Source organism: Phaenicophaeus curvirostris, unplaced genomic scaffold, assembly GCF_032191515.1.
Source record: "Phaenicophaeus curvirostris isolate KB17595 unplaced genomic scaffold, BPBGC_Pcur_1.0 scaffold_75, whole genome shotgun sequence".
NCBI classification, from domain to species: domain Eukaryota; kingdom Metazoa; phylum Chordata; class Aves; order Cuculiformes; family Cuculidae; genus Phaenicophaeus; species Phaenicophaeus curvirostris.
The window spans coordinates 392,382-453,329 of NW_027206697.1; the positions used below are offsets into that span (position 1 = coordinate 392,382).

Here is a 60,948-nt window from a genome sequence, read left to right on the forward strand (position 1 = left end):
CATCCACCCGTCCTTTAAACACCTGCAGGGAAGGTGACTCAACCCCCGCCCTGGGCAGCCTCTGCCAGGGACCAATGACCCTTTCCGTGTAATATTTTATCCTGATGTTCAGCCTGAACTTCCCCTGGTGGAGCTTGAGGCCATTCCCTCTCATCCTGTCCCCTGTCACCTGGGAGAAGAGCCCAGCTCCCTCCTCTCCACAATCTCCCTTCAGGTAGTTGTAGAGAGCAATAAGGTCTCCCCTCAGCCTCCTCTTCTCCAGGCTAAACAACCTCAGCTTAGTGTCATCCACAAACTTGCTAAGGGTGCACTCAACCCCTTCATCCAGGTCATTGATAAAGACATGGAACAGGGCTGGACCCAGCACTGAGCCCTGGGGAACCCCACTTGTCTCTGGCCTCCAGCTGGAGTTAACTCCATTTCCCACCACTCTCTGGGCCTGGCCATCCAACCAGTTTTCCACCCAGGAGAGTGTGTGCCTGTCTGGGCCAGAGGTGACAGTTTCTCAAGCAGAATTCTGTGAGAAAGTGTGTCGAAGGCTTTACTGAAGTCCAGGAAGACCACATCCACAGCCTTTCCCTCATCCAGCAGCCGAGTCACTTTGTCATAGAAGGCGATCAGGTTAGTTTGGCAAGACCTGCCTTTCATGAACCCGTGTTGACTGGGCCTGATCACCCAGTTTTCTTGCATGTGCTTCATGATAGCACTCAAGATCACCTGTTCCGTGACTTTTCCCAGCACTGAGGTCAGACTGACAAGGCCAGGAGTTCCCTGGATCCTCCCTGCGACCCTTCCTGTAGATGGGCACAACATCAGCCTCCAGTCCAGTGGAACTGCCCCAGTCAGCCAGGACTGTTGGAAGATGATGGAAAGGGGTTTGGCCAGCACATCCACGGCTCCTTTAATACTCTTGGGTGGATCCCATCCAGCCCCATAGACCTGTGGTGTCTAGCTGGGCAAGCAAGGCTCTGACCACCTCCTCTTGGATCATGGGAGCCTCATTCTGCTCCTTTAATTCCTGGGTTTGTACACAGAGGGAACAACCTTCCTTACTATTAAAGACTGAGGCAAAGAAGGCACTAAGTACCTCAGCCTTGCCCTCGTCCCCTGTCACTGTTGTCCCTTCTGCACCCAATAGGAACTGAACACTCTCCCTAGTCCTCCTTTTATTGTTAATGTATTTATAGAAAGATTTTCTGTTATCTTTCACAGACTTAGCCAATTTGATTTCTAGTTGGGCCTAAGCCCCCCTCATTTTCCCTCTGCATGATCTCACTTCCTCCCTGTAGTCCACCCAAGATGCCTGTCCTTTTCTTTGATGTCTCTCAAGTCTCCCTATCAACTATCTCCCTAGTCAACCAAGCTGGTTTTCTCCCCTGCCGGCTCCTTTTCGGGAGCATGGCGATGGCTTGCTGCTAAGCTGCTAGGATTTCCTTTTTGAAGAGCTCCCAGCCCCCTGAAGAGTCGAAAGTCTGCCCTCTGGAAGTTTAATGTGACTGTTGTGCTAATCTCCCTCTTCACCTCACCTAGAACTGAAAACCCCATCATCTCGTGATCGCTTTGTCCCAGGCGTCCTCCTACCACATCCCCCACAGGCCTTCTCTGTTCATGAACAGCGGGTCCACGAGGGCACCTTCCCCTGTCAGTTCACTCACCAGCCGTGTGAGGAAGTTGTCTCCCACGCACTCCAGGAACCTCCTAGGCTGCTTCCTCTCCCTGTATTGTACTTCCAGCAGATATCTGGAAGGTTGAAGTCTCCCACGAGGACCAGAGGGAGCAATCTTGAGACTATCCCCAGTTGTTTATAGAAGAGCTCATCAGCTGCTTCTTCTCGGCTGGCTGGTCTGCAACAGACTCCATCACAATATCAGCCTTCTTGTGGGCTCCCCTGATTTCAACCCACGGGCACTCAGTCCCCTCCTCCCCATAATCCAGTATCGAAGCAAAAGGAACGAGCTGTTAGGGCAAAAGACTCCAAGTAACCGTGCATGAAATGACCCCCCCTGCCCCTGCAGCTCTCGCCACCGCGCACGACACCCCAAAAAAGCGACACCCCCCCCCCGCTCTCTCTAGACCGACAACACAAAAGCGCTTTGCAAACCTCCCTTGCCGCTCCTTCCCCTCCTCCCCTCCTCCCCACCTCCTTCTTTCCCCACTTCTCCTCCCATTGTGCCCCATCCTCCCCCCCTGCTTTCCCCCTCTCTCCCCTCCTTCCCTTCCCCCACTCCCTCCTCCCCCTCCCGAGCGGGGATCTCCCCCGCGGGGCCGCACGCCGAGCGCAGACGCAGCCCCGAAGGCCCCGACCGCCCCTGAGCCCGAGCCGGCCCCGGGAGGGCCGCGGCTCACGGACAGCGAGCCCGGAGCGGCGCCGCCGGCCACAGAGCGCTCCCCCGCGCCTCTCCGGGCGCCTCTGACTCACCCGACCCGGCCCCGTTCGAGCCGCTCCCGACCTGGGGGGGACACGGGGGCCCTGGGGGCGCTGTCCATCTCCCAGCCCCAGCCCGCACCCCGTTGGCCGCAGCCGGCGGCGGGCGGGAGGGCAGCGAAGAGCAGAGCCGAGCCGTCCCGAACGGCGCCGCAGTGCTGCAAGCCGCTCTTCGCCTCTCTCCCCGCCCCGCGCCGCCCGGCTCGCCCGCCCCTGTGGGCCGTCCCGTTCCCCCGCCCCGGGCTGTAGTACCGCTCCGCGGCCACGGAGCGGCAGCACTGAGTCCCCGCCCCATTCATCCCGAGCGCAGGGATTCCGGCCAATGGGAGCGCTCGCTGCAGGGCCCGCCCTACAGCCGCTCTACGGGCGTTGATTGGCTGGCGGTGTCTGAGCGGAGGATCCACTGCGCATGCGTGCCATACGATGTGGTGGTGCCTATAATGTAGCCACTGCGCATGCGTGCCGTACGATGTGGTGGTGCCTATAATGTAGCCACTACGCATGCGTGCCGTACAACATGGCGACACCTACAATGTAGCCAATGCGCATGCGTGCGTACAACATGGCGGCGCCTATCTGCAGTCACTGCGCATGCGTGTCATGCAACATGGCGGCGTCCATTTGCACTTACTGCGCATGTGTGCAATGTAACATGGCGGCGCCCATAAGCAATCACTGCGCATGCGTGCCGTACAACATGGTGGCGCCCATAAGCAGTCACTGCGCATGCGGGCTGTACAACATGGCGGCGCCCATTTGCAGTCAATGCGCATGCGTGAAGTCCAACATGGCGGCGCCCATAAGCAGTCACTGCACATGCGTGTCATGCAACATGGCGACGTCCCTTTGGACTCACTGCGCATGCGTGCCGTACAACATGGCGGCGCACCTCATGGAGCCACTGCGTTCCGTTTAGCATGGCGCCCGCTGTCCCCGCGGGGCCCGTTTCAACCGCAGGCTGCCGGCACCGAGCGGAACCCAACGCAGCCTGAGCGAGCCGCGCGGGGCCGAGCCGAGGGGACTCGTGCACCGCGGACAGGGGCAGGGAGCTTCAAAGAGGGACACGGGACGTTGTCCCTCTCCGTTCTGCACCGCTCCCCTCCTCGCGCCCCGCCCTGCGCTCCGCCCCGCCCCTGTGGGTCGTCCCTCCCCCTCAGCCCTGGGCTGCAGTACCGCTCCGCGGCCACGGCGCGGCAGCACTTGGCACCCCCCATTCATTGCCTTGGGCATCGCAGGGCTGTGCGTTCCGCGCTCTGATTGATCCCTTCTTGATCCCACCTTGACAGCGGTGCCTTCTGATTGGCTGGGCCTCTGCGCTCTGATTGGTCGATTCTCAATCCCACTTTGCCAGCTCTGTGTTCCGATTGGCTGTGTCTCTGCACTCTGATTGGTCACCTCTGGATCCCGCTTTGCCCGTGCCGTGTCCTGTGCCCGTTTGACGGACGATTTGCCCTCTTATTGTTAATTTGGCCAGTTTGCACTTATGTGCTCAATTTGCCCTTATATGGTAATTTGACCTTTTATGGCAATTGGCCCAGTTTTCCCTTACATGGTCAATTTTTTCTCTTATGGCAATTTGCCCCTATATGGTCAATTTGCTCTTTTATGGCAGTTGGCCAAGTTCGCCCTCATATACTCAATTTGCCCCTTTATGGCAATTTTCGTTTTTATGGCACTTGGCCCTGTTTGCCCTTATATGGTCAATGATCGGGCCCCTGTGCGCCCCCCCCCGCCCGGGGCTGCAGTACCGTCCGCGGCCACGGCACGGCAGCACTGAGTCGCCACACGTCCCCGGGCTGCAGTACCGACCCGCGGCCACGACGCGGCAGCACCGAGCCGGCCGAAGCTCTTTTTGCCGTCGTTCCCGTTTTCACCGTTTTCTCCCGTCGCGGGTTCGATCCCGACGGGCGCCGAACCGCCCGGAGCAGCAGCTCCCGCGGCGCTGCCCGCACACCCTCCCCCGCTGCCGGGCTCCACAGCAGCGCAGACCGCGCCTGCCTTCCCCCGGGCTGCCCCTTCGCTCCGGTCCCGCGGCGAGCAGGGCTGCGCTCACGGGCACCGCGGCGGCCGCGGGCTCCGCTCTCCCCGCCGAGGGGCCGCTCTCCGAGCCCTCTGCGGCCGGGAAACCTCCGAGCGGCGGCTGAAAGGGAGAGGTGGCACCTCCAGGGGAAAGGCCGCGGCTTTCCCCGCTCCCGCACGCCGTCTCCGGACGACGGACGCCGTTCCGACGGGAGGCCCTGCGGCTGTGCCATACGGGCAGGCTGGAAAGGAACAACTGACCCGCTGCAGGAAAGGACACGGAATTCCAGTCCGACACGAGGGGACTTTGGAAGCGGCAGACGCATCGACAGCGAGAACACTTCCCTGCCGAACATCCGCACGCCATCGCAATCCAGCACGTGCCCCCGGCCGCCAGCGAGCCCGTCCGAGCCCATCGGCCGCCCGTACAGCGTGCAGCCGGCTGCCAACTCGGAGCCTGCGCAGCACAGCGCTCCCCATGCCGGACTGTGGCTCGCGGCGCCATCGCCACGTGCCCCGAACGGCCTCCACCACCTTCTTTCTTCATTTCCAACACTGAAAAAGCAAAACGCGTACGGCAGTCAGCGACCGATCAAAAGCTTTAATGTGGACAACACTGGTTTACACGGGGTTCCTCTGGCTTCCCCACACCTGGGCAGAAGAGGCCAAAGGATCCTTGGAGACAGACACGCTCTTCCCAGTCACGCAGCAAAGGTGGCGGCAGCGCGACCTGGACAGAGGGTCTGGACGAGGCCGCGTCTTCCAGCTGGGCGTGGGCAGGAGGAGAGGAATCCACTTCCTACGCCGCACAGAGGAGAGAGACCTGCGGGAGGGAACGCACAGAAAGGATCGTTAGCAGGGCAATGAGACAAGGCGGCCCTTGGCCCCAGGACAAAAACGCTTTCCTCCTTCACCCACGTTTCCTTCTCTGACCTTCCAACTCCCGCAGCCCCTGCTCTACAGCCCACCCAAAGCAAGCCGAGAAGAGAATCTCCTTCAAAAGAACAGCCAAGGGTTTCACTCATTCCCCCCGAAAGGAAACCGCAAGGAACGGGAGGACTCGCCAGACAGAAAGCAGTGTCACTGGACCAAGTTTCAGAGAAGTCCATAGAGAACGTGATTCGTTTTAACAGTTATTCTGTTAGATGAACTTGGTCAAAAAGAGAAACAAAACCAAACCGAGCCTTACCCCATGTAAACTCGTTACGCTAAGATGTTCTAAATCACACCCACGTGACAGCCCAGCGTAGAAAAGCAGCCCGGGCACCCTGCTATTTATCCTCCTCCTGAGGCACAGAAGGCTCCCCCCGGCACGTCTCTTCTCTTGCCAGGGTCAGACCCGCAACGCGCCGGCTGGCAGGAACCACGTCACTGCACGCAACTCGAGCTTGGCCCAGACTACAGGCCTGAGAAACACGCGCGTGGAGGCGAGAGGTGCGACGGCGAGGCAGCTCTTCCAGACACACGCGTCGGCGCCCGTTCAGCAAGCGCCTGTCACCAAAGCCTCTGCAGGAAAGGGACTCAGCCCGGCAGAGAGGGGCAGCGATCGGCTGAGGCATTTTGGTTTAGTTCAGGCACGCGGTATTGGCAGGAAGGAACAAAGCCTGGTTTGGCCTCGAAAGAACAAGATGCCTGGACACGAAATGAGGCCACGGAGACCACACGACACTGCCCGTGTGCCGTGCCTCAGACGGAGCTCACCCCCACCCGCACATCAAGCATAACAAGAACGGAACCGAGTGTAGGTTTGAGGCTGAGCAGCCGCACAAAAGCAACCGCTCCCACTCCTCTCCGCCTGTCAAGAGAGCGGAGAGCAATGAGACCTCCCTCCTATGATCACATGCAAGCCCATCCACGCCAGCAACCACCTGAGACGTCGGGAGACTTCGGCACGGTCAGTGGCCGGTCGCCGGCTTCACTCCTACGCTGCGGTATTTATTCGCGCACCGGGTTTGCCTCGTGAACCTGTGAAAACAGCAATCAAAGCCAAAAGGAAGCAAACGCTTGCAGTTTTGATGAGGGTGAAACTGGCAGCAGGGGAGTGGGATTGGGGGGGATCATCGGTGCAAAGAAGGCAGGAGGCACCTGTCTGTAAGTGCGCTCGCTGCCTCGGGCACTGGAGCGAGCCACCAGGAAGACGCGAGGCACGCTTCGAGGTTGTGGATTTTACAGAGATCATTCCACTTCCACAACCATGCTTGTAGAGCTTGGAAACCCAGCCAGCTCGGCAGAGCTGCCTCTGTCGTTTGCGGGGCTGGCTTTGGGAGCTTTTTTTCAGAGCAACTGTAAAGTTAACGAGGAGTCAGTTTGCAACAGGGAAAGCGGAAAAGACAGTCTGAAGGCAGCTCAGCAGCGACACTGGCTACTTTAGTATGCTCTTGCATAATCCCTCTTGGGGTTACTTCACAGCTCCCTTTTTGTTGCCGGCACAAGGAACAATTTTGTTCCTCACGTTGAAAGCAACGCTTCCCTTCGCACAGGTTCGCCTGGCGAAGCACATCGCACCCTAGTACTGTCGTCTCGATCTGGCACAGACTCAAATGTGATGCCGTCACACGCTAACTCGACGTAGAGAACACTTCAGCTCGCGCCGTCAACTCGATCGACGGTGATTAGCAAAGAGGAGTGAGTCCCGAGAAAGCCACGTACCTCAACGCTGCTGGCCTGGAGGGCACCACCATGTCGCTTCCCCCCATCTCCCTGAGGAGGGGTCGGGATCCCGCAGGGGCTCTCTCATCGCCAACACTTCTGCCAGGTTCTTTCTGCTGACAGAGCAAAAGGAAGGAGCTGTTACAGCAAAGTACTCCAAGTAAGCGTGCTTGAAATGAACCACCTCCTACCCCTGCAGCTCTTGCCACCACACACGACACCACAGCACCCAGTATCCTCTGAGCTGTGCCAGATGGGCCCGAGCCCACCACGCTCCTCTAGCTCTTCCTGCCACTCCGATGCAGCCGGACGGAGGACAAGCGACCGAGTTTTCCAAACAGAGGCTCTCCTCAAAGGAGGCAGGCGTACTGTGGTTGACCCAGGTACAGCAGCCTCTGAAAGGCCGCGCTTCCATCTCATCGCCCCAAGCTCAGCGCCACGGGATACCTTAGCCCTTGAGCTAACAGGAAAAATATTTTAGCAGCCGCTCTTTCCCACCTGGCGACCTCCTGAGGCACCGGTTCAGCCACACTTAAAGTAGAGGATAGACGCTGAGGGGGCAGCAATAAGCACGAGAAAATCACCGTTACTCCTCGCGACGGGACAGAAGAATACCGGGCTTTGAAAAAGCAGGGCTGTTCTGTGAGACTTTTGCCAGGTTTTCTGCAACAAGGGCATTCTCTGGACTGGCTTTTTGGGCTGTCAGGAAAGAGACAGAATCACAGAATCATTAGGTTGTAAAAGACCCCAGGATCATTAAGTCCATACCTCTCAGCACCTCACCCACCCGTCCTTTAAACACCTTCAGGGAAGACGACTCAACCACCTCCCTGGGCAGCCTGTTCCGTACGGACCCTTTCCATAAAAAAAAAAACTCGCTCTAGAGCCTCAACATCCTTCTTGTGACGAGGGGCCCAGAACTGAAGACAGGATTCAAGGTGAGGTCTCACCTGTGCCGAGCACAGATGGAGAATAACCTCCCTAGACCTGCTGGACACGCCGTTTCTGATCCAAGCCAAGATGCCATTGGCCTTCTTGGCCACCTGGGCCACTGCTGGCTCATGTTCAGTCGCTGTCAACCAACACCCCCAGGTCCCTCTCCTCCAGGCAGCTTTCTAGACAGACTTCTCCTAGTCTGTAGCACTGCACAGGGTTGTTGTGCCCCAAGTGCAAGACTCGGCATTTGGCCTTGTTAAACCTCATGCCATTGGACTCTGCCCAGCGGTCCAGCCTGTTCAGATCCCTTTGGAGCCTCCCTACCTCCCAGCAGATCCACACTTCCACCCAGCTTAGCATCATCCTCAAAAGTTGCTAAGGGTGAACTCAATGTCTTCATCCAGGTCATTGATAAAGACACTGAACAGGGCTGGACCCAGCACTGAGCCCTGGGGAACCCCACTTGTCACTGGCCTCCAGCTGGAGTTAACTCCATTTCCCACCACTCTCTGGGCCCGGCCATCCAACCAGTTTTCCACCCAGGAGAGTGTGCACCTGTCCAAGCCAGAGGTGACAGTTTCTCAAGCAGAATGCTGTGAGAAACCATGTCAAAGGCTTTACTGAAGTCCAGGAAGACCACATCCACAGCCTTTCCCTCATCTAGTAAGCAAGTCACTTCGTCATAGAAGGTGATCAGATTAGTTTGGCGAGACCTGCCTTTTGTGAACCTGTGCTGACTGGATGTTTCTCCTCTCACCTGAATGGCAATTGCTTCTGTTTCACCATGGGCGCCCTCCTCTTCTTCCACCGCGAGCGTACAAGAGAGATGGGAAGGCTCCATAGTGCTCTGCAAGGACGAGGGACATCTAAGAGGTGCGTCTGCATTTCCCCAAGACACTCGAGGTACCTTAACTCTACAGTTACCATTAAGAATGCGACAACTCCCCTTACATGCCACTGTTACCAGACGTATTTTAACACAATTACTAAAAAGAAGTCTAAAAAGACGTTAAGCTTCAAAACAGACGAGAAGGCTAAACAGGTACTCAGTGTAACTGGAAACAGAGAAATGTCTGAACCGAGAGGATCTGCAGCAAGCGTAACGGATGTTGCACCGTTGCAAAACTCTGTGACACAGAAGAGTTTTAAATGCAAAGAAGCTTGGTTACAGAAGGGAATCAAAGAAGCGACCTCCCTCCTGGCTCTCTCTATACTGACAACATAAAAGTGCTTTCCAAAGCTCCCCTTCTCCTCCTTCCCCTCTTGGCACGCGTGCAGCGTGCTTGCAGTGTGTCTGGTGTGTGCACGGTGTGTGTGTGGCACGTACATAACACGTGCATGGCATGCATGGCATGTTGCTTGTGTGTGCAGGGCGTGTGCATGGCTGATGTTTCATCTTCATGGTGTGTGCTAGCGTATGCACTGCCTGTGGATGGCACGTACACTTCAAGCACAAAACACGCGCATGGCCTGTGTGACGTGTTGCTTGCATGTTCAAAGCACGCGCGTGGAGTGTGCGTGGGGTGGTTGTGGCGCTAGCCTGGCACGTGCACGGCGTGTGCGTGGGGACAATGGCTTGTGCATGGTGTGCGCAGGTTCGGCTGGCAAAGCCCACGGCACCCTGGTATTGTCACCTCAATCCGGCATTCACCAAACACGATGCCAGCGCTCGCTAACCCAAAGCGGAGAACACTCTGGCTCGCACCGTCAACTCGATCGACGGTGATTAGCAAAGAGGAGTGAGCCCCGAGAAAGCCACGTACCTGAACGCTGCTGGCCTGGAGGGCACCGCCACGTCGCTTCCCCCCTCGCCCTGGGGAGGGGTCGGGATCCCGCAGGGGCTCTCTCATCATCAGTCGTCAGACTCTCTCTGCTGACAGAGCAATAGGAAGGAGCTGTTACAGCAAAATACTCCAAGTAACTGTGGTTGAAATGAACCACCCCTGCCCCTGCAGCTCTCGCCACCGCGCACGACACCCCAAAAAAGCGACACCCCCCCCCGCTCTCTCTAGACCGACAACACAAAAGCGCTTTCCAAACCTCCCTTTCCGCTCCTTCCCCTCTTCCCCTCTTCCCCACCTCCTCCTCTCCCCCCTTCTCCTCCCATTGTGCCCCATCCTCCCCCCCTGCTTTCCCCCTCTCTCCCCTCCTTCCCTTCCCCCGCTCCCTCCTCCCCCTCCCGAGCGGGGATCTCCCCCGCGGGGCCGCACGCCGAGCGCAGACGCAGCCCCGAAGGCCCCGACCGCCCCTGAGCCCGAGCCGGCCCCGGGAGGGCCGCGGCTCACGGACAGCGAGCCCGGAGCGGCGCCGCCGGCCACAGAGCGCTCCCCCGCGCCTCTCCGGGCGCCTCTGACTCACCCGACCCGGCCCCGTTCGAGCCGCTCCCGACCTGGGGGGGACACGGGGGCCCTGGGGGCGCTGTCCCTCTCCCAGCCCCAGCCCGCACCCCGTTGGCCGCAGCCGGCGGCGGGCGGGAGGGCAGCGAAGAGCAGAGCCGAGCCGTCCCGAACGGCGCCGCGCGGAGCCGACAGCAGCCGAGCGGATCCGAGCCGCTCTGCGAACCGCCCCGCTCCCCGCCCGGCTCGCCCGCCCCTGGGGGCCGTCCCGCTCCCCCGCCCCGGGCTGCAGTACCGCTCCACGGCCACGGTGCGGCAGCACTTGGCACACCCCATTCATTTCAAAGGGCATCGCAGGGCTGTGAGTTCCGCGCTCTGATTGGTTCTTTCTGGATTCCCCTTTGCCTGTGCCGTGTTCTGATTGGCTGTGCGTTCCAAGCTCTGACTGGTCGATTCTCGATGCCACTTTGCTAGCGCTGTCTTCTGACTGGCTGTGCTTTCCACGCTCTGATTGGTCACTTCTCAATCTCTTTTCGCCAGCGGTATCTTCTGATTGGTTGCATTGCCCGCGCTCTGATTGGTCGTTTCTTGATCCGACCTCTCCTGTGCCGCGTTCTGATTGGGTTTGGCCTTTTTATGGTCATATTGCCCTGTGACGGCAATTGTCCCGGTTTGCCCTTATAGTCTCAATTTCCTTTTTAACGGTCAATCTATCCTTTTATGGCAATTGGCCAAGTTTGCCCTTGTATGATCAATTTGCCCTTTTATTTTCAATTTGCCCTTTTATTGCAATTTGCCCTGTTTGTCTTATATGGTAAATTTGCCATTTCAAGAGCAATTTTCCCAGTTTTCCTTATATGCTCAACTTGCCCTTATACTGTTAATTTCACCTTTTATGCCATTTGGCCCAGTTTTCCCTTATATGGTCAATTTGCTCTTTTAGGGCAATTAAAATAGTTTGCCCTTCCACGGTCAATGACAGGGACCCTGTGCGCCCGCCCAATCCCCCCTGCTGCAGTACCGCTCCACGGCCACGGCGCGGCAGCACTAAGTTCTCCCCGAGCGCAGGGATCCCGCCCCCGGCCGCGCTGCCGCCGCTGATTGGCCGCCGCACTCTGAGCGACGAGCGGCTCAGCCAACGGGGGGAGGAAGCCGGGGGGAGGCGCGGCCTTTGAAAGCCGACGGGGCGGGGAGGGGGGGAGGATCTTTAACCCCTCGCTGTGTTTTGCGGAATCAAACTCTATAACTCAGGGTTCCGGGGGGGGTTGGGGCACGAGTGTCGTTCCGTGCTGTGCTGTTCCGTGTCGCTCCTTATCGCCTTATATGCCGAATTTGCCCTTTTATAGTCAAGTTGCCCTTTTATAGTCAAGTTGCCTTTTTCTGGATATTGGCCCCGTTTGCCTTTATACGGTCAATTTTCCCTCTTATGGTCACTTTGCCCTGTTCTGGTCAATTGGCGGTTACCTCACTCAAGATGGCGGCGGGCCCATCCGCCTTCCTCCCAGTGTCCTCACTCAAGATGGCGTCGTGACTTCCTGTTTCGCTCGCCGTGCCCTCACTCAAGATGGCGGCGACACCGACACGCCGTGCCCACACTCAAGATGGCGGCGACACCGACACGCCGTGCCCTCACTCAAGATGGCGGCGACACCGACACGCCGTGCCCTCACTCCAGATGGCGGCGGGCCCACCCCGAGTCTCTCACCGTCTCTTCACTCAGGAGTTTTCGGTAATTTGCCCAGTTCACCCTTTTAAGGCGTTTTCCCAGTTTGCCTTATATGGTCGATGAGAGGGTCAGCTCGCCCTCCTATTGTTTTGGGGAATCACCCTCTCTCACTCTGTTAAGGGTTAGGAAGCAGGTGTGTGTGACGTGCGGGCATATGAGACAGGGGAAAAGCTCGAAAAACTTAAGAGGGCTTCGCTCACTGAAATAGGCACTGTCTGCTAGCAAAGGCCTCCAAGACCCTGGATGGTGACAAGGGAGGAGCTCAGTCACTGATAAGGGGAAGCCGACTGCCTCCTGCTCTGCGGACTCGGAGCTCGACCAGGACGAGAAGGCGCCTGCGCACAGACTGGGCTCACGGACGATTCACGAGGAAGATGGAGGCGACTTCAGCCCTGAGCCCCACACCACGACCCTGCGCCTGCGCAAGTGCGGGAGAAGCTTCTCCAATCTAATTATAATAAGAAACAGGGAAAGGTCATGAAGATGTAATAGGCGCTTATGAATAGGCCTGTCTTTACACTATAACTATCTGCTTGTCAGACCATACGGCGTGCGCGTTAGGAGGATTAGCCCCTCGCACCCGCCGGTGAATAGACACATACCTGCTTTATAACCCTTAACGGAGTTATAGAGTTTGATTCATTATCCTTTCCCTCCAGTTATACAATTGTTTCAGTTACTCACTGTGTGAAATTCTATGTGAGGATGTCCTGCAGAAGCCAGAACCAAACCGAGGGCGTTTTCCAAGCAACACACAGCAACTCCAGCTGAGAGAGACACGATGTGGACAGGGCTGGCAGTGCCCTCTGCGCTAACTCGCATAAACCTCACTGCATCCCAATGTGAAAACCAGCTCACCCTGCACAGTGGCTCCATTAAGTACCTTTACGGAGCAGAGACTGCCAATTGTATTTAACTGTGCCAAGCCACGTGATGGTTTTGGAACAACTTCTAGAAACGGCAGAGACCGAGTTAGGGCTGAGCTCTATTTACAGTAAAATTGTAGCAGTTTTGTTCGGCATTACAGTCTGAAATAAAATACATAAAATATGAAAAAAAAAACCAGCTTGGCTAGGAAGAGGCAAGCTAACAGTTTTCTTGGGCATTTCGTCAAAAAGTTCTGGGCAAACATAATTTTCAACTGCTTACGACACAAACCCCAAATTAAACAAACCACCTCTGGGAAAAACGGTAACAGCTATCGCTAAAACTACACTGAAAATCTTATTTAGGCTGAGCCTAAATCCTACTTAGGGCCCCAATAGATTAAAAAAAAAAAAAGCTAAAAAAAATAATCCCTACTTCTACTAATAAAACAAGAACAAAGAAAGACGACATTGACTGCAAACGTTTGTGGTAACATTTCTCTGAAGCTGCCACATTGCAAACCAATTTTACTCTAAGACTAAAAAGCAAACCCACAAGCAAAAGCATTACCTGAAACTCACAGAAGAAACAATGACTGGAGGCTCAAATGCACCACAAAGAAAACCACTCAACTGTTCAAAACCCAGCAAAGAAAGGAAGAAAGGCAGGCTTCTGTAGCCCCTTCCTTCACTGAATGCTCGAGCTGCAGGGGAGAGCCAGCTCTAAATCAAGAGGCCTTTTAAGGGGCAAACTCCTCACCTGTACCTAATTGCTGACCACAGGTGTGGCACAGACTTAACCAACCCAACTATGACCTTCAGAGGTTTTTGAACAAGACCCACCCTTTTAACAGCAAAACTATAGCATCCCCCTTAGGATGGGTAATAAGAAATTACTCCTAAGTATAAAATGTTGGTGGTTTACTGAAAGTTCAATGTATGACAGCCAGGCTTGATTGAAATTATATAAAATGATATATGTTATTAAGCCACCAAACATCAATTATCATTGTTTAAAAACTGTACAGATTAAAAGATTCCTTCCATGTTCTAGCTGCTGAGATACAGTGCGTGGAAGCGTATTGGTAACAGTTACACACAATATGCTTTACATAAGCACAGTCCCATCTACCATTTAGATAGAACTGAACTTCTATTAAACTTCTTCAGTCTGTCTCATGCAGTAGCAAATTCAGGGACACTCCCATTTCTCAGCAGCGGGACGAGCAGCAAACTCTAAAGGGCGTGTTCCACTGTTTCTTGTCGATCCTCTTCTTGCCATTTTCCCAGCAGTCTTCCCGTCACATTCAGCCATGTCTTATGCGTAATCATGAGGCTAAAACTCAAGTCCAATAAAGCTGTCATAGAGAAACTAAAAAAGTGAGCAGACGTAAGAGGAAAGGCTGTGTATCCCTGCCCTCCCCCCGGGCCAGGACAGGAGGGTTTCGGGGGGACGGGAGGGACACGGGGCGCTGCCCCTCTGCCAGTCCCAGCCTGCATCCCATTGGCCGCAGCCAGCGGGAGGGCAGCGTGCTGCTGTGTCTGTGGTGCGTGTGAGCATGTACGAGGCATAAGCATAACAAGCACATGGCATGTGTGGCGTATGTTACATGTCGCTTGTGTGTGCAAGGTGTGTGCGTGTCATGTGGATGGGGTGGTTGTGGCATGAGCCTGGCACGTACACAGCGTGTGCATGGGCGCAGTGGCGTATGCATGGCATGTGTGTGGTGTGTGCATAGCTGGTGCGTCATCTTGATGGTGTGTGCTAGCGTGTGCAAGGCATGTAGATGGTGTGTACACAGCATGTACATAACATGAACATGGTGTGGCATGTTGGTTCTGCGTCCAAGGCATGTGTGTGGAATGTTGCTTCTGTGTGCAAGACTTGTCCGCGGTGTATGCAAGGTGTGCACACAGCATTGGCATAACATGGACATGGTGTGTGACACGTTGCTTGCATGTGCAAGGCATGTGCGTGGTGTGTGCATGAAGTGAGCATAGCATGAGCCTAGAACGCGTATGGCGTGTGCATGGGGCACCCACCTTTGCCTCGAAGCAGAGCCCTGCCTTCAGGTCTCACGGCCCTTTCTTCTCCTTCACAAAACCAGGATCGGGAATTGGGTTTCAGTCTCCTCCCATGACAGAACCCTCCGGCCATGTGGAAGTTCTCCCCAGAGAAACGGTCCTAGTTCCCTTGCCGGCCCCCAACAGAAGGACGCTCGTGACGTCCGTTCTCATCCGTTTCAGCAGTGGAAACTCCCTTGTTCACCAGGCATCAGCGTTTCTCCCCACTTTGAGTCTAGCTGGCCGCTTGCCTCGCTCTGGTTTTCTCGGCCTTGCAGCCCATCCTCAGCCCGCTCTAGAGGGGAAGAGAAAGCGGAGATCGGCTTTCACACGGCTCCGAGGAGACACACCGCCCGCAGGACACTCTTTACGTGAGCGCGTCACCCATCTCCCATGTGCCCCCTCCCTGCGCGAAGGGTGTCTTTGGCGCAACAACCCACAGGCAGCAGCAGGGGTTACTGCAGTCGGGGAATCCCCAAACTTCCCTTTCTATGGCACCTGGGAGCATACGGAGCCTTCTGCGTTCGCTTGAAGGATGAGATCTGCCCAGTCTGGGCAGAGAGAGGCAAAAGAAGCCACTTCAGCTGCAGACACCCTCACGCTAAGGAGGCCCCTGGTGCTGCCGGCTCTCGTGTGGCGAGGACGGCCAACATCGCGTCACCTTTCCACCCCTAGAGCTGGTCCCTCTGGCTTAGCAAGCAGATCGGCGGTCCCAGCACACGGCCTCCACACTGGAAAAATTCAGACCCACGGGACGACCCCACAACAGCTTCCAGCTGCAGATCCCAACAGCGAAGCTACCCGCTTAGTTACACCACCATCCGTCTCCACGCCAAGTGAACATGAACGTTCCACCCTTGCGGGGCCCTGAGGTGCCTCTGCAGGCTCGTCAGGGATCCAACTGCCTTCTGAACAGCGTCGGACGGCCTGCGCGCATTCTGCTCGGCCATCGCCTTCCCCAGGGCTTTCACCCAACAGCCGTGACACAACATCAACTCGTGCGTAAGCACACACGTACACACGTGCAAAGGAACGCTAAAGGGCAACAACACGAGGCCTCGCTCGGCAATGATGCCATGAAGATGGTCCCACAGCCCTTTCGTTTAGCCAGCGGAGAGCAGATAAAGTTCATCCTCCTCCTCCCCCCGTGCCGTGCCAGCTCACTCACCGTTACTCCTCACGACGGGATGGAAGGTGGAAGAAGTACCAGGCTTTCAAAAAGTGGGGCTGTGCTGCGAGACGTTTGCCAAGTTTTCTGCAGCAAGGACATTCTCCGGACTGGCTTTTTGGGCTGTGAGGAGAGAAAGACGTGCACGATACGTTAAGGAATTTTTAACGCCACCTCGGAATACCATCACGATGCTAACAGAGTCATTTGTCCAGTTACAGGTGACAATCGGAGCTTAAGTAAGAAAACAGACAAAGACCCCCACCCCCACGCACGATGAACGACAATGTGGTCAATGACAGGACCACGCCACTGGCGCAGAAGCCGGGCCGATACACCAGGAACTCATCCACAGAGAAACAAACGGAGGAGCCGGAAGCCGCTTCCCGAACCAGGAGTCAGCATCACGAACATCACCCACGCTCAGAGCTGCAAAGTGGACGTTTCTCCTCTCACCTGAATGGCAACCGCTTCCATTTCACCCGTGGGCGCCCTCCTCTTCTTCTGCCACGAGCGTATGAGAGAGATGTGAAGGCTCCATAGCGCTCTGCAAAGATGAGGGACCTCTAAGAGGTGTGTCTGCATTTCACCAAGGCACTTGAGGTACCTTAACTCTACAGTTACCGTTAAAAACGCAACAACTCCCCTTCCGGACAACTGTTACGCGACATAGTTTAACACAAATACTAAAAAGAAGTGTAAAAAGAGGTTAAGCCTCAACAAAGACGAGAAGGCTGAACAGGCATTCTATATAACTGGAAACAGAGAAAACTCTGAACCGAGAGGATCTGCAGCAAGCGTAACGGACGTTGCACCGTTGTAAAACACTGTGACACAGAAGGGTTTTAAATGCAAAGAAGCCTGGTTATAGAAGAGAATCAAAGAAGCGACCTCCCTCCTGGCACTCTCTACACTAACATAAAAGCGCTTTCCAAAGCTCCCCTTCTCCTCCTTTCCCTCTTCACGTGTGTGCAGCGTGCTTGCAGTGTGTCTGGCGTGAGCGTGGCGTGTGCCTGGCTGGCGTGTCATCTTCATGGTATGTGCTAGCGTGTGCATGGTGTGTGTATGGTGTGTACATGGCCCGTACATAACATACACATGGAGTGTGTGGCATGCCTGGCATGTTGCCTGCATGTGGAAGGCGTGTGCGTGACATGTGCTTGACTGTTGTGGCATGAGCCTGGAATGTGCATGGAAACAATGGCATGTGTGTGGCGTGTGTGGCACGTACACAACACATGCATGGCATGCGTGGCATGTTGCCTGCATGTGCAATACATGCGTGTGGTATGTTGCTTGTGTGTGCAAGCTGTGTGCATGGCGTGTGCCTGGCTGGTGTGTCATCTTCATGGTGCAAGCTAGCATACGCATTGCCTGTGGATGGCATGTACACAGCACGCACATAACATGCACATGGCCTGTGTGACATGTTGCGATGTGTACAAGGGCTCTGTGGCGTGTGTGGCATGCCGCTTGCATGTTCAAAGCACGTGCATGGGGTGGTTGTGGCGCTAGCCTGGCATGTGCATCGGGGCAGCACAATGTGCACGGGGGGGTGAATTGCATGTGTGGGGCGTGGGCCTGGCATGTGTGTGGCATGTTCATGCTGTGTGGCGTGCACAGGTCCGGCTGGCGAAGCCCCTGGCGCCCTAGTATTGTTGTCTCGATCCAGCGTTCACTAAACGCGATGCCGTCACATGCTAACCCAAAGTGGAGAACGCTCCAGCTAGTGCCGTCAACTCAATAAACAGTGATTAACAAAGAAGAATGAGTCCCGAGAAAGCCACGTACCCGAAAGCTGCTGGCCTGGAGGGCACTGCCACGTCACTTCTCCCCCTCTCCCTGAGGAGGGGTCGGGATCCCGCAGGGGCTCTCTCATCACCAACACTTCTGTCAGATTGTCTCTGCTGACAAAGCAAAAAGAATCATAGAATCACTAAGATGGAAAGGACCCACTGGACCATCGAGTCCAACCATTCCCATCAATCACTAAACCACGTCCCTCAGCACCTCATCCACCCGTCCCTTAAGCCCCACCAGGAAAGGTGACTCAACCCCCTCCCTGGGCAGCCTCTGCCAGTGCCCAATCAACTTTGCTGTCAACAATTTTTTCCTGATGTCCAGCCTGAACCTTCCCTGGTGGAGCTTGAGGCCATTCCCTCTTGTCCTGTCCCCTGTCACTTGGGAGAAGAGCTCAGCTCCCTCCTCTCCACAACCTCCTTTCAGGTAGTTGTAGAGAGCAATGAGGTCTCCCCTCAACCTCCTCTTCTCCAGGCTAAACAACCTCAGCTCTCTCAGCTGCTCCTCTTGTTCTCCAGCCCCTTCCCCAGCTTTGTTGCTCTTCTCTGGACTCGCTCCAGAGCCTCAACATCCTTCTTGTGGTGAGGGGCCCAGAACTGAACACAGGATTCAAGAAGCGGTCTTACCAGTGCCGAGTACAGAGGAACAATAACCTCCCTGGACCTGCTGGCCACGCCGGGTCTGATCCAAGCCAAGATGCCATTGGCCTTCTTGGCCACCTGGGCCACTGCTGGCTCAGGTTCAGTCACTGTCAACCAACACCCCCAGGTCCTTCTCCTCCAGGCAGCTTTCCAGCCAGACTTCTCCCAGTCTATAGCACTGCACAGGGTTGTTGTGCCCCAAGTGCAGGACCTGGCATTTGGCCTTGATAAACCTCATGGCGTTGGTCTCAGCCCAGCGGTCCAGCCTCTCCAGATCCCTTTGGAGCCTCCCTACCCTGCAAGACGTCAACGCTTCCACCCAGCTTAGTGTCATCCATAAACTTGCTAAGGGTGCACTCAACCCCTTCATCCAGGTCATTGATAAAGACATTGAACAGGGCTGGACCCAGCACTGAGCCCTAGGAAACCCCACTTGTAACTGGCCTCCAGCTGGAGTTAACTCCATTTCCCACCACTTTCTGGGCCCGGACATCCAACCAGTTTTCCCCCCAGGAGAGTGCGTGCCCATGCAGTCCAGAGGCTGACAGTTTCTGAAGCAGAATGCTGCGAGAAACTGTGTCAAAGGCTTTACTGAAGTCCAAGAAGGCAACATCCACAGCCTTTCCCTCATCCAGCAGCCGAGTCACTTTGTCATAGAAGGCGATCAGGTTAATTTGGTAAGACCTGCCTTTTGTGAACCCATGTTGACTGGGCCTGATCACCTGGTTCACTTGCATGTGCTTCACGATAGCACTCAAAATCACCTGTTCCATGACTTTTCCCAGCACTGAGGTCAGACTGACAGGCCTGTAGTTCCCTGGATCCTCCCTGCAACCCTGCTTGTAGATGGGCACAGCATCAGTCTCCAGTCCAGTGGGACTACCCCAGTCTTCCAGGACTGTTGGAAGATGATGGAAAGGGGTTTGGCCAGCACATCCACGGCTCCTTTAATACTCTTGGGTGGATCCCATCTGGCCCCATAGAACTGTGGGTGTCTAGCTGGACAAGCAACGCTCTGACCACCTCTCCTCTTGGATCATGGAAACTACATTCTGCTCCTCTAACTCCTGGGTTTGTACACAGAGGGAACAACCTTCCTTACTATTAAAGAGCGAGGCAAAGAAGGCACTAAGTACCTCAGCCTTACCCTCGTCCCCTGTCACCATTGTTCCTTCTGCACCCAATAGGAACTGAACACTCTCCCTAGTCCTCCTTTTATTGTTAGTGTATTTATAGAAAGATTTTCTGTTATCTTTCACAGACTTAGCCAATTTGATTTCTAGTTGGGCCTTAGCCCCCCTCATTTTCCCTCTGCACGATCTCACTTCCTCCCTGTAGTTCACCCAAGATGCCTGTCCCTTCTTCCAAAGCTCATAGACCCTCCTCTTCTTTTTAATGTCTCTCAAGATCTCCCTAGTCAACCAAGCTGTTTTTCTCCCCTGCCAGCTCCTTTTCTGGAGCATGGCGATGGCTTGCTGCTGAGCTGCTAGGATTTCCTTTTTGAAGAGCTCCCAGCCCTCGTGGGCTCCCCTGCCCTTAAGGACTGTCTCCCACAGGACTTTGCCAACCAGCCTTCTGAACGGTCCAAAGTCTGCCCTCTGGAAGTTTAATGTGACTGTTGTGCTAATCTCCCTCTTCACCTCACCTAGAACTGAAAACCCCATCATCTCGTGATCGCTTTGTCCCAGGCGTCCTCCTACCACATCCCCCACAAGGCCTTCTCTGTTCATGAACAGCGGGTCCACGAGGGCACCTTCCCCTGTCAGTTCACTCACCAGCTGTGTGAGGAAGTTGTCTCCCACGCACTCCAGGAACCTCCTAGGCTGCTTCCTCTCCCTGTATTGTACTTCCAGCAGATATCTGGAAGGTTGAAGTCTCCCACGAGGACCAGAGGGAGCAATCTTGAGACTATCCCCAGTTGTTTATAGAAGAGCCCATCAGCTGCTTCTTCTCGGCTGGCTGGTCTGCAACAGACTCCATCACAACATCAGCCTTCTTGTGGGCTCCCCTGATTTCAACCCACGGGCACTCAGTCCCCTCCTCCCCATAATCCTGTATCAAAGCAAAAGGAACGAGCTGTTAGGGCAAATGACTCCAAGTAACCGTGCATGAAATGAACCACCCCTGCCCCTGCAGCTCTCGCCACCGCGCACGACACCCCAAAAAAGCGACACCCCCCCCCGCTCTCTCTAGACCGACAACACAAAAGCGCTTTCCAAACCTCCCTTTCCGCTCCTTCCCCTCTTCCCCTCTTCCCCACCTCCTCCTCTCCCCCCTTCTCCTCCCATTGTGCCCCATCCTCCCCCCCTGCTTTCCCCCTCTCTCCCCTCCTTCCCTTCCCCCGCTCCCTCCTCCCCATCCCGAGCGGGGATCTCCCCCGCGGGGCCGCACGCCGAGCGCAGACGCAGCCCCGAAGGCCCCGACCGCCCCTGAGCCCGAGCCGGCCCCGGGAGGGCCGCGGCTCACGGACAGCGAGCCCGGAGCGGCGCCGCCGGCCACAGAGCGCTCCCCCGCGCCTCTCCGGGCGCCTCTGACTCACCCGACCCGGCCCCGTTCGAGCCGCTCCCGACCTGGGGGGGACACGGGGGCCCTGGGGGCGCTGTCCCTCTCCCAGCCCCAGCCCGCACCCCGTTGGCCGCAGCCGGCGGCGGGCGGGAGGGCAGCGAAGAGCAGAGCCGAGCCGTCCCGAACGGCGCCGCGCGGAGCCGACAGCAGCCGAGCGGATCCGAGCCGCTCTGCGAACCGCCCCGCTCCCCGCCCCGCGCCGCCCGCCCCTGGGGGCCGTCCCGTTCCCCCGGCCCGGGCTGCAGTACCGCTCCGCGGCCACGGCGCGGCAGCACTGAGCCCCCCATTCATTCCCGGGGGCATCGAGAGGCTGCGCGGGCCGCACTCCAAGGTCACTCGGTGCTCCCTGCGGGGCCCGGGGACGCCCAGCGCTCAGCACGCCCTGTGCCCGCTGTGCCCCGGGGAGGGCGCAGGGCTGCTCCCTGCTGGGATACAGCCCCCCCGGCTCCCCCAGTCCCGCCGGATCTGCTCTCTCCCCAGGGCCCCGGTGAGCTGGCCGTAGCCGGTCCCCGCACCCCCTCCAAGGGACCCCGGGAGGCAGGAGCCGGGGTGTCCCAGCTGCGGGGCTGCATTTTGGGGGACTCGTTCCGCAGGAGGCGCCTGATGCTCCCCAAGCCCGAGGTCAGGCTGAGAACAGACACAACTCGTCACATACATCTCAAGCGCCCTCGAGACAGAGACCTGGGCTGGACAGGGCAGCGTGGGGGGAGCTGTAAAACCCCAAAGAGCTGGGGCGAGCACAGCCAACCCCCTGTGATGCCTCCGGCCCCTCCACCCTCCTCCGGGGAAGGGCTCTCCCTTGCCGGGGTGCGGCTGGGTCCCCGTCTCCCCTACCTGTTGCTGGGCTGCTGCATCTCCCTGGTTCTGGGGCTGGTGGTGGGGCTCGTGGTGAGGCAGGTGGGCAACGGCGGCAGCAACGGGAGGGTCTCCTTTTTCCTGGGGAGGGCAGAGGCTGCATGTGGGTGACTGGGTGCAAACAACCCACCCCGGCTCGGGGCAGCACCCCAGAGCCTTGGGCTCGTACCCAAGGGCAGCCCCCTGTCCCTGGGCAGGGGTCACCATCCCCCTGTTGCTGGACAGGGCTGGGCAGGGCGCTTGGCAGGGTCGGACACCCAAACCCCTGTGTCCCACCCGGCGGGGCAGCGCCAGCACCCATCTCCCACCATCCCACCGCGGTGCCGGGTGCTACTCACGTCACAGTCAGGGCCTGGCTGCAGGACTGGTCTGCTTCCAGAACCGAGGGATTTGGAGCAGGGAGAGCAATGTTTGTGAGCTGGGAATCAGCTCAACTTCCTATTAGGCACCAGAGAATCCACAGAGGGGAGTGTTCAAACCCCACCACAAGCCCAGGAACTTCTCCTGTGGATACTCACACCACTGCAGTCCCACGCACCTCAGTCCCACGGGATCTGGGCGTACTGGCAAGGCCAAAGGAAGGGATTGTGATGGTTCTAACTGGAATGGGATACTCCCAGCCTGGGAGCGAGCACTGAACCTGGGGGATGCAGCGTTCCCGTGGATTTGGGATAAGCTTTGTCACTGCTGCCTGAGGAACAGGACACGCTCCCGCTGGCCCTGCCACCTGCCCAGGGCTGGCAGGGACACGGGGTGAAGGGCACATCCCAAACAGCCCTCGCAGCGCTAATTACACCCCCCGTGCCTTTCCAGGAGGGCAGGTCACAAGCCAAGGCTGCAGGGCACTGCGTGTCGCAGCCCCGCTCGGGAGGACGAGCCCCCATCCCTGGCCATGGCCCCAGGAAGCCTTTGTACCCACAGCACAGGGCTGGTTTGGGAGGCCCCGTCCCACAGGCCTCGTGCCTTCTCCAGTGTGGGGAAGCTGCTGCTGGTGCCCGGCGGGAGGAGAAGACCCAGCTGCTTCCTCGCCATCCCCACCATTCGCTGGGTAAATCGCTCCCGTGCCAGGGTACCACCCTGTGCCCACTGCACTCGCTCAATCTCAGCTGCTTCTTGGGCAGGTAGGAAAGGTGTGAATTGGAAAACAATTCTGTGAAATCACTGCTCGGCAGAAGCTCCCTGAGGACAAACCCCGAGTCTTTTCCAGCGCTGAATAAAGTGTCCCTGCCTTAATGGTTAAATTAAACTGTTAAGCGTAAGTTTCTTTGTTTCACTAGAAAGCAAGGGGGGTTGGAAACTCCGTCCTTTGAATCAAAGGAGAGGAAGAAGAGGAGGGAAGGAGAGGGAGAGCAGGGAGAGAGGGAGGGGAGGAAGGGAGGAGAGAAGGAGGATGGAAGGAAGAAGGAAGGAAGAATGGAAAAGGAGAAAGGAAGAGAGAGAGAGGGTGGGTGGGGAAGGAAGGAAGGTAGGAGGGGAGAGAGGGAAAGAGGGAGAAGGAAGGAAGGGAAGAAGGGAAGAAGGGAAGAAGGAAGGGGGAAGGAAAGAAGGAAGGGAAGAAGGGGAAGGACGAAAGGAAGGAAGAAAGGAAAAGGAGGGGGAAAGCAAGGAAGTAAAGGGAGAGAAGAAAGAAGGAAGGAGGCGCCGCTTGGCGCACGCGTGGAGCCGTGTCGGGCGGTTTCCAAGGCAGCAGCGACCGAGACCGGAGAGCCCGGGGCCGGGGTCCCCCCTCCCCTCCCCGGTGCCGGAGGGTCCCCCCTCTCTTACCCGGTTCCGGGATCCCCGCTCTCCTCCCTGCCCGGGGCCGGGGTCCCCGCTCCCCCCGCCATGATCGCGCCAGAGGTGGAGCTGAAAGTGTCCCAGAAGTATGAGATCAAGAGGCGCCTGGGCAAGGGGGTGAGCGCCCAGAGCGGGGGTCCCGGGGTCCCGGGAGCCGCGGGGGTGCTGTGGGGTCTCGGGGTCCTGGTGTTCACAGGGGGCTATGGGGTTTGCAGGGGTCCTGAGGTCCGTGGGGATCCCAGAGGGCCGGGGGTCTCGGGGGTTATGGGGTTTCAGGGGTCCCTGGGAGTTTCAGGGGGTCTCAGGGTCACGGGGGTTGTAGGGGTCTCGGGGGTGTTGGGGTTGTGGGAGTTCCAGGGGTGTCATGGGGTCCGGGGGGGGCTGTAGGACATGGGGAGGGGCAGTGGAGTCTTGGGGTTCCTGGGGCATTGGGGAAGTGAGATGAGGGGCAAAGGCATCTCGGGGGTTGTGGAGAGTGGGTGGCAGGGTCCCAGGGGTCGTGGGGGATTTGGGGTGCCAGGGGGTCACGGGGAGTAGATGATGGGGTCTTCAGGTCCCAGGGGTTACAGGGAGTGGGGTCTCGGGGTCCTGGGGAGGGTGTGAAGCAGGGAAGGAGTGACAAGGTCGTGGGGGACTGTGGGTTGTGGGGAGAGAGTGGCAGGGACCTGGGGTCCCACGTGTCATGAGCATCTGGGGGTCCCAGGGAGTGGGATATGGGGTCTCAGGGGAGCAGGGTCCTGGGGATTCTCAGGGTCCTGGGTTCCCACACTACCCTCGGGCCGTTCAGGTGTCACAGAATCACAGAATCACAGAATAACCAGGTTGGAAGAGACCCACCGGATCATCGAGTCCAACCATTCCTATCAACCACTAAACCATGTCCCCCAGCCCTGCTGCAGTCTGGGGCCACCTCGGTGCCGGGGACCTGGTTACAGAGCTGCAAACGGCCCTCGGAGTTATTTATTAGGTCTAATTGGGACAAAATCATAACTCGTGGGCTGGTGGCTTCTTGTGGCAGTTTCACCACTGAGCAGATTTTGGATGTGGGGTTCAGGAACGCAGCTCCGTGGTGGGGTTGCAGTGCTGGGGTTACAGTTGGACTCGGTGATGTCAAAGGTCTTTTCCAACCTAAACGATTCCCTGATTCTAAATTTCAGAGGTGACTGTTGTGTGGTAGTACAGCAAACTGAAAATGCCATCACATTCCCTATCATTTTTTTTTTTTTCATGGAATCATTGAGGTTGACAAAGCCAGGAGGTCTCCCCTCAGCCTCTTCTCCAGGCTAAACAGCCCCATGGCTTCAGCCGCTTCCAGAACCCTTGCGCTTCAGACCCTTCCCAGCTCTGTTGCTCTCCTCTGGATGAGCTCTGGTGCCTACTGTCCTGTAATTTACTGGATTACCTCCACAGAAAGCAGCAACCTTGCGTGCACACCAGGTTCATAGGAAAATGAATCTGTTCATCCCTCTTTTTTTCCTCCCTAGGCTTATGGCATCGTATGGAAAGCAATTGATCGCAGTACAGGAGAAATAGTTGCTGTTAAAAAGATCTTTGATGCATTCAGGAACAGAACAGATGCTCAGGTGAGAAATCGTAACCTAACGCGTCCTGAATGATGTGGCGGGCATTCATGCGTGTTGTCAGGTTTTGTGTCTCTGAAAGGTGTTTGTGGTTTAACAATTACAGAATCATGGGATGATTTGATGCAAAAGGGACCTCAAAGCCCATCCAGTTCCAACCCCTGCCATGGGCAAGGACACTTCCCACTGGATCAGGTTGCTCCAAGCCCCATCCAGCCTGGCACTGAACACCTCCAGGGAGGGGGGCTTCCCCGGGCTACCTCTGCCAGGGCTTCACCACCCTCATTGTGAAGAATTTCTTCCTAATGTCCAATCTAAATGTTTCTCCTTTCAATTTAAAGCCATCCCCCCTCATCCTATCACTCCATACCCTTGCAGAAAGTCCCTTTCCATGCTGGAAGCTGCTCTAAGGTGTCCCTTGAGCCTTCTCTTGTCCAGGCTGCACAACCCCAACTCTCTCAGCCTGTCCTCATAGCAGAGGTGCTCCAGCCCTTGGATCACCTCCATGGCCTCCTCTGGACCTGTTCCAACATTTCCATGTCCTTCTTATGTTGGGGATTCTAGAACTGGACACAGGACACCAGGTGGGGTCTCATGAGAGAGGAGTAGATGGGGAAATCGCCTCCCTTGCCTTGCCTTTATCCATATAAGAATACAGTCTGCACCTGTATTAGGATAAGAAGGAGCAATAAATGTCAAGCTTTGAATATTGTGGCATCTATGAGATGCTGTTTGATGTCTCCAAGGGAAAAACATCTTCACAGGTACACAGTTTCACTCCCCCTTGTGTTCTTATGCTGTGGTGTCAGAGCAGAGAGAGCAGACTTGTGGCTCTGGTGAGCAATGGGGTTTTTCTTACCCTGCCAGGCCTTCCTCTGCCTTAGAGACTGGAATGGATTTAACCCTCTCCTTGGGAATCCATACTCTTCTGTTGAGGTGGTAATAAAACTTTTTTGTTTATTTCCAGAGGACGTTTCGAGAGATCATGTTCCTGCAGGTAATGCCCATTTCCCATTCCTCTCTGGTTTTTAATTCTCTTTGATGTAGTTCACGTATTTTCTTCTCATTCTTTTTCAAAATGCAACAGTCAGTGTTGACAGCCCTGCTCAGTTCTTTTCTGCCCCATCTTCACAAACAGTCTGTCCATGCCTGGGCCAAAACACCAGATTGAATTGCTATGATTTTCAAAGAATCGTGGAATGGTTTGGGTTCGAAGGGACCTCAAAGCCCATCCAGTTCCAAACTCTGCCATGGGCAAGGCCACCTCCCACTGGATCAGGTTGCTCCGAGCCCAGTCCAACCTGACCTTGAACACCTCCAGGGATGGGGCAGCCACAGCTTCTCTGGGCAGCGTGGGCCAGGGCTTCCCCACCCTCACAGGAGAACATTTCTGCCTGAGATCTCATCTCAATCTCTCCTTTTTTTAGTTTAAAAACATTTCCCCTCATCCTCAACCTAGAAAAAAAAGGAGGCTGAGGGGAGACCTGATCGCTGTCTATAACTTCCTGGAAGGAGGTTGTAGCAAGATGGGTGCTGGTCTCTTCAACTAAGTAACAAGTGACAGGACAAGAGGAACCAGCCTCAAGTTCCGCCAGGGGAGGTTCAGATTGGATATTGGGAAAAGTTTCTTCACTGGAGGAGTGATGAAGCCCTGTCAGAGGCTGCCTGGGGCAGCAGGGGGAGTCCCCATCCCTGGAGGGGTTCAGAAAAACATGTAGACGTGGTGCTTTGGGATATAGTTTAGTGGGCATGGTGGTGTTCTGCTGGTTGAACTTGGTGATCTTAGAGGGTTTTGCCAACCTTAAAGATTCTACAATTTGGCTTATTTCAGTAGAAGCCTAATGAAGGAAATAACACATTAATGTTGGTTCTATGTAGGACAGGATAATAGTACACAATTAAATAGATTATTGTCCTTTTTTGTGGTTCGCAAGCGAGACACTCAATTTTGACAGTCAGGTCTCTTCCCTCTGCAGGAGTTTGGAGAACATCCAAATATCATCAAGCTGCTTGATGTTATCCGAGCTCAGAATGACAGGGACATCTACCTCATCTTTGAGTCCATGGGTGAGACTTGGGGTTGCATCAGCCTTTTAGTTACGGGCTCTCTTACACGGTGTCTGTGTTGCCTGCGCTGACAGCTGCGTGTTGGTGATGCACAGGAACAGTCATCTCAGTAGGTACAGAAGTAGAATCATAGAATCATGGAATGTTTAAGCCTGGAAGGGATCTCAAAGCCCACCCAGTTCCAACCCAAGCCATGGGCAGGGACACCTCCCACTGGATCTGACTGCTCAAAGCCCCGTCCAACCTGGCCTTGGACACCTCCAGGGACGAGGCAGCCACCACTGCTCTGAGCAACCTCTGCCAGTGCCTCACCACCCTTACCATTAAGTTTTTCTTCCTGATGTCCAATCTAAATCTTCACCCTTCCAATGTGAAGCCATTCATTCTCATTCTGTCACTCCATGCCCTGGTAAAAAGCCCCTCCCCAGCTTTCCTGGAGCCCCTTTCCATACTGGAAGCTGCTCCAAGGTCTCCCTGGAGCCTTCTCCAGGCTGAACAACCCTAACTCTCTCAGTCTGTCCTCGTGTGGGAGGTGCTGCAGCCCTTGGATCATCTTTGTGGCCTTCTCTGGACCTGTTCCAACAGCTCCATGTCCTTCTTATGTTGGGGATGCACTTGCAAGATTATGGTTTGGTCAATGGTCTATTCTGGCCTTACTTTGAGGCACTTAAATTCACAGCTTGGTAACCCGTTACTGATAGAACACGTCACTGATGTAATCATATTACAGAGACGGATTTGCATGCTGTGATTAAGAAGGGGAATTTGCTGAAAGATATCCACAAGTGTTACATTCTCTACCAGCTCCTGAAGGCAACTAAATTCATCCACTCAGGGAACGTCATTCACAGAGATCAGAAGGTACAGTTCAGTCACAGTCCTTATCCCTCACCCGTGCTTTCTGTTAAATGGAGAAGTGTGAAATAAATAAGATTGTTATCAAGATTCTTTTACCAATCTTCTGCCATTCAAAGAGTAAAAAGTTTATTCATTTTCCTATATTCCATTCAGCCTTCCAATATCTTGCTGGATGCAGACTGCTTTGTTAAACTCTGCGATTTTGGGCTGGCCCGTTCTTTATCTCAGACAAATGAGGACCAAGGTAACCCTGCTCTCACGGAATATGTGGCAACACGCTGGTACCGAGCCCCCGAGATCTTGCTTTCCTCTCGCAGGTAACTGCTAAATATGAGCAAAGGGATGGGATGCTAATGTCTAAAAGTTTTAGATTTTCTTATTTTCTCTCTAAATTGGAGAGATATGGATTTGATGGGTGGACTGTTCAGAAGTAGTTGTATGGCTGCATTCAGAGAGTTGTGGTCAATGGCTCGATGGAGATCTGTGATGAGTGGTTTCCCTCATGGGGTCCTTACTGGGTCCAGTGCTGTTTAATATTGTCATTGATGATATCGACAGCAAGATTGAGGGCACCCTCTGCAAGTTTGAAGATGACACCAAGTTGAGTGGTGCAGTTGTCCTATTGCTCTGTGCCCTTGTACAAAGTCCTTCCCAGCTTTCCTGGAGCCCCTTTCCATACTGGAAGCTGCTGTAAGATCCCCCTGGAGCATTCTCCAGGCTCACAACCCCAGCTCTCCCAGCCTGTCCTCATATGGGAGGTGCTCCAGCCCTTGGATCATCTCCATGGCCTCCTCTGGACCCATTCCAACAGCCCCGCTTCTTTCTTATGTTGGGTCTCCAGAACTGGACACAGGACTCCAGGTGGTGTCTCACCAGAGTGGAGCTGAGGGGCGGAATCCCCTAACTCACCTCGCTGGCCACACTGCTTTGGAGGCAGCCCAGAACATCCCCCAGCATCCCAACTCCTTTTCCACTGTGCTGCTCTCATCGTATATAATCAAATTAGTATAACTAAGTGTTAAATCAGCTGCCTATTAGTCAGGCGTCATCCTTTTCTTTTGACTTAATTATACAAAATCGTATTGATTAGAGAAGTAAAGAAATACAGGTTGGGTTATCCTACATTTGAGAAGCAGATATTTTGCGAATTGTGACTGTTGACAATTGATATATTGCAAATTTTGCAGATTTACCTATTGTCTGGCACTTACTTTGCTTAAGTAGCTAATTTCTAGATACATTATGTTCTGAAAAGTCACTTTTTTCCACACAGCTACTCGTATTTTCTCTGTTGGCTGCATGAAAAGTGTGTGTTACTTTGCCCTGGCATTTACCTGTGATGATTTCCTTCTCTGGTTTCCTAGAATAGGCTTTTAGTGGCCTAAATCTCCTTTCTTTATGCTTGCCAGTTTCATGATTCCCCAAACTCATTTGCTTTATACTTAAAACCTGTGATTGTTCTTATTTGAGGAGTCTTCAAGCTTGTTTTTTTAGGAAAATGAGCTCATGTAGATGATGTGAATACCAGGAACAGGAAAATATTTGCTTGGTTTAGCGCTAATTCTGTTTTCTTCTTATTTGTAGTTACACTAAAGGTGTAGACATGTGGAGCATTGGCTGTATCCTGGGAGAGATGCTTCTTGGGAAACCCCTTTTTCCTGGAACATCAACAGTGAATCAACTGGAGCAGATCTTGAGGGTCATTCCCACCCCATCCCCAGAAGGTAGGAAAGTATTTAGAGAAGACATAAAGAGGGTGAAATAAAGCAGCCCAGCTGCATCAGGGAAGAAGGCATCTCTTGTGAGTCATTCTGACATCTTTCCAAGGAAATTAATTATCAAATGTTAGCATTGGAGGGAAATCAGCCTGTACTTGATTAGATGAGAAACAAGAACCAGGCTCAAAACGTTTTATTGATTCTCCTCCTCTGCTCTGCTCTCATGAGACTCCACCTGAAGTCCTGTGTCCAGTTTTGGAATCTCCAGCATAAGAAGGACATGGATCTGTTGGACAGAGTCCAGAGGAGGCCATGGAGATGATCTGAGGGCTGGATCTGCTATGAGGACAGGCTGAGAGAGCTGGGGTTGTTCAGCCTGGAGAAGAAATGTTTTCAGGGATACCTTGGAGCAGCTTCCATTATGGAAAGGGGCTCCAGAAAAGCCGGGAGGGACTTTTTACAAGGTTGCTCCAAGCCTCATCCAACCTGGCCTTGAACACCTGCAGGACGGGTTATCCACAACTTCCCTGGGCAACCTGTGCCACTGCCTCCCCACCCTCACAATACAGCATTTCTTCCTAAGATCTCATCTTTTTCCTATGTTAATATCAGATATTTGCTTTCCTTCATTAACTGTGCATCTCTGGTAACTCCAGCCTTGTCCATAACAGTCTCTTTTCATTATTGCAGATGTTTTGGCTATGCAGTCGGACTACAGGGCCTCGGTTATTAACCGCATCTGTTCCCGGTAAGCCTTGTATGGTTGATACATCTCAGAAGTCAATAATCCTGTGTATGATGTTGTTCCCCGTCGTTCCCCTTCCAGTGTTAACCAGTGGAAACAATTTCCGCGCTCTGTGGATTCACCTGCCTTTGTGGAGGGGATGTAAAGTTAAAAGAAAATGAGCAAGTCAACGACATAATCTGGGAATAAGAAACCAAAATGAGGCTGGGGCTACATTCCAAGCTGTTGCCCTGGGTGCTTTCTGGAAACTGGAATATTTCCCTATTCTGAGCCATTTGCATGTCTGATATTGTTGGTTCACACGTGGAAAGCCTGAATCTGTTCAGACTGACGGCCTTGTAGAGTCGTAGAATCGTTTGGGTTGGAAGGGACCTTAAAGAGCAACTGGAAGGGCTTTGAGGTCCCTTCCAACCCAAACCACTTCACGACTCTATGATCTGTCACGGTACAGCGGGTGTTCCTTCTGATCAGGGAGTCTGCAGTGCCTGTCCCTTCTTGTTTATGCAGAACTGTCCTGAATGCAGGCATTGGGAAGAAAATATGAGTTTATGTTTTCATTCCAAAGCTTAAATCTTTTAAATGGCTGTTTAATTTATTTCTCTATAAAACATTGTGTTTCCTTCTGTTCACATAAACATTTGTAAACATTAGATTCAACATCCTTATGTCCTTACATAGTCTTTCTTTCCCCCCCGCCTTTAGCAGCAAACAAGGTTATTTTTGGAGATTATATAAATGAGCTTCTAATTTTTAGACTGGCATCTCAGATGATTATGATCTTTCTCATTCATTAACTCAATCTTTTTATGTTACAGTCGTTTAATCAAACAAATGTTCATGCCATCTCAGTTCTGTTCATAATGAAAATCATCTTTTTTTCCCCTACTTACAGTGAAGATTTTCATCTAAATAAGGCACCTCCCTATGTCTTTAGGTGTTTTTTGAAGCATTGCTTATTTTGCAGCAAGTGCCCTTGGAATTCAGGCTGAGTTTCTTCTCACTTAATTTATCTGTGGAACGATAAAGAGCACTCTGATCCAGTGGGAGGTGTTGCTGCCTATGGAAGTGGAGTAGCTGACCTCCGAGAGGTGGCTCCGGGTAAAGAGCAAGTGACATCTTAGTATTCAAAACTGAACATATTTGTTCTGAGCTGCTCAGCCCAGATGCCACGTTCAGTGATGGGTCATTTTCCCGAACTAAAATGATGTTGTCATGGAGTAACAAAATTATTTAAAATAGGAGTGAGAATCATGTTTTTAAACCGCATTTTTCCAATCTGTTAGGTATTTGCATGTTCATTGTATTAATAATGATTTTTAGGATTTCAAAATGCAAAACTTCATCTCCTCATTGCAAATTTTACAGAAGAGGGGCTGAGGGGAGAGGACATCACTGCATAGAACTACCTGAAAGGAGGTTGTAGAGACGTGGATGCTGGTCTCTTCTCCCAAGTAACAAGTGATATGAGAGATGAAACGGTGTCAAGCTGCATCAGGGCAGGTTCAGATTGGATATCAAGAAAAATTTCCTTATGGATAGGGTTCTCGGGCACTGGCAGAGGCTGGTGGTGGAGTCCACATCCCTCAGGGGGGGCTTAAGGACTGTTTAAAAGACAGGTAGATGAAGTGCTCTGGGATGGTTCGGTAGTGGACTGATATGGTTGGGCTCAATGATCTCAAACGTCTTTTCCCACCAAGTGATTCTATGATTCCCAGAACTGTCATCCACTGTGAATGAGGCACTGGGGCTCACCTCACTGTTTTCTGACTCCTAGGCAGCGAGTGACATTTGAGGAGATTCTGCCATCCTCCACTCCATTGCCTGCCCTGGATCTCCTGAAGAAGCTCTTAGTGTTCAACCCTGATAAACGACTCACAGCAGAGGAGGCTCTGCAGCATCCTTACGTGAGAAGGTGAGCACGGTGTCTTCTGAGATGTTGCAGACCTGCACCTGGCACAGGTTTTCTTTATATGCATGACAGGACAAAAAAGACAAAGCCAAGTCTTACTTCTCTCCAGCCCTATTTACACTGGAGACCACGTGAGATGATTTAACAATCCTTTTTAGCCCTATATTAATCTGTAGTCATGAGTTTAGTCTTGATGAGTTACATTCTGTGTTATCATTCTCAGGTTTCACTGTCCTGCCAGGGAGCCCTCGCTGGATTATGATGTGGTTCTTCCTTTGAGTGATGATGTCCAGCTCTCTGTGGCGGAATATCGAAATAAATTATATGAGGTGCTTTCTTTTATCCTGTTTCCCCAAATCCTAATCCTCCAGGTAGTCCTGCAAGTCTTGCACACACTTAATGATCTCTGTGATTCTCTTCTGTTTCCGTTCCCCAGCACTTTCCATATGAGCTCACAGTTACACCTTGATGTTTCACATCTGTCACGGTTTGGAAGGTCTTTATATCTAGATATCTAGATAGAAAAGACTGTAAAGCTTGATGTCTGAGAAAGTCTGTGTTATAGGAAAATGTATGGATTGAGAGCAGCCCTGAGGAGAAGTACTTGGGGTGCTGGGGGATGAGAAGCTCAACATGCACTTACAGCCCAGAAACCACACATGTCCTGGGCTGCATCTAAAGCTGCAGGATCAGCAGGGAGAGGAAGGGGGTTCTGCCCTTCTGCTCTGGTGAGACCCCACCTGGAGTCCTGTGTCCAGTTCTCAGCACAGGAATGTCATGGATCTGTTGGAGTGAGTCCAGAGGAGGCCACAGATCTGAGGGCTGGAGCACCTCCCATATGAGGACAGGCTGAGAGAGTTGGGGATGTCCAGCCTGGAGAAGACAAGGCTCTAGGTAGACCTTAGAGCAGCTTCCAGTACGGAAAGGGGCTCCAGAAAAGCTGGGGAGGGGCTCTGGATCAGGGAATGCAGGGATAGGACAAGGGGAATGGTTTTCAGCTGCAAGAGGGAAGATTGACGTGAGATCTTAGGAAGAAATGCCCTCCTTTGAGGGTGGGGAGGCCCTGGCCCAGGCTGCCCAGAGCAGGGGTGGCTGCCCCATCCCTGGAGATGTTCAAGGCCAGACTGGATGGGGCTTGGAGCCCCTGATCCGGTGGGAGGTGTCCCTGCCCATGGGTTGGACCTGAAAGGGCTTTGAGGTCCTTTCCCACCCAAATCATTCTGTGATTCTAGATAAATGCTATGTTATGAGTAAAAGGAACTGGAAGATGGTGAGAAGAGCAGGGGTTGTAATTGTAGTAAAATAGACAAAGGAAAGAACTATAGTCTCCCCCTGGAGGATGAGGGCTTGCAAGTGCCTTGTCTATAGAGGGCCTCATCCACTCACTCTTACTGGTCTGCTGGCCTATAGCAGACCCCCACTATAACATCACCTGTCCCTGCCCTCCCTAAATTAATTTTAAAGTCACACATGTTACCTATCATAGAATCATGGAATTATTTGGGTAGGAAGGGACCTCCAGGCCCATCCATTTCTACTGCCATGAGCAGGGACACCTCCCACTGGATCAGGGTGCTCCCAACTCCATCCAACCTGGCCTTGAACACCTCCAGGGATGGTGCACCGACAGATCCATGTCCTGCTTATGTTGGGGGTTCCAGAACTGGAGGCAGGGCTCCAGGTGGGGTCTCCCCAGAGAGGAAGAATCCCCTCCCTGGCCCTGCTGGCCGTGCTTCTTTGGGTGCAGCCCAGGACACGGGTAGTTTCTGGGCTGCGAGTGCATGTTGCCAGTTCCTGTTGAGCTTCCCCCCCAGCACCCCAAGTCCTTCTCCACAGGGCTGCTCTCAATCATGCTGTCCCCCAGCCTGTATCGTTACTGACGGTTGCCTTGACCCAGGTGTAGGACCTTGCACTTGGCCTTGTTGGACCTCACGAGTTTCACACAGGCCTACTTCAGCTTCTCCCATCACCCTCTGGATGACATCCCATCCTTTTGACATGACAAGTGCACCACTCAGCTTGATGTCGTCTGCAAGCCTGCTGAGGGTGCCCTCGATCTCACTGTCAGTGTCATCAATGACAATATGAAACAGCACTGGTCCCAGTTTGGACCCCTGAGGGTCACCACTCATCCCTCATCTCCATCTGGACGTTGAGCCATTGACCACTACCTTCCTTATCCATCCAAGAGTCCTCCTATCAAATCCATGTCTCTCCAATTTAGAGAGAAGGATGTTGTGGAGGACTTTGCCAAAGGCTTTACAGAAATCCAAATAGACACTTGTTGCTTTTCCCGTGTCTACTGATGTGGTCAGCCCATCACAGAAAGCCACTAGGTACGTCAGGTGGGACTTTCCCTTGGTGAACCCATGCTGGCTGTCTCGAATCACCTCCCTGTCCTCCATGTGCTAACCAACTTCTCCTTTCTGCAGATGATCCTTGAGAAGAGGTCAAATAGCCATCCCAAGAAGCAAGCGTGGAGAGAGAACGTTCACCCAAGTCAGCCTGAATCCAGGCCACTTCTTCCCAATTCCAGCTCCATGCCATCACCTGCCAGGAAAGGGCAGAGAGAAACTACACCGCCTCTTCCAAAAACCTCGCCTGTGCCTGCTGGAGCTACAAGTGTCCAGCCAGAAACGTCCAGCCAGAGCAAGGACTTGGCCAGAGCCGTGTGTCAGAGAGCACAAATCAGTGTGATGTACAACCCCATAACACACGCTGTTGTTCAGAGTAGGTGCTGCCTCCTCCAGCAGGATTTAACTCACCGTGAGGCTCTGTTGTAGGGCGACAGGAAAGAAGTGGGGATAAAGAAATAGGGGATTCTCCTCCCTTTCCTGCCTCAGGCTTGGCTCTGTGTTCCTTTCTGCTTCCTCTCTGCTTCTCTACTGTTATCCTCTCCCCTGCCCTGCAGAACTGGGTTGGTTTGCTACTACATTCTGATTTTATGCTGAATGTTTTTGTTCTGTTGCTGAGGTGAAGCGAGGTGGCAGGGGCTGACTGCATTCTCACGCTCTATGCCTGCCTCGCTCACTGTGTCCTGCATCCTCACGGTTTTCCTACTTTCTCCCGTGTCTTTTCTTCACAGGTAACGCAGATCCTGGTGCTGGGATGAGGAACTGTTCTGCACCGCTTTCCCAGCAGACCATAACCACCAACAACAGGCAGCTCTGCAGACCAGTCACATGGGCAAATGCGAACACTCGGCCACCTCCTACAAGTGTGCAGAACCATTGCAATGTGAGTAGTGGTCCCACCAAAAAACTTTCATAGACCAAAATGATACAAAACATCTTAATTTCATAGAATCATAAAACGGTTTGTTTTGGAACAGACCTCAAAGCCCACCCAGTTCTAGCCCATGGGCAGGGATACCTCCCACTGGATCAAGTTGCTCCAAGCCCCATCCAACCTGGCCTTGAACACCTCCAGGGATGGGGTCAACCTGGGCCAGGACCTCCCCACCCTCACAGAAGAACATTTCTGCCTGAGATCTCATCTCAATCTCCCCTCTTTCAGCTCAAAACTCTTCCCGTCATCCTGTCCCTGCACTCCCTGATCCAGAGCCCCTCCCCAACTTTCCTGGAGCCTTTTTCCATACCGTGTCCCTCACATCATCCTCACCTTCCTGTTCTTGATCTTATAGAACAGCCTGGTTTGTGTGTTAGCTATGTCACATTCACGATCTACCCTGCTCCTCAGCTGAAGTGAAATCTATGTTCCTTAACCAGAAAAATTGTTGTAGGTTGTAACTATCTTGGCTTTTCTTTCTCACAGAATCCAAGGAACAATCAGCTTCACAGTCAAGATGCTCGACTTCTTCCAAAGCCCAGTAAAAAGATGTTCCAGGTTACTGCAAACGTGGGAGCTGCTGGTGATCCGAAAGCATCCATGGGCAGCTACTCCCAGGCCTACGGAACCATATGTAAATCCGCACTGCAGAGTCTTCCGATTTCCAAGTCCTTCCAACACCATAAGCAGTGAACGTGGAAGCATTCTGAGTAGGTGAAGAGCAGCTCTGCTCATTGGTCCCCGAACTCAGCCCATAACGGCAAGAGAGAGCAGAAACATGGAATCATAGAGTCATGTAATGTTTTCAGTTGGAAGGGACCTGGAAGCCCATCCAGTTCCAACACCTCGCGCTGGACCAGACTCTTTATCAGAGAGTACAGGGAGAGGACGAGAGGGAATGGCTTTAAATTGGAAGGGAGAAGACTTATACTAGAAATTAGGAAGATATTCTTCATGATGAGGGTGGGGAGGCCCTGGCCCTGGTTGCCCAGAGAAGTTGTGGCTGCCCCATCCCTGTAAGTGTTCAGGGCCAGGTTGGATGGGGCTTGGAGGAACCTGAGAAGGTCAACGAAGCTGGGGAAGGGGCTGGAGAACAAGTCTTCTGAAGAGCAGTTGAGGGAACTGACATTGTTTAGTCTGGAGAAGAGGAGGCTGAGGGGAGACCTCATTGCTCTCTACAGCTGCCTGAAAGGAGGTTTGAGTGAAGTGGGTGCTGGTCTCCTCAACCAAAGAACAAGTGATGGGATGAGAGAAAATGACCTCAAGTTGCACCAGGAAAAGGTTAAACTGGATATAGAGAAAAGAAACCAAGAGCAAATCAGAACCAAGAAGTTGAGAAAATGGTAAATATGAAAGCTGAGCCTGAACTCTTAGATGAGACCACGGCCACAGGGAAGGGCAAAAGAAGTCGTTTACAGTAATTTTTTCTCCTGTAACCTTCCAAAAGGTGCCTCACATTTTTGATTGATCATTAAATACAAGGAAAAGATGTCTGTACCTGAGAAACAACTGGGTTTAAAATACTTTCACAGAATCATAGAATTGTTGGGTTGGAAAAGACCTTTGAGATCATTGAGTCCAACTATACCTGTCCACTACGGAACCATCCCTGAGCACCTCATCTGCTCATCTTTTAAACAACTCCAGGGATGGTGACTCCCACTACCTCCCTGGGCAGCCTCTGTCAGTGCCTGAGAACCCTTTCAGCGAAGCAGATTTCCCTGATGTCCATTCTGAACCCACCCTGGGGCAACTTGAGGCAATTTCCTATCGCCTGTCGCCTGGGAGGAGAGATCAGCATCCACCTCTCTACAACCTCCCTTCAGGCAGTTGTAGACAGTGATGAGATCTCCCCTCAGCCTCCTCTTCTTCTGGCTGAACAGCCCCAGGTCCCTCAGCTGTTCCGTATAACCCTTGTTCTCCAGCCCCTTCCCCAGCTCCGTTCCCTTCTCTGAACGTGCTCCAGCCCTTCAATGTCCTTCTTGGAATGAAAGGGCCCGGAACTGAACCCAGGATTTGAGGTGTGGCCTCACCAGTGCTGATTCCAGGGATGCAATCGCTTCCCTGGTCCTGCTAATTTTTTCCAGGTGTGTCTGTGTGAATTTTTTCCTTCCTGGACTGAGCACAAGTATTGATTTTCTATTTTTTTATTCCTCTGAAAGTGAAATTATTTTGCCTGATGAAAACATTCCCTGAGTGTAACACAAGGAGACTCTTACTTTATTTGTTTTAAGTATCTTGGCAATTTAATCATTTTATTTGGAACACAGCGTGACGAGGTTGCCTGAAACCACATTATTTACTGGGCAGATCATGCTGTAGGAGTCTAACGCTGAACACATTTCCACTCACCACAAAGAGCATTGCCTGTGGTGCTTCCAACCATCATAAAGAAGATGCTTCCTTGTTCCCCTTTGACAGTCTGTGATTAAATGGCATTAAATAGGATTTCTAGGATCATTTTTTTGTCTTGAAGGTCCCCAGGATTTTTGGCATGAATTTTCCCATCTTCTTGTCCTTGGCATCCGTGTCATACTCCTCTTCGCTTTGACTTGTGTGTTCATCCTTTTTGCAGAAGACCTCAAATCTGCTGTAGACTCGCTTCTCCTTCCGCATGTTCTCCATCTTTTTCAGCAGGGTGTCTCTGTCCTCTGACGGCTGCCGCTGAAGGTTTCTCTTCTGGCTCCCAAAACTCTCTGACCTGTGGATGTTGCAGCTTTTCTCCTTCTCGCTTTTCCTGTCCAAGCTTGCAGTTGACTTGGAAAGGTCAGGGTTGCTGGTGGATGGCAGCTGCTTGGCCAGTTCGGCTCTGTTCTTCTGGCTGTTGGCAGAGATCTGTTCCAAGATCACCTTGGTGTCATCGCGGAGGTTGCTGCTGTACAGGATGTTGGCTGTGGATGAAGGGAATCTCCCCTGGGTTGTCTGGCTGCTTTTGGGAGGAGCTGGTGTTGGGAATTTATGGCTTTTTTCTTCCTCCATTGTCTCCTGACAGTCCCCTATGGAAGGTCGTTTGAAGACCATAGCCTGCTTGTCGGATTTCCCGCTCTCAGAAGTGGGTTCCTCCTCCAATTTCCTTTCACCTTTTGGGTTCAGAAGCTGCTTCAGCCGTAATGACCCTTTTCTTAAAAACTCCATTGGATTTTGTTCTTGTTTGGAACAGTCTTCCTCGGATTTATTGAGAGAGCTGTCAGATCCTTGGCTTCTAGGTAAGGTTTCAAGGACTGGTGTGGTACTTGTCCTGATCTGTGGTTTCTTCACTTCTGTATTGACCGCTTTTTGAGTGTCTTCTTTGAAGGTCACTCTTTCCTTCTTGTCTGGAAGATTCAGTTTCTGAGTGTCTCCTATAAATATAAGACTCTCCTTCTCTGGAAGAGCAAGTTTATTCTCTATGGGATAAAACCGAGATGATAGTTTGTCCACCTTAGTGCCAATATGTGCGAGGGGATCTTTGCTCAATGGGTCAACGAGCTGGGGGCTTGATGAGGTCATTCCAAATGTCCTGTCAGCCTCTCCATGCATTCTGTAGGTGCTGCAGGAGTCTTTGGTGTCTAGCACTCTGCTCTCCAGAATCTTATATTGAACGGATTTGGTACATTTCTTCTCTGTGTTCTGTGATTCTTCCTGTAGAAAACTGGAAACAGCTTTGGTGTGAGTGACGGTGGCACGTTCTGCATCTTTGCCCACAGCTTTGTACTTCTCCAGAAGTTCTGCCACTTTAGAGGAGGTGGCTGTCTTTATAGTTTCGTTGTCTTTTGTTGTCTCACTGGACATCTGCTCTTTTTGGATCATCTGAACCTTTTCTATCGTGGTGTTAGGCTGATCTAACTTGGCAGCACTGAAAATCAGAGAGGACCTGAGTCTTGAGCTCCTCTGGATCAAAGGATTTATTCTGGACCTAAAGGCATCGTGTTTCATCATGGGGGTTTCTTCGCCTGCTCTGTCAGGGTCCACAAATTCCTTGGCACTTTCAAGTCCCAGTGGCTTGGTGTTAAAAGACATCGGGGATTTGAATGCTGGGACGAGGTCAGTGGGGTGCTTGGTGAGGGTATCCCCAAGAACATCATTGTATGCCTCTGATTCCATAGGCATTGGAAGACCTTCTTCTGGTTCGGACTGGTATGCGCTAAGGTACGAAGAAATCCTCCAGTTGCGTAAACCTGTTCTATTTTCCTGTGTGCTCTTGTCCTCGTCTTGGTCCTCTTCTTTGTCTTGTAAGAACAGGCGTTGTTCCAGGCTTTGCTTCTGTGTGGGAGAAGTCTGGCAAATAAATTTCTGTCCTATATTCTGCCTTCTTAACATCATTCCCATCGGGTTGTTTCCTGCAGGGTTCAGCTGATCAGAGCCGTGTCTCACTTCCCTGGAAGAATTTGAAGGTACATAATCCAGCCGTAAGGGGAAACCCTCCTGTGGAAAGTTGGATTCAAGTTCAGGGTATCTGGGACCCTCTCCATAGTCTTCCAGCTCATTGAATCCTGGCCTTCCGCCTCGGATTCTCTCAAAGAGTCCCTGAGATCTGCCAGGGAGATGGGGATGTTCAAATTGGTACTGGTAGAACTGATCCTTCTGAAAGTGACTGGACTGGATTTTGAATTCGTCCATATTGTTCATGAACATCTGCCTGGCGTACTGTTTGGAAGAGGCAAAGTTTTCAAACGTCCCTTCTGCAAAACTGTGTCTCTTGAAGGCATCCAACTCCAGCTGCTTGGAACGGAGGAACCCCCTGACGGGATCCAGCTGAGAATTCTCCATTTCTACCTTTTTATACATCCGCATGGCTGACCCCTCCACCGTGTGGCGCAGCATGTCGTCCCGCCTGAAGTTCGAGAGGAAGTACCTGTCCGGATCGACTCTGTCCATAAAGGAGGGGAAGAGATTGTCATCCCTCTGGAACATCAGAGGTGCTTTTTTTGGGAAGAAAGGCATGTTGTTGCCAAAAGGAGTCATGGCAAACGCATTCTCTGCCTTTGCCAGCATGTTGGCAGGAGGAACAAGAGGTTCTGACTGCGCAAACAGGATTCGGAATTCTTCGTCAAAGCTGGCCACCAGCTCTCCCTGGAAGATGTGTGCGATGCTTCTGTGGATCTTCTCAAAAGACCACATAAAGCTACAAAGAGAAACAGAAGTAATGGTAGCGTGTTAGCATCAAGTAATTCGATCGTATCACTTTACATTAAGCCACTTAGAATCATGGAATGGTTTGGGTTGGAAGGGACCTCAAAGCTTATCCAGTTGCACCCCCTGACACCTCCCACTAGATCCAGTTGCTCAAAGTCCCATCCAACCTGGCCTTCAGCACCTCCAGCAGTGGGGCAGCCACCACATCCCTGGGCAACCTGGGCCAGGGAACATTTCTTCCTAAGATCTCATCTCAATCTCCTCTCTTTCAGCTGAAAAGCTGAAAGCATTTGCTTGTCTGAAGAAGATTCTCTTGATGTTGTTCCCAAGCCTCGTTATTATGTAGTGATTTGGCATTGCATCTTTGCAGAGGGTTTGTTTGTGGTATCTGGGATTTTAGAAGGCAGGGAATGACTTCTGTTCTAAAAAAGCCAACCAGAGGTGACAACAGGAGGAGAGTGAGCTGATGATAATCCTTACATGAAGTAGACGTTCCTGCAGTTACTTTGGGTTGTAACTGCATTTTGTAACCAAAATGTTGTGTCCATTTTTTAAAAAGATCAAAAGGATCAACTAGGGAACTACAGAGCTTTGCTGAGGGAAAACTGCGAAGCAGCTTCTCCTGGAAGCTGTTTCCAGGCACAGGAATAACAGAAAGACAACTGGCATCAGACAGCAGGGTTTTGCCGAGGACAAGCCATGCCTGAGCCAATCCGATTGCCTTCCACAAAGAGGAAGCTGCCTGTGTGGATGAGGGGACAACAGAGGATGAGGTTTTCCAAGGGTTTCCACATGGCCTTTCCCTACATACATTTTTAACCCGATTGGGACGGTGCAGACTGAATATGCCACCCAGCAAACGGGAACTTGGTGGGGCTGTCAGGTTTAACGAGTGGTGGGCAGTGACTTGAAGTCGCTCTAAGCTATAATTTGTTCTTCAGGTGTCAGGTCTGGGGGAAATAGTCCTTAATACAGTCATTAATCCAGGGACACCTCGTGTGTAAAAGCCTACTCCTTGGTCTCTTTAGCTCTTCTGCTTTGAAGGTAGTTGTTGGATTAGGGTTGGTCAGTGGTGCCCAGGGGAAGTTCTAGGAGCAGGGGGCACAATCTGACACACGGGAGGTTCCATTTGAACCTAAGGAAACACTTCTTGACTGTGTAGGTGACCAAGCGCTGGCATTGGTGGCCGGATTGGTAGAGTCTTCCTCCTTTGTAGAATCATAGAATGCTTTGGGTTGGAAGGGACCTTTACAGGTCATCTAATCCAACCTCCCTGCAGGAGCAGGGACACTTCCCACTGGATCAAGGTGCTCCAAGTCCTATCCAGCCTGGCCTTGAGCACCTCCAGGGGTGGGGCCTCCACTGCCTCCCTGGGCAACCTATTCCAGGGTTTCACCACCCTCACTGTAAAACATTTCTTCCTTAGATCCAGTCTAAATCCACTCTCCCTTAGTTTAAAACCATTACTCCCTTGTCCCGTCTCAACAGGCCTGTCTAAAACATCTGTCCCCCTTGTTCCTTTAGGTCCCCCACTCTGAGATATTCCAAAACCATTTGGACAAGTCCTGGGCAATGGGATATGGGTGGCCCTGCTTGAGGAGAGGTGTTGGACCAGACCTCCAGAGATCCCTGCCAACCTCAGCCATCTGTGATTCTGGGCAGGAAAGGGGAAGAGGTTCAGTCTTGTGGCTTTTGTCTTCCCAAATAAAGCTTGGCTTTCCAGGAAGCAGGGAGATATCTTCCTGCCAATGGGAAGTAATGAGTGGATTCCTTACTTTGCTTGCATATGCAGGTTTGCTTTAGCTGTTTAACGGTTATCTACGGTTGGAGTTGATGATCTCCAAGGTCTTTTCCAACCTACTGATTCTATGATTCTATGAACTGTCTTTATATGAACCCATGAGTTTTCTCTCACTTGCCCTTCTCACCTCCTACTGGGAGCAGTGAGGAAGCATCGGTGTGGGGCTCCCCTGCCTGCTGGGGGTCAACCCACAACACCACATAATTACTGTTTCTGGTTTACAGACTGTTTACACTCTGGATGTGGAGGAACCTGGGCTTGATGACTGGGCTTGAGGTCTTCTTTAATTGGTGCATCTACTTCCATTCAAAACTCTGTTTTCCCTGAAAATTGGTGCTCAATTTCCTTTACTGAGCAAAACTGGAAGCACTGAAGCACTGCTTGACCAGCTAACCCTTGTCTCTCTCCCTGAAAAGAGGAGATGTGACTTTGCAAGGCTCCTCACCTGTAGTTGCCGCTCAGCACCACCATGCAGTCCACCAAGAGGAATTTCTCTTTCACGTGGCCTTTGAAGGACATCCCTGTGCGGCAATAGTAGGTTGGGCCAGAAACTGTCCTCACCCTCAGGAACTGTGAACCAGAGAAGACAATGACTCAACTGGGAGCTGTTACTTCCCGCCCCCTGCCCCTTTGCCTTCTCCTTCCTCTGTGAAGTTCCATCCTGGTACCATTTTTATATTTCATACAATTGTAGAATCGTAGAATGGTTTGGGCTGGAAGGGACCTCAAAGCCCATCCAGTTCCACCCCTGCCATGGGCAGGACCATCTCCCACTGGGTCAGGTTGTTTCAAGCCCCATCCAACCTGGCCTTGAACCCCTCCAGGGATGGGGCAGCCACTGCTGCTCTGGGCAGCCTGTTCCAGGGCTTTCTGCATACTCATCCTTCTCCAGGCTCTGGTCCATTTTCCCTCATCCCATTTTTTCGCTGCTGCACCAGCCCTCTGTGTCCCAGGACAAACACTGCTTGGGTCATGACACAGGGGCAGGGCAGGTCTTTGTTTCGCTCACCTCCACGTAGTTAAGGTTGACTTTGCACTTAGCAGCTGTATCGAGGAAAAGCTGGGAGTTCATTTCGTCCAGCAGGATGTAGACGGGCACTCTGCGAGCAGCCGCGTCCAGCACCTCGAAGAGCAGATCCACGTCAGTGAAAATGTCCATCACTATGGCCACCACCTGGGAGAAGGAGGCAAGGAAGATGTCAGTGCCCTGTGCCCACTCGCGCCCTGACAGATCACCTTCCCCAGCACCTCATGTTCAAAGCTCCACTGCTGCGCTGTCTCCATTTCAGCTTTCTTCTCTAATCATAGAATGATGGAATCATTAAGGTGGGAAAAGACCTCCAACATCATCAAGCCCAACCACCAATGCAACACCACTATGCCTACTAGACCATATCCTGAAGTGCCAAGTCTGCAGGCTTTTTGAACCCCTCCAGGGATGGGGACTCCACTGCTTCCCTTGGCAGCTTCTGCCAGGGTATTGCCACTCTTTCAGTAAAGGAGTTCTTCCCAATGTCCAATCCAAACCTTTCCTGGAACAACTTGAGGCCATTTCTTCTTGTCCCATCACCTATTCCTTCGGAGAAGAGACCAGCTCTCACCTCCTTTCCAGGAGCTGCGGAGAGCAATGAGGTCTCCCCTCAGCCTCCTCCAGGCTAAACAGCCCCAGGTCCCTCAGCCTCCCCCAGAACCCCTGCACTCCAGACCCTTCCCAGCTCTGTTCCTTCCTCCGGAGGTGCTCCAGCCCCTTCAGGTCTTTCTTGGAGTGAGGGGCCCAGAACTGAACCCAGGACCTGAGTCCATGGGGATGATTCCATCTCTGCTCCTGCTGGCCACCCCAGGGCTGATCCAAGGCAGGATGCTGTTGGCTTTCTCGGCCACCTGGGCCACTACTGGCTCATGTTCAGCCACTGTTGACCACCACTCCCAGGTCCTTTACTGCTAGGCTGCTCTTTCCCAGGACCCCTCCTTTAAACCCCATGGGCCCCAGCACTGTTAACAAGAAGGCATGTATTCTGTAGATGAAGGTCAGGGAAGACCCTCCCTGCCACCGAGCCTTCCCGTACTCATTAATCCACTGAGAGGAGGTGTTTAGGATCATAGAATCAGGGAATGCTTTGAGTTGGAAGGGAGCTTTACAGGTCATCCAGTCTAACCACCCTGCAGCAGCAGGGACATCTCCGATAGGATCAGGTTGCTCCAAGTCCCATCCAGCCTAGCCTTGAACCCCTCCAGGGAATGGGGCATCTGCAACTTATCTGGGCCAAGGCTTCCCCACCCTCCCAGGAGAACAGTTCTTCCTAAAATCCAATCTGAATCTGCCCTCGCTTAGTTTAAAACCAACACACCTTGTCCTGTCACAAGTCTTGCTAAAAAGTCTGTCCCCATCTTTCCTGGAGCCCCTTTCCATACTGGAAGCTGCTCTAAGGTCTCCCTGGAACCTTCTCTTCTCCAGAACAACCCCACCTCTCTCAGCTTGTCCTCATATGCGAGGTTCTCCAGCCCTTGGATCATCTCTGTGGCCTCCTCTGGACTTGCTGTAACAGATCTATGTTCTTCCACATCTCCTAACTAACCTCTAATAGACCTGGTGTTGAGCTGGGTGGTGGATCACACCGTCTCCAGAGGTCCCTTTCAGCCCCACCTGTTCTGTGGTTCTGTGAACTCTTGGTTTATTTTAGCTTGGAATTACTCTTTTCCATGAGACCAGTGAGGAGAAGCTACCTTTGATGCAGAAAATGGTTGATTTTGGATCATCCTTCTCCTCTGTCTGGTCCTGGGAGCAAAGTTTAGGGAATTAGAGGACCTGATTCATCTGCCACACACACGATTTTACCTCTGCTGTAGGTGGGCTCTTCACTGTCTCACCTGCTGAGCGGCTCGAATCATCCTGCGAGCCTCCTCCTTGATGCTGGGGTTGTCCGGGGGTGGTGGCTGCACGAGGGTTGTCACCTCTGTTCCCCTGAACCCAAAAACCATTGGCCAGCCCAGGTCAAGCTCAGGAACGGCGAGGTCTGAGTTCATGGGCCAGTAAGTCCCAGAGGATCCATCCATGTCATTGTCACCTGTGTTGTCCGTGCTGCCTTCTTGATGGGTGTACTGGGGCTTCTGGAGGTTCTGTAAGATGTGGTCCACCTCTGAGTCACAAAGAAAATCTGGGGCTGCTTCCTCAGTCAGGAAGCGCTGGTAGCTTTCCTTGCCCTCTTCAGTAAGCACGTCCAGAGCCAAGCGGTAATACTCCTTGTAATGGGGGGGAAGATAGTTGGGGTCAAGGGGATTGTCCCCCTGGGAGGAACTTTGGGATCGACGAGCCATGAGGGGAGGGAGAGCTGCAAGAAAGGAAAAACCAACAGTGAGAGCAGGTTCACTCCAGTCACACGTCACAGAATCACAGAATGACCTGAGTTGGAAGGGACTGACTCCCAGCATTTATGATGCCTTGTACAGGGACAGGAGTCAGTCCCTTCCAAGTAGTGGATTCCTCTGCACTGGACACTTCGAAGGCTCAGCTCAACAGAGTGTGGAGCCATCTCATTTAAACTATAGATCACCTTAAAAGGTTGGACCAGATGATCCTTGAAGGTCCCCTCCAACCTGGTATTCTATGATTCCATGATTCATTCCAGGAGTCTATGAAAAAATCCAGAACCCAAATTAGGCAGCAAGGGAACAAATCCTAACTTCTCTGCAGCACCCAGCCCTCCAGCCGTGGGTAAATTAAATATAAATAAAGTGTAAACAAACTACAACCAGGGGAGCAATTCAGGTGCCTATGTGCAGGCATTTAATGTCACTTGGGATGCCTGGCCTCCAGCTGCTGGCTGAAAAGAGTGTGAGTCTTTTGAAGGGTTTGTGCCACATCTTCTGCTTTTTAAATACCCTATGGCACCTAAAATGACACTAAACCCCTCGGTTTAGGAAGTAGGATTGCTTCTCATGGGTCATAAGGGACATCAAAGCCCACCCAGTCCCACCCCCTGCCATGGGCAAGGACACCATCCACTGGATCTGGTTGCTCCAAGCCCCATCCAGCCTGGCCTTGAACCCCTCCAGGGATGGGGCAGCCACCACCTCAGCCAGGGACTGGGAATGATTCCTTCATGGAAAGAGCAGTGAAGCCCTGGCTGAGGCTGCCCAGGGCAAGGAGGGGTGTCCCCAGCCCTGGAAGGGTTAAAAAATGTGGCGATATGGCAAATTGGGACAGGGTTCAGGCAGCACTGTGGGGGAAAGGGGTGTTGATGGTTGGATTTCATGATCTCAGAGGTCTTTACCAACCTTAAAGTTTCCGTGATTCTATGAAGGGTCTCTGTATACATACACTACCTTCATTTTTTAGTGACCTTCTCAATAATCAAGTACCTGAAGGCTTTATCCCAAGTGATTTTTTATCATCAATAAAAATATTAACAAGACAAAACATAACACAGAACTTAGAGCAAATCTGTTAAACACAAACCTGTTCAAGGCTGGTTGGATGGGGCTTGGAGCCCCTGATCCAGGTGGAGTTGTCCCTGCCCGGGGCAGGAGGTGGAACTGGATGGGCTTTGAGGTTCCTCCTAACCCAAACCATTCTATGATTCTATTTTTTGAAACAAGACTTCTTTATCAGTTTAAAGCGCCTATTTTAATTTGGAGCTGTTGTCTGGTGTCGATCACAGCTGCTTTTTGAAAGATTAACAGTGCGTGAAGGGGATTATCAAACCACCTGATGTAATACTGCAAACGATACAGCGAGTGTCTGGTTTGTGTGCTGCAACTCAGCATCTCATCACCCCATTCTGCCTGCAGATGTTGTCACTGGGGTGAAGGAAGGAGCATGAAAAACCCAAGATACATTTATCCAGCCGTTCAGTGAGGAAAATCATGGAATCATGGGATAGTTTGGGTGGGAAGGAACCTCAAAGCCCACCCGTTTCTACCTCCCTGCCATGGACAGGGACACCTTCCATGGGATTAGGTTGCTCCAAGCGCCATCCAACCTGCCTTGAACTAGTGGTGGGGACATCAGACACTCGTGGGGGTGTTCTGCAGTGAGGATCCTGCCAGCTTAGCCCTGAACACCTTGAGGGATGGAGAATCACAGAATTTCAGTCTTTAAAGGGCTAATAAAGGTATTGGAGCAGGACAAACCTGATCTCATTTCATTACCTCTGGGTTTCAAGTAAATACACAGTGGGGCGAGAGGCAGTGTGAATATCTAAGTACTGTTATTATATATCTGTGGAAGCTTCATCACGGAGGCAGCAGAGAAGGGCTTTACGCTGCACAAAAGATTTGGTGTTGGGCAATTTTTCAGTTTCGCAAACTAAGGCCCCATTGATACAATTAAAACCTGATGTTAAAGATCATAGAATCGTGGAATGGTTTCTGTGGGAAGGGACCTCAAAACCCATCCAGGTTCACCCCCTGCTATGGGCAAGGATACCTCCCACTGGATCAGGTTGCTCCAAGCAAGGCGCATGGGGGCATGGTTTAGTGGTTGATAGGAATGTTTGGACTCGATGATCCTATGGGTCTTTTCCAACCCAGTGATTCTGTGAAGCCACATCCAACCTGGCCTTGAACCCCTCCAGGGATGCGGCAACCACGGCTTCTCTGGGCAACCTCAGCCAGGGCCTCCCCACCCTCCCAGGAGAATATTTCTCCACAAGATCTCATATCAATCCCCCCTCTCTGAGCTGAAAACCATTCCCCTCATCCTATCCCTGAACTCCCTGGTGAAGACCCCCTTCCCAGTTAGGAAAAAGATTATTTTGTGAAATAAGGTGCATTTTCATAGGTTGGAAAAGACCTTTGAGATCATCAACTCCAACCTTACCTGTCCACTACTGAACCATCCCAGAGCACCTCATCTCCCTGCCTTTTAAACCCCTCCAGGAATGGGGACTCCACCGCCTCCCTGGGCTCCTCTACCCGTGCCTGAAAACACTTTCAGTGAAGAAGTTTTTATTAATGCCACAGCTTGAGGTTATTCCCTCTTGTCCTGCCACCTGCCTTTCAGGCAGTTGCAGACAGTGATGAGGTCTCCTCTCAGCCTCCTGTTCTCCAGGCTGAACAGCCCCACGCCCCTCAGCTGCTCCTCAGAACCCTTGTTCTCCAGCCCCTTCTCCAGCTCCGTTCCCTTCTCTGGACACGCTCCAGGACCTCAATGTCTTTCTTGCAGTGAGGGGCCCAGAACTGAACCCAGTTCGAGGTGCAGTCTCACCAGTGCTGAGTTCAGGGGGATTTTATATTTCACTGACATATGTTCTTATGCCGATGTAACTTCTTAATAAAATGGTTGAGTCACAGCTATTAGATATTTTTTTTTGTGAACTTTCCAATATATATTTAAATATCATTACAGGGAGGAATGTTATCGCCTCTGTACAAGTGCCTCAGGTGTTTTAGGCTGGAAGATTTGCTCATTTTTGCCCTCTCTATCTGCACTTTTCTGCTCTTCCCCTCTCTGCTTTCTCTGCTCCATCCATGGGGCCTTTTATAGAAGAGGTTTCTGCTCTACACGCTGGTCATGGCCCCTGCTCTTCCATCTGTGCATTGAAATAGCAATGTTAGCAAACAGGTCTCACATTGTAGGACTTCTCTGAAGGAATCTGGAAGTAGTTTTCCTAGATAATTCTGAGAGCTGGAGCAACTCATGTATGAGGACAGGTTGGGAAAGTTTGGGTTGTCCAGCCTGGAGAAGAGAATGCTCCGGGGAGACCAGTATGGAAAGGGGCCCCAGAAAAGATGGGGAGAGGCTCTTGATTGGGGCGTGCAGGGGTAGGACGAGGGGAACAGTTTAGAGGTGAAAGAGGGGAGATTGAGATGAGATCTTGTGGAGAAATGTTCTCCTGTGAGGGTGGGGAGGCCCTGGAACAGATCGCCCAGGGAAGTGGTGGCTGCCCCATCCCCGGAGGGGTTCAAGGCCAGGTTGGATGGGGCTTGGAGCCCCTGAACCAGTGGGAGGTGACCCTGCTCCTGCAGTGGAGATGGAACTGGGTGGGCTTTGAGGTCCCTTCCCACCCAAACCATTCCACAATTCTATGATTCCATCATTTCACAAGGCACGGCTCTGGCTCCCATCTTCTCCACACAAGCCCTGCTGTACTTTCCATTCACTGGTCCTTTGATTTCGCAGTCCCTCTGAACTGGTATTTCATGAAGTCAGGAAAGAAAAGCACTGATCCACAGCGTCTTTTCTCCACGTGTTCGAGAAGGCTACTATCATTGCTTGGCTTTTCATCCAGTACTTTGCTGTCCTAAGCAGTCATTTCATCAAATCACATCCATAAATTTAGAAGAACCAGGAACACCAGCTACAATCAGAACCACACCAAATAAGAGAACCAAACCCAAAACTTAGTTCCTTCACAAGAAATCCTCCCCTGAGCACAGCATACAGGACAATGGTGAACACAGGTACAGAAAGAAACAAGTATTCAGTTCAGTAGCTCTTTAGAACTTGCTTTTTAACATGATAATGTGGGAGAGTTGTTTTTTTTTCCAGGAGGAAGCTGAAGGAGAGAACGAAGGCAGGTACTGTGGGTGTTTATGAGTGACTCCTCCCATGCTTAGGGGCAGCGGATAAAGGAGAGCACGAAGGAGCTTGTTGAAAACTTAACAAGTGGGAGATGAAGGCTGATATAATGGTCTGATGAGAGGCAGGATTCAGTGTCTCAGCAGCAAAGGTCTCCGCCGCCCGTCTGCCTGGGCTTTCCCAAAGACTTGGGGTTGGCGGCTGCGCCAGCGCATCTCTGCACAGCGAGAACTGATGCAATCACTCCCCTCCTCAGCCAAAAAAACCTTAGCAGGGGAGGAACAGGAGGAGAGAAAGGAGTGTGCAATTCGAGTGCAATTATCCATGCTTGTCTGAGGGAGTCTCCCACTGCAATTTCCCTTTCCCTTGGCCTGAAGTCTGCTTCTATCCAAACTGGTGTAACTGGGAGTGACTTTGATAGCTTTGACTCTTATCACGAGGTTTTGTGATTCACAAACACTATCAGACCTTCTTAATGCTGGGAAGAGCAAGCATTGACGTGATTACAGCCTACAACTCCCTCCACAGAGGAAAATGTTCAACCATAGGGAAATACTTAATGTAGGCAGAAGAGGGAAAGGTAACCAACAGATGAAAATGCTGAATGTGAAAATCTAGCACCCTGATCCAGCGGGAGGTGTCCCTGCCCATGGTAGAGGCTGGACCTGTATGGGCTTTGTGGTCCCTTGCAACCCAAGCCGTTCCATGATTCCATAATTTTATGGTTCCATGGTTCCATAGTTTTATGATTTCATGATTCTATGAAATCCTCCCTTTACCTCTAGATTAACCATAAGAGCAGAAAATAGAACAATTATGGACCTGTTGGCTTGGGCATCCTTTGCTGCCTGCCCTGTTTACATTCCATTTCAATAGATTTAACCGTTTCTTTTCAAAAGAGCAGCGTGGAATTCAAGTTCCAGCTGTGATGAATGGACGGTCGCCACAAAGCTCTACAGTTTAAAACAAAAAAACAAAAGGACCTGCCTTTTTCTTGCTTCTTCAAGCCAGGTGTGAATCAAAAGCGATGGACTCTGGTATTTATCCAGTCTAAGCAAAAAGAAACTGGCTCAGTGTTTTCCCCTCCCTCTCATCTGCTGCTGCCTGATGATGTCTCAGCACCTCAGGCCGGCTCTATCTCCCTTCCCAGTGCTGACTCCAGTGCTTGTTGTGACGTGTTCTGCCTGCACAGCAAGTTCCCAGGCTGCCTCTCTCAGATGATCACTTCCCTGGCTGGACCTGCTTCTCTGCTTCAGGACACTCCCAAAACCGAGGCCTCGGTCCGTCCGTGCGCACCAGCAGCGGGAATTGCTGCAGAGGAACCACGGCTGTGTCACCCTGGTTGGAAAGGGCTTGGAAGATGCGCTCAACGCCCGAGCCCCCGTGCTTGTGCACAAGTGTAGGCACCGTTCGCTGGGCTGGGACACCTTGTGTGCTCATTGCCCTGGGTACCAGCAAGAAAAGGAAGGCGACACCAACAGAAGACTCCCCTTCTGCCTGTGGACCCCACAGCCAGCCATAAACCCTCGGAGCTATCAGTGTTGGTAGGACTTCCAATCCCTAGTCAAGAAATGGAAGCGATTTTGAGGGTCAGAAAAGAAGCATGTGGTACATCCAAGAGGAAAATGTAAAGCAGCAGTTTCCAAACACTCACCCAGCAGGCCAGAGCGCATGGTCCACAGCTGCCCTGACATCACGCTCAGCGACCGCTGGCATCTATCTCATGGTGGGCTGTGAAAAATGTTCAGCTTTCCAAAATCACAGAATCATGGAATGATTTGGGCTGGAAGGGACCTCCAAGCCCAACCAGTTCCACCCCCTGTCATGAGCAGGGACACCTCCCACTGGATCAGGGACTCCAAGCCCCATCCAGCCTGGCCTTGAACCCCTCCAGGGATGGGGGTCAACGTGGGCCACGGCCTCCCCACCCTCACAGGGAAGTATTTCTCCTTAAGTTTTTATCCCAATCTCCCCTCTTTCAGCTCAAAACTGTTCTCCTCATCCTGTCCCTGCACTCCCTGGTCAAGAGCCCCTCCCCATCTCTCCTGGAGCCCCTTTCCCTACTGGAAGGCTGCTCTAAGGTCTGAAATGTCTAGAACCCCTGAAGCTTAGAAATCAATTGTTTAAAAAAATTGGTCTGATGAAATAGAGACAGTGATATGAAAAGAGATTGCTGCTATTCTAGGAGAGTCAGTTTTACAAGAAGACTATGATGCCTAAGGTGAAACTCCTTCAGCAGATATTGTGACAATACGACATGGGAAATATTGGTTTGCTCTCAAGAAAATGCTGTGTGAGATAAGCTATTTGGAGAGGGACCTGTCTCCTGGAATATGGTTTAAGGCCTGTTTAATTCTGCATTGTGTGATCGAGGAACAACTCGTGTCGTATAAATCTGCTGCAGAAGGCTCTTCATGACGGAGTGCAGAGATAGGACGAGGGAAATGATTTTCAGCTGAAAGAGGGGAGACTGGGATGAGATCTCAGGCAGGAACATTAACAGTGACAGATATACTCATCCTTTCCAGAAAGTACTCCAACATGTGCCAGTGTTCTGTACTAAGGATGAACTCCTACTGAGAAAGGATCTCTCAATTTAAGGCCTCTCACTTGCCCACCTATTTTTCCTCTTAATTTTCATAGAAATCATAGAATCACAGAATCATGGAATGGTTTGGGTTAGAAGGGACCTCAAAGCCCGTCCAGTCCCACCCCTGCCATGGGCAGGGACACCTCCCACTGGATCAGGGGCTCCAAGCCCCATCCAGCCTGGCCTTGAACCCCTCCAGGGGTGGCTACCATTTCCCTGGGCAACCTAGGCCAGTGCCTCAACACCTTCATCATGAAGAATTTCTTCCTAATGTCTAACCTAAATCTTCCCCCGTACAATTTTAGGCCGTTTCATTTTTTCTTTCTGCATTTGTTACTGATGCCTCTCTGTGTTCTTACTCTCCACATTCTCTCAGTTTTAGGCTCAAAGCCTGGGTTACTGTTAGAATTTCTCTTTGGGAGATGAAGATATGGAATTTGCTGGTATTGTTATGCTGTCAGGTATGCAGTCTCCAGGCCTTTTTTTTGGTCATACATCCAGCATCCGGAGATCACCATAAATCTAGTGACAACATAAGTCTAGTGGGAGATGTCCCTGCCCATGGAACTGGATGATCTATAACGTCCCTTCCAACCCAAATCATTCTATGATTCTGTGATCTGAGTGAATGTGGACCCCATTCTTTCCTCTAGATGCTCTTACACAGATCTTAGTCACCATTAAAACCAACGTTGTGTTAGACTGCTGTACTCCAGGAGTTCCACTTCATCTCATGTCAGGGTCATCAGATGAGAAATTGCTTCGATTAAAACTTAATCAGCTCATTCACTGCCCTTCCAGAGATTACACGTTTATCTTCCATATTACATAAGTTTTCGTCTGTTCCTAAGAACTGGTGTGAGAAACTCTTTGTGGTTCCAAGGTGAGCTGTAAACGTGCTGAGCTCAGAGAACCAGAGCCTGGTCATCTCCTCAGAACATCTACCTGACTCCTGCTCACCTCTGCTCGTTAGTGCCAGGGATCCCACAGAATATCTTTGCTGGAGAATCAGGAAAACAGCCGGACATTCGTAATGTCCAGGGGATCTTCCTGCAGGCCAGCGGAAGGGAGAAGTGGCAGAGAAATTACACATCATAGTTTCCCTTGTGAAGCGGTTACTGAGGCGGCGTGTCAGTGTGTTGGTCGTAACTGTCCTCTGCAATCAGAGGTGTGGATTGGCTTGTGTGGATCCAACCTGGAGAGAGTCACCACGGCACAACCTGGTGTTTACAGCTACAGAAACACGAATTGCGACCCTGCGTGCTGACGGGACCTCTTACAGAGAGCGAGTTCCCTGAAGAGATGGAATCATTAAAGCTGGAAAAGACTTCTAGGGTCATCCAGTCCAACCATCAACACAACATCACCATGTCCACTAAACCGTGGGACTCCACATCTACGTGTTTTCTGAATACCTCCAGGGATGGGGAGTCCCCCATTGCCCTGAGCAGCCTCTTCCAATGCTTCACCACTCTTTCAGTAAAGGAATTCTTCCTAATATCTGATCTGAATCTCCCCTGGTGCCACTTGAGGCTGTTTACTCTGGTCCACAGAATCCTTCAGGTTGGAAAAGGCCATAAAGATCATTGAGCCCAACCATTAACCTGACAATGCCAAGTCTAAACCTCTAAACCATGTCCCTAAGCACCACATCTATGAAAGCAACGCTCATGCCAAGCGTACTCTCCTTCAATCAATCCTTTCCTTGGCTTTTTATTCACTAGGTTGCAGTTATCCAGAAGTCTAAATCAGAGAACGTCAAGGAAAGGTCCAGCCATGCAAGGTTTAATCTGGAGAACTGCACGTCGCCCTTGACTTTTATTTTCCCACATGGATGTTACAAATGTGCTCATGAAACGTCCCTTCCTCATTAGGGCTGCAGAAATCCACCCAAACGGGGCCTGATAAGTGGTCCAAAACTGTTCCGTTTAACCACAGAATATTAAGAAATCCCATCCTGCAAGGCTTGGAGGTGAATTCCAGTTGCTTGGAAAGCTGTGATGGCCTGAAAAACTATGTCTAGAGCACAGGGGGGTCTGTCCTCAGCCACCACACTGCTCCGGGGCAGTCAGCCAGACCGAGGTGTGAGACATGTTCAGCTCGCCCTTTGACATGCAGTTTTCCCTACAACCACACAAAAAGCATAACTTTTTCTGCCTCAGGAGTGCTGCTGTTTCCACTGACAGCAACCATGACTCTCCCTTAGTTCCTCAAATACAACCCTGAAGCCCCTCGGATGAATGGGAGTGTGGCTAAAATGAAAAAAAAAGCTTTCTGTCCTCGAACTGCAGCCCTTCTGTTGTGTGTAGGGTGAAGGCTTTATGTTTTCTGCCTGCCTGGCTCTTCATGCAGTGAAAACACCGTAGGCCGTGCCAAGGGATCCCAGCCACCAGCGATCCACGCTGCCGCCTTTGTCACCACTCGGTTTGGGGCCGGTTTGTTGTCCGGCGTCGTTACTCATGCACGTTTGGCCTCTACCACAGCTGAGCTCATCGCAGCTTCCATGAATAAGACATTTCTAGTGGGAGGAGGACACTACAGGCACTTCTGTCCCTTTACAAGCGCCTCCTCCCCTCTAACTGTTCTGGAAGATGGGGAACCTTGGTCCCCAGGCCAGAGAAAAGCCATAATTGTCCTCTACTGACCTGACTCAAGTTGGAGCCACAGGAAGAGGAGACTTTCTCCTTCCGCCCCATGCACACACAGCACCTGAGCTCTGTCAGACAGACTCACGCCCTTGGAAAAACTGAGTGGATGTGCGTGTGTGCCAGGGCATGCCTGTGTCCACACGCATCTCTCCGTGTTTTTTGCATGTACGCGCACGAACGTCTGTGTCGCTGCTTGCCGGTCGTGCCGGCAGACGGCCGCACAGCCGGGCGTGCAGAGCGAGGTCACGGCAAGTCGAGGCGCAGTGGCCTCAGGAGCCGAGTCCTGGCTCTGAGCCCGCTGCAGACCTCGGTCTTCCCAGCGCGACCACCAGGGAAGTCCTCTTTGTCCCAGTCTCTTGACCACATCCCTACGGCGCTGCCTGTCCCAGGAGGAGGCCAGCTCAGGCTCTATCATGGGGAGCTGAGTCAGGCTGCGCAATCTCTTCCCAAAGACAGGGATGACTTTGGAAACACCCTCTCCTTGGGGCTTTCTCAAGGTAGATGGGACACAAGCTCGATGGAGCGTTCACTAAGCAGTTTTGATCAAGCTACCCGAAGTCTCTTTCCTCACCAGACATTCTTCCTCCCGCATTGTCTGTCCCATCTCCTCCTAGGACTCTCCTTTCTCTGTGGGGGAAGCCACGGTGTAGATGGGCGCTCCTGCAACCAGAGCCTTTCCAGAGGACCCTCTACCATGGAGGGAAGCCATGGTGTGGATGGGAGCTCCTGCAACTGGAGCCTTTCCAGAGGACTCTCAGCCATGGGGAAGCCACAGTGTGGCTGGGAGCTCCTGCCACTGGAGCTTCCGCCTCGAAGCAGCCATCTCCCGCCTGCTGATGTCCCTGCCCCAGATCCCGAGCACGTCAAGGAGCAGGATGGGACCTCCCCAGCCCTCGCCCGCCATTCCGGTCCCCCGGAAGCTGCCTGCACGTCTCCTACCTTCTCAGGTGAGCCAGGGCAGGTGGTGGGTCACACTCTCCAGCTCTCCGCTCCCCTAGATGTGCCTGTTTCCTGATCCACAGTCACTTCGGAGCCAGGGCAGGTGGTGGGTCGCGCTCTCCAGCTCTCTGCTGCCCTGGGTGCGTCTACACCTTGATCCACGGTCACCTCCAAGCCAGGGTAGGTGGTGGGTCTCTCTCTCTGTCTCTCCACTCCCCTGGACGCGTCTACACCCTGATCCACGGTCACCTCCAGGCCAGGGCAGGTGGTGGGTCGCGCTTGCTGGCTCTCCGCTCCCCTGGAAGTGCCTGCACCCTGTTCCACAGGCACCTCAGAGCCAGGGAGAGCCAAGCTCCACCCAGGACAGAGGGTGAGTAAGAGCGAGAGAAAGGCAAACTCTGGAGAGTTATTCCCTGCCCAGGATTGCAGGGGAGCCAGAGATAAGGGCTGCACATTCCTGAGCCGCAGGCAGCCTCTCCCTTCCCGTCTGCCCCGAGCTTGTCAGACCAGCTCCAGCCTGGCAGCAGAGCAGCCTGGGAGCTGCTCCACGCGGGCACAGACGCTGCCCACGGGCTGGGGCTCAGCCTGGCACAGCAGCACCCAGGGCTGGGGACGCCCGGGGGTCCCGTCTGGGAGACAGCAGGGAGCAGCCGGAGCACCCGGCGAGGGCATCACGGCACCAGGGGCAGCCGAGGTGCAGGGCTCCCAGCAGGAGGAAGGGAAGGGCACCATTCCCCGTCCCCCTGGGGTGCTGGGCAGAGGGGATCAGGTCGTCCCCCTGGGGTGCTGTGCAAACAGGATCGGGCCGTAATCTTCCCCCCACCCCGACTCCCTGGGGTGCTGGGCAGAAGGGATCTTATACAATCATAGAATCACCAGGATGGAAAAGACCTCTTAGGGGACTGAGTTCAACCATCCTTATCTGCCTCTAAAGCATGTCCTCGAGAATCTGAGGATTTGAGGCCATGCTAATGCCACTCATATCTCTGGGGGTCCCACGCAGAGGGGATCAGGCTGTACCCCTGGTCTCTCCCATCTCCTTGGGGGGTCCCATGCAGAGGGGATCTGAGGCCCTATACCCCTACCCCCTATCTCCTGGGAGTCCCGTGAGAGGGGATCAGGCTGTACCCCGGTCTCCCCTGTCTCCCTGGCATGCCACGCAGAGGAGATCAGCCTGCTCCCCTGGGATGCTGCACAGTGAGGATCTGAGGCCATACCAGTGCTCCCTGTCTCCCTGGGAAGTCGTGCAATGATGCTCCCCATCTCCTTGGGATCCGGGGCACGGGGGTTGAGCTGTACCGGTGCCCCTGATCTCCTTTGTAGATGACACCAAGCTGAGTGGTGCAGTTGCCACAGTGGAAGGATGGGATGTCATCCAGAGGGACCTGGACAGGCTGGAGACGTGGGGCTGTGAGAACCTCATGAGGTTCAACAAGGCCAAGCGTGAGGTCCTACACCTGGGTCGGGGCAATCCCTGCTTTCAGTACACGACGGGGGATGATGTGATGGAGAGCTGCCCTGCAGAGAAGGACTTTGGGGTGCTGATTGATGAGAAGCTGGACATGAGTGGGCCCAGAAGGCCAGCTGTGTCCTGGGCTGTATCAAAAGCAGTGTGGACAGCAGGGCAAGGGAGGGGATTCTGCCCCTCTTTTCCTCTCTGGTGAGATCTCAGCTGGAGAACTGTGTCCAGCTCTGGAATCCTCAACATAAGAAGGAGATGGAGCTGTGGGAATGAGTCCAGAGGAGGCTACAAGGATGATGCGAGGGCTGGAGAACCTGCCGTCCGAGGACAGGCTGAGAGAGCTGGGGTTGTTCAGCCTGGGGAAGAGAAGGCTCTGAGGAGACCTTAGAGAGACCTTCCAGTGCCTGAAGGGGCTCCAAGAAATCTGGAGAGGGACTTTCTACAAGGCTTGGAGTGATAGGATGAGGGGGAACAGGTATAAACTGGAGAGGGGCAGATTTAGACTTGATATAAGGAAGAATTCTTCACCACGAGAGTGAGGAGGCCCTGGCCCAGGCTGCCCAGGGAGGCTGTGGCTGCCCCATCCTGGAGGGGTTCCAGGCCAGGCTGGATGGGGCTCGGGCAGCCTGGCCTAGAGGGCTGTCCCTGCCCATGGCAGGAGGCGGAACTGGATGCTCTTTAAGGCCGCACCGGAGCCCCCATCCCCTCGGTTCCCGGTGCCCCCGCGCCCCGGGCAGCCCTGCGGCCCGGGAAGGGTTAAGCGAGCCCGGCCGCGGCCCCGGGCGTGGCGGCTCCTGTTCTCTCGCCTTTCACGTTCGGTCGCTCGCTCGGCGGCCGGGGCGGGGCTGGGGGGGGCGGTGACTCAGACCGGGGGGGGGGAACCGGGCACCGGGGGCCTGAGGGGACATCGGGCACCGGGGGGGCACCGGGGGCGGGACTCAGACCCCTGAGAGGGGCCGGGGGGCCGGGGGCGAGGGGAGAGCGCGAGGGGTAAGGAGTGAGGGGTGAGGGTGAGAAACAGGGACTGAGGGGTGAGGGGTAAGAAGTGAGGGGTAAGAAATGAGGGGTGAAGGGTAAGAAGTGAGGGGTGAGGGGTGAGAAGTGAGGAGTGAGGGCGAGCAACAGGGACTGAGGGGTGAGGGGCGGGGGGGGCTGAGGGTAGAGGAGTTGGGGGGCAGGGGGTGCCAAGGAATGGGGGTAGGAGAAGATGGGGGGCAGAGGGATGAGAGGTGAGAGGGATGAGGGGCCAGAGGAGAGGGATGGAGGCAAGGGGCTGACAGGTGAGAGGGATGGGGGACAGGGGACTGAGGGGCAAGAGGAGAGGGATGGGGGTGGGTGCTCAGGGTTGAGGGTTAAGGGCTGAGGGGCAAGGGGAGAAGGACGAGGGGCAGGAGGGGATGGGATGAGGGATGGGGGCTCAGGGGTAAGGGGTAAAGGGAAGGGGTGGGAGGGCAGAGGGGTGAGGGGAGAAGGGTGAGGGGTGGGGGCTGAGGGGCAAGAGGAGAGGGAGAGGGGCAGGAGGGGCTGGGATGAGGGATGTGGCTCAGGGGTAAGGGACAAAAGAACACTAGAGTTTGGGATACTCGGGTCTGAGTTTGGCTTTCAAGCACTTGAAAGCAGACAGGAATGCTTTCCCTGCAGTGCAGCTCCTGCATAGATTTATTTTGTTTTATCTGATTGCTGTATCTTAAATTTCTTTGTCCTGGTGCAGGAAGCTAGAAAATGGATCTGCAGGGAAGGAAGGAACCACCTGAAGGCCAGCACATTACAGGTGAGCAGGACACCCCTTTGTGGCCGTGGGGAAGAGACCAGCCTGGCTGACCAGAGAGCTCTAGCTGGACCTCGGGGGAAAAGGAGAGTTTATAGCTTTTGGAAGAAGAGGCAGCGACTCAGGAGGACTGCAAGGGTGTCATGAAGTTATGCAGGGAGAAACTTGCATGGACCAAAGCCCAACCAGAGCTTGATCTGGCTCTGCTTCATATATCAGCAGCAAAAGGAGGCTGAGAAGAATCTCCATCCTTTATTGGATGGGGGGAAAAACAGTGACAAAGGATGGGGAAAATGCTGAGGAACCTTTACCTCCATCGTTAACAGTCAGACCAGTTCTTCTCTGGGTACCCAGCCCCCCAAGCAGGAAGACAGTGTAGGAAGCAGAATGGAGACCCCATAATCCGAGAGGGAATGGTGAGCAACCTCCTACCCCACCTGGACATGCATAAGTCTTTGGGGCTGGATGGGATACACCCAGCAGGTCCTTTAAACTACATTTGTGGACATTTTTTTGTTCCAGCTTTTCAAAATTAACTTAAATCTGATTATCGAATGGAACTCTGACTTTCACTTTCAGGTCCACGAGTGCCGTAGACTCAAATCCATCGCCCAAACTATGGTGCTACTCCAAATTTTATGAACATTGTGAGAGTAGATTTGACATCTCCCGAGCCAATTTTTGTTGGACTTCAGTGACAATTACCCAGAATGCTGATTTCAAGAAGGTCCTGATGGTCTCTGTCACACGTGGCCTCCATGCTCGCTGTTTGGAGTGATGGTGTTTCCTTCATCTTTCCAATTGTTAGTTAACAACAAGTTTTGCTGCTTTTTTATTCTGCAGTTTGGTTGTGGTTTATTTTTATTTACTCTTTCCAAGGTAATATTGGTTATTTTTAAAGAGTCCTCAGCCGTTGCATTCGTTTATAAGTTTTGTTTGCTTTTTTTACTAATTACAGCGTGCATCGTTGTACTGGATTAGTTTAGTAACGCATCAAGCTAATTACTGTTTGTAACGAATGTCTTTACCAGGGCTCTTTTATGCCAACTGCCTTCAAACAAAAGAGCCAGGAGTGAAGAGACACTTGGTGCCCCAGATTGGCTGTAATCTGGGTT

The 60,948-nt window shown here is 52.8% G+C and overlaps 2 protein-coding genes and 2 long non-coding RNA genes across 7 annotated transcripts; 2 read left to right on the forward strand and 2 right to left on the reverse strand.

The window, feature by feature from the left end:
* Positions 1-13,344: 13,344 nt before the first annotated feature.
* LOC138734452 (uncharacterized) lies at positions 13,345-20,661 on the reverse strand. 3 transcript variants are annotated; one of them, XR_011339575.1, is made up of 6 exons: positions 20,406-20,661; positions 17,981-18,096; positions 16,646-16,736; positions 16,190-16,312; positions 15,001-15,316; positions 13,345-14,329 (listed from the first exon to the last, which is right to left on the reverse strand). It is a non-coding gene; the product is annotated as an uncharacterized lncRNA (long non-coding RNA). The 3 variants fall into 3 exon arrangements; XR_011339576.1 differs by having other exon boundaries at positions 13,345-15,316; positions 17,981-18,093; XR_011339574.1 differs by having other exon boundaries at positions 13,345-15,316.
* Positions 20,662-23,850: 3,189 nt separating this feature from the next.
* Positions 23,851-36,826, forward strand: MAPK15 (mitogen-activated protein kinase 15). Its single transcript, XM_069882083.1, has 13 exons — positions 23,851-23,943; positions 25,311-25,409; positions 26,374-26,403; positions 27,383-27,473; positions 28,204-28,334; positions 28,485-28,648; positions 29,916-30,055; positions 30,740-30,797; positions 32,569-32,706; positions 32,927-33,032; positions 35,136-35,433; positions 35,789-35,940; positions 36,478-36,826. Exons 1-13 carry the CDS (start codon positions 23,875-23,877, stop codon positions 36,682-36,684), a joined length of 1,683 nt encoding a protein of 560 aa, XP_069738184.1. The 5' UTR covers positions 23,851-23,874; the 3' UTR covers positions 36,685-36,826.
* Positions 36,827-38,123: 1,297 nt separating this feature from the next.
* FAM83H (family with sequence similarity 83 member H) lies at positions 38,124-57,126 on the reverse strand. 2 transcript variants are annotated; one of them, XM_069882078.1, is made up of 5 exons: positions 56,604-57,126; positions 45,776-46,236; positions 43,917-44,081; positions 43,353-43,477; positions 38,125-41,095 (listed from the first exon to the last, which is right to left on the reverse strand). In XM_069882078.1, exons 2-5 carry the CDS (start codon positions 46,220-46,222, stop codon positions 38,449-38,451), a joined length of 3,384 nt encoding a protein of 1,127 aa, XP_069738179.1. In that variant the 5' UTR covers positions 46,223-46,236; positions 56,604-57,126; the 3' UTR covers positions 38,125-38,448. The 2 variants fall into 2 exon arrangements, with proteins under 2 accessions (XP_069738180.1, XP_069738179.1); XM_069882079.1 differs by lacking the exon at positions 56,604-57,126 and having other exon boundaries at positions 38,124-41,095; positions 45,776-46,234.
* Positions 57,127-59,635: 2,509 nt separating this feature from the next.
* On the forward strand, positions 59,636-60,668 carry LOC138734453 (uncharacterized). The gene is made up of 2 exons (XR_011339577.1): positions 59,636-59,836; positions 60,160-60,668. It is a non-coding gene; the product is annotated as an uncharacterized lncRNA (long non-coding RNA).
* Positions 60,669-60,948: the final 280 nt, after the last annotated feature.

Coding starts and splice junctions, on each gene's coding strand:
- MAPK15 (XM_069882083.1), top strand. CDS start 23,875: ATGATCGCGCCAGAGGTGGAGCTGAAAGTGTCCCAGAAGTATGAGATC. Junction 26,404..27,382: donor GAGAGATCATGTTCCTGCAG/GTAATGCCCATT, acceptor TTCCCTCTGCAG/GAGTTTGGAGAACATCCAAA. Junction 35,434..35,788: donor AACACACGCTGTTGTTCAGA/GTAGGTGCTGCC, acceptor TTTTCTTCACAG/GTAACGCAGATCCTGGTGCT.
- FAM83H (XM_069882079.1), bottom strand. CDS start 46,222: ATGGCTCGTCGATCCCAAAGTTCCTCCCAGGGGGACAATCCCCTTGAC. Junction 44,082..45,775: donor TGATTCGAGCCGCTCAGCAG/GTGAGACAGTGA, acceptor TCCTTCTCCCAG/GTGGTGGCCATAGTGATGGA. Junction 41,096..43,352: donor GTGCTGAGCGGCAACTACAG/GTGAGGAGCCTT, acceptor TTCTCTTTGTAG/CTTTATGTGGTCTTTTGAGA.